Source organism: Tachypleus tridentatus, chromosome 9 (assembly GCF_004210375.1).
Source record: "Tachypleus tridentatus isolate NWPU-2018 chromosome 9, ASM421037v1, whole genome shotgun sequence".
NCBI lineage: Eukaryota > Metazoa > Arthropoda > Merostomata > Xiphosura > Limulidae > Tachypleus > Tachypleus tridentatus.
Genome location: NC_134833.1, coordinates 94,703,345 through 94,773,386, shown reverse-complemented (window position 1 = coordinate 94,773,386; position 70,042 = coordinate 94,703,345). Strand labels below are relative to the sequence as shown.

At 32.5% G+C, this 70,042-nt stretch overlaps 1 protein-coding gene across 1 annotated transcript; it reads left to right on the top strand.

Moving 5' to 3' along the window:
- The first annotated feature begins 12,601 nt into the window (after positions 1 to 12,601).
- Positions 12,602 to 52,322, top strand: LOC143225796 (uncharacterized). The gene is made up of 3 exons (XM_076455803.1): positions 12,602 to 12,768; positions 37,276 to 37,778; positions 51,967 to 52,322. The coding sequence occupies exons 2-3, from the start codon at positions 37,283 to 37,285 to the stop codon at positions 51,981 to 51,983; spliced, it is 513 nt and encodes a 170-aa protein (XP_076311918.1). The 5' UTR covers positions 12,602 to 12,768; positions 37,276 to 37,282; the 3' UTR covers positions 51,984 to 52,322.
- Positions 52,323 to 70,042: the final 17,720 nt, after the last annotated feature.

Genomic DNA, 70,042 nt, shown 5'->3' with positions numbered 1-70,042 from the left:
AGAGAAGTTGATGTTCTTACCCGAATGGCTTTATGAAGGAGTTTTAAAAGTGAGTAATTATCATTACGTTAGATAGGATCATGCTACAAGTCTCAGGGGTGTTGCCATAAAACAACATCACTTTAACCTCGTACAAACTAGACGTGTTTTACAAGGAGTTGTGTCATAATAAGACAGTTTTATTGCCCGTAATAAAGAAATGCACTTAGAAATGTCGCTACATTGATTCTTTATATTAGGGTCGAATTAACCATTAAATTGCAGTGCATGGATTATTTCTTTACGCTTCCTCTACAAACATTAGTTATACACGAAAATAAATTGTTCTATGTGTAAATAAATTAAAATATTGTGTTATGTATGCTTAATTTAAAATAAAATGTGTGTTGCGTATTTTTGAATAAATAACGCAATTATTTCAATTTAAGTGTATTCACGTTTGTTAAAAAGACTTCGAGGTTTTGTTGCTTGTTTGTGTAGAATCTCCTAACAAAGATGTAAAAGGACTATTTGTTCATAGCTGTCGCTATATTTAAACTGGTAGGTTATAGAGAAGATAGCTTGTCAACAGCACTCTCCGCCAACTCTTAAACTACCCTCATATGATAGAATAGTGGGAAATGAACGTCGTTCGTATAGCACACACCCTAATACCTCAAAGAGCGGATTACGTTTCAAAGGATTTGGTATGATTCCAAATCCCTATAAATTATGAACCGGAGTTTCCAGCACTAGGCTACTAGAAGGAGGTGTAATTGATCTCTTTCAATGGCCTAAGTCGGCGCCGTTTGACATCCGTTATGATGCTGCTTACAGGCATTGCAGTCATAAAAGAAAATATTCTTAGAAAATTCGCGCAAAGCTAAACAAGATGTATCTGTGCATAGTTATCCATAATTTTGATCTGATAGAATAGCATAAAGGTTGTTTGTCAACAGTATCCTCCGCAAACTCTTGTCGGACCGTATATTGGACTTTTACTGTCACTGTTTTAGTGTAATCACGGCCCCTAAGTACAAAGTTTGTATTTTCGGAAACGGAAACCGAACCACGAACCCTTGGATCTATAGTTTCAGCTAACCATTACATCACATCCGGCCCAATACAACATAATTAAACTTTTAATTTTCCAGTCTACTAATTAGCCTTTTATAAAGTTGATTGAACTTTGTAATGGCTTTGTATGAAAACAAAAGTAACATACCGGCTGAACTTGAGATAGTTGCACAGTTACGTATTTAGATATTGTCTTGGTAACAGTAACACACAAGTTCAATTTGACAATTTTTTGGCAGAAACAATATACTGACTTAATTTCACGTTTGCTTAGCAATTGTAGCATATTGACATTGGTTCGTTAATAGTAGCATAATTGTTTAACTTAACGTGGTTTCGTTAGTAGAAGTTCTAAGGGATTTTCTATTATATATTCATTTTAATTTTGATGTTTATTTTAATTAAATATATTTATTTAGAAATACGTGTAACTACTAATGTTACATGTGTATCGTGAAATTCTAGCTTATTTACTAAATTTATAGGAGGTTTTCGAGCGTAAGAATCAAAAATGTATTATTTGTGTATGCAAAATACTAGTGATTACCAATATTATTGGCAACTGAATTTCCGAGAATCTCGCCTTAAAGTTTATAAATCGACGTGTGAAGAGACAATGTTATATTGTTGGTTTGCTGGAAACTACAGTTATTTGAACAGAAACATTTGTAGATTTCGAATACTATAAATCGTTCAACTTCAAATAATTAACTTCGGACGTTAGTATTTCTACGAGAACATTAGATATCTTCTTCAGTGAAAAGTCAATTTGTAAAGGGCGTAAGGCCAGCCAGAAATAGAGCTAGCTAGCTTCTCATTAAGTAAACTATACTGATCTAGAAACTAATTTACGCATCGTGAACCGTCGATAAAATACTCAGTTCCAGACCAGATTGGAGACGCAATATTATTTGTAATTTGTAAAACTTTTTTTATATAAATCATTGTTTGTAATAACTGATGTTATAAACTGTATTATTGTTTGTATCTCAAATATATTTTGTTAAGTAAGAAAACTGTGTGTATCAATCTTGTTGGCAAATATCACAAATTTGATACATATTGACATTCAGTTAACTTCTAAATTAAAATAAAAATTTATGCCTCTTTGAAATCGTAATACATAACATAATAAATTGGCTCGCTCGAGATAAATTATAATATGTAATAAAGCCTATTGCCTTGGCATATTACCTTTAATTATCGTTGGTGCGGCAACTGTAACGTATTAGCTTTAGTTGACGTTGGGTTGGCAATACTAATATGTTGACCTTTAACTGACCTTGACTTGGAAACAGTAATATATTGGTTTAACTCAACGTTGGCTCGGTAATAGTATCATGCTTCCTGAATCCAATGTGCATGAGGTCGATCCATTGTACCGAGCCCCCAGTGATACATCAGTATGTCTGCGGACGTACAATATTGGTAACCGGTTTCGATACCCATGATGGGCAGAGTACAGATAGCCCCCGGTGTTTAATTACAAACAGCCAGGCATTGGACCGAGTTCGTATTAGAAAAGAAATATTGAAAATAATTCCGAAATTCCTGAGTGTATCTTTACGAAATTGGCAAGCTTTTAATAAAAAAGTACAAGTCTGACGTACACAAAAATTAAGTCTTGTTAAAAAACAGTGTTTGTTCTTAAGAGATATCTGTGAATTGATGACATCAGTATAAATCAGATCATAACAAGTCGAAGCGCAGGGTGATGTTTTTATGACTATTAAATACCCTTGTCTAACATACAGTTTGCACATTGCATAATTTCTAGAATTTCCAAAATGTACATCTACAGTTTTTTTTCAGTATTTTTGTATATTGTGTCTGGTATTTCTATTACTTAACTACAAAATATCGCTAAATCAGCAATTTAGAGCAAAATCAATAACTGAAAACTCAGACCCACACTCGTGCAGGTAGGGTTAACTTAACGTTGGCTGTTGGTTAGGTCGCAGTGGGCTGTTGTTTTAACCTGTTGACTGTCAAGTATTTCAACTGCTACGGCAACTCCTATGCCGGTTTTTTTTTTCCAGCAAAATTGAATAATTTTTAAAACAAAGGAAATAAGCAACAAATACTATTTTTTCTTTAAGCCAAACTTATAGTAGTACACAAAATGAAGAAATATGTACAAAACATGAAACAATAATGCACAAAATGTCATTTTTGGGTATTAAAATACATGACACATTTAATAATTCACTTTTGTATGAAATGTTTTGAAGCAGAGGTCAACACAAAGAGCCGCTTTGCAATCAGTACATTCATATCTGCTTTCCCTCCTCGTGGATTTGTCAGAGCACAACTTCTAGTGGGGTAATTTTTCTTATCTGTTTGGGGAATAAATGTTGAGAAGTGACGTTCTGTTTGGCGAAGGGGGGTTTTCCAAGGAAGATCGGCCTTCGGTGAATTTTGGGAGCTGGGTGTGGTAATCTTCAATCAGGGTACAGATGACACCGAGTCTAAACTCCAGGAGAGACAGGTTGTTTCCCAGTGATTTGTAAACTACCAAAGCATTGTACACTGCTATATCCATCATGTGAAAAAAATACTTTTTTGTACCACTTGACAGCCTTGCGTATACTCGGATAAGCATGTAACACACATGTGACATAAGTCAACCCCTCCCACATAACGATTGTAATCAATGACACATTTTGGTTTACAATAGCTGTACCAGTAGCACGGTTGATCTTTCCAGTGTTTTGCATGGTATTGTCATGTATTGTACTCAACATGAAAATGTCCCTCTTATCCTTCCAGTGTAAAACACCAATGGTGTCTTTTTGTGCCATTTCCATTTCTCCCCTTTGGATATTTGTGAAACATTTCGGCATCCCAGTTCGATTTTTCATTACTCTCTCGCACAAATAAGTGTCACCATCAAGCAATGACTTCGCTAAAGTGGGACTTGTAAAAAAACGATCCAAATAGAGCTTATAATTTTGTCCAAACAATGGTTCCATCAATGTGCGTACAACACGTTTGCCCTGTCCGCCCTCTTTAGTGCTGTACTGTGTAATAGCACCAGTGTAGATGAAAAAGTCCCATACAAAGCCTGTTACACTTTCACATAGCTCATAACATTTGACTAAAACCTAGCCCTTTTAGATGGAATGTACTGTCGAAATTCCAGTCGACTCTTCCATAGTATCAAAGATTTGTCAATACAAACATGTTCGTTTGGTACATATGAGGTTCTAATTTTTTCCGTAAATGGACAATAATGGGCTATATCTTGTGCTGTTGTTGGTCAACAATATTTCAGCAAAGTGTAGCATCGGAGCAAAAGAAACTGGTTTTCTGGCATGCATTGACCAAAAATGGGTATGGCAAGCAAAGGATCAGTACTGAAGTATATGAAAATAGTTGGTTTTCTTTCTATGCCCATTAGCATTATCAGACCCATAATTTATAAATTTCCTTCTCATTAGTTGGCTTCCATGATTTTACTCTAGAATGTTCTTTCAAATCAGCGTAGGCCATCATAGTTTCTACATTGGTCTCTGTTACAATATGGTTAACAATTGTGGGAGAGAAGAACTTTTGGAAACAATGAAAGGGCTTTAAGTATTGGTTCAAATCGTCATACTAGACACCATGATTTCCTGAGAAAAGATTTATTACTGGAGCAGCAAAGGATTCAGCATTCCAATCACTGTCATTAGGACACTTTTTCTTGGAACTGTTCTTACCACGATTTGCAATTTTACGTTTACTTCCTGGTGTTATCGCCCGTTTACCAGTGCTGGTTGATGGCCAGTTATCATCATCTTCACTTACATCTGAGCCTTGTATTTCCGTATTTTTCAAAGAATCTTCAAAATCCGAATCTTCTGAATCGCCACTGTTATCTACAAACTCCGAACCAAGTTCAAAATACAACTGTAATGCTTCTTCATTTTGTAACTTTTTTCGTGACGCCATTTTGGATCGAAAGTGAAACAATTTATAAGTAGGTCAAATGCATGTATGATGCTAACATCTAGCGTTGAAGTTAGGTATTATTGAGAACGAATTAACTCGTCCGTGGCACTGTGTTACCGATCGGCTTAGACGAGTTATCTCGTCTACGGCACTGAACAGGTTAACTTGTCCTTCGTTTGGTGTTATTAGCATATTGGCTTAAGTTGAAGTTGATTCTGAAACAGTAGAATATTGTGGTAATTTGATCTTGTGTTGATAGCAATAACATATTAGTTTATCTTAATGCTGTCTCGATTATAATAACTTATTGGCTTAATTTTGGTTTGGTAGTAGTAGCTTATTAACTTTATGCTGGTTTGACAGCAGTTACCTGTTGATTTAACTTGATGGTGGGTTGGCAGTATATATCTATTAACTTAACTTTACATTAGTTTGGCAACAGTAGAGTATTTTCTTGACGTGATGTTGAATCTACAGTATATATCTACTGGCTTACTGCATGTAGGTTTGATAGAATAAATCTATTGGTTCAACGAAGATATAGAAATAGTAGAATATTGGTTTAACTTGACGTTGACCTGTTTTACAATAAACTATTGGTTTATCTTGACGTTGACCTGTTTTACAATAAACTATTGGTTTATCTTGACGTTGATTCGGCAACAACAGCATGTTGGTTTAACTTGATGTTGGCTAGACAACAATAGTTTATTGGCTTAACTTGATGTTGATTCGGCAGGAGACTTCTTTTGATTTATGTTGAGTTAACATCAGTAATCTGGTTTTTTATGTTGAGTTAACATTAGTAATCAGTTGACTCATTTTACGTTGGCTTGGCAGTATTATTGATTTAATTAATTTTAGTAACCGAGATTTAGATTAAGAGTTGAAATTAATATAAATGGAGAACATAGTGCGATATATAATGAAAATGAAAAGATAGAAAACTTAAAAAAATTAATGAATGATAAAAAATGTTATTAACATACTATATGACTGATTTTGGCATATACAACATGGTTAAGTAAGATATGGAAGTTTGACACATTATTTGTTTATTCTTTACACGATAAACTGGATTTCCTAGGGTGCTATCATTCTTAGAAGCTCTTTTGAGAATTCTTGATGTGGACCTAAACTACCAGTGTGGTAACCAAGAAATGTCAACATCATAAATCAATAAATTGAAACTAAGATCTGTTTATGAGAATGCACGTTGCAGATCGTTAATGCAATATTACAATTACCGAAGTGTTTAGAGACGAATGTATGAATCAATTAAATGTATAAACTATACAACCATCAATGCTATGAAAAGAAACAGAATGGAATGCAAAGCATATTAGTGTAACGTATAATTATATATGGGGTAGCTTTTATCATCACTATCCTCCCCTCTTTGATTTGAGCAGCTGGTGGTAGAGATGCTAAGAATTGATTTCCATTACAGAGATTCTGATACATAACTACAAAGGATGATGTGGTTACTTATTGAATCCTGGAATGTTGAAACTTCAATTATTTCTTGAGAAGAGAGCTATGTCCAATTTCACCAACTATGTTAAGTATTTATAGAAAGTAACAAATGAATACGGAAGTAGAATGAGGTTAGTGTTAACCAGATATTTTAGTCACTTGTTAAACAAGATTGAGTTTAATATAATGAGCGCATATGCTGTTGCTATAGCAGTTAAAAATTGATATATAACGAGTCCAGAAAACATATTAACTGAATTGATTTGTTATTTAGAGAATTATAAGCCATTTTGTTGCAATCATATCTATGAATTTCTTGCATTGTTGTAAATTCTGACCTTGTGGTAAAAGATCTAAAGGTATTCAGGTCTTTTGGACCTTCCTTCAACTACGCCACTTTTGGCAAGATTTTTTTTCTAGTCAACCTGTCATGAAGGTATGGCAGCAATTCAGCTCAAAATTGGTCAATTTTTTATCTTAATTACAAAAAGTAATATAATCATTATGAGCGTCAACTTCTCAGGATTCTTATCATACAACACTGAATTTCGTGGTGTTATTTTTTTCTTCTTAGTGTTACGAGTATAATGAAATTGATATTTTGGAAATATTTCAATTGCTAATGAATTAGTATTCAATTCTTGTTTCAGTTTCTTGATATATAAGAATTTGTTTTTGCTCGTTCTTGGAATTAAAACGTTCCAAATTTGTTTGTAATCAACAAACCATTTATGTTCTTGGTCTAGTCGTTTTTACATGTTTGAAGAATTACCAGCACTGGTGGGTAAGGCGTTTGATTCGTAATCCGAGGGTTACTGGTTCGCATCCTTTTCACTCCAAACATGCTCGCCCTTTCAGCCATGAGAGCATTACGAGGTCTGTTCAAAAAATACGCGGACTGACGTCATAAAACAAAATGTACTTTATTTAGAAGTTACAGGTCTGGGACCCCTTCAAAGTACTCTCCTCCCCAACGCACACACTTATCCCAACGGTGTTTCCACTTGTTGAAACAGTCCTGGTACGCTTCTTTTGTAATGTCCTCCAGCTTCTTCGTCGCATTTGCCTTAATCTCGGGAATCGTCTCAAATCTTCTTTCTTTCAAGGGTCTTTTGAGTTTGGGGAAAAAGAAAAAATCGCAAGGAGCAAGGTCAGGTGAGTAGGGGGTTGGGGAAGAACAGTGATCGAGTGTTTGGCCAAAAACTCACGAGTTCTGAGGGCTGAATTTCGCAGCAACGCGGTGCATCTTTAATTTTTTGGTCAAAATCTCGTAACAAGATCCAACTGATATCCCACACTTTTCAGTAAGCTCCCTGACAGTCAGATGTCGATTTGCCCGCACCAGGGTGTTGATTGTGTCGACCTGTGGGTCGTCAGTTGACGTGGAAGGACGTCCAAGACGCTCTTCATCTTTAATAGACTGTCGACCATCCTTGAAACGTTCATGCCACTTGAAACATGCCGTACGCTTCATAGCAACATCACCGTAAGCCGTGTTAAGCATAGCAAAAGTTTCAGTCGCAGATTTTCCAAGTTTAACACAAAATTTCACAGCAAGTCGTTGCTCCTTCAGGTCATTCATTCTGAAATCCGCCAAACGAAAAAATCGCACTTCACTTAAAACCGCGTAGCTAATACACAAATGAAGATATCTGCAATCGGGAAATGGCGTCGTAATCAGCTGATCTGTGCAAACCTAGCGACACCAAGCAGATTTCCCTGGAACCAACTGGAGCTGCGCAATTCAAACAGTCCGCGTATTTTTTGAACAGCCCTCGTATAATGTGACGGTCAATTCCACTATTTGTCGGTAAAAGAGTAGTCCAAGAGTTGGCGGTGCGTGGTGATGACTAGCTGCCTTCTCTCTAGTCTTACACTGCTAAATTAGGGACGGCTAGCGCAGATAGCCCTCGAGTAGCTTTGCGCGAAATTCAAAACAAACAAACAAATAAATTTACATGGTTCTTATCATATTAATACATAACCTAGAATTTTTTGTAGTTTTTTTACAAATGAGTTATGACTGAAAATAATCTTTGTTTTTTATGTCTTGATCATTGTGTAGAAATAGTAAATTTAGAGATATAACAATATCTTGCCCCTCAGTAGAGAAACGGAATTTCTGAAGGCTTATAATGCTAGAAACTGAGTATCGGTATACGTGGAAGGCACAACACAGTTATCTCGTTCTGTAGCTTTGCGCTTAAAAATAAACAAACAAAAATAGAACCTTTCGACAAAAAATGTATTCATCATCATTTTACACGGTTAGTAACTGTAATATCCATGGTAGACATGATTAAGGTTTATCAAAACCTTATTTCTGTTTTTATTTTGATAAAAACCTACATTGATTCTTTCGGTTAAAACGTATTGTGAAACAATTTTCTTTTCCTTCAAAATATATTTAGAGTTGTCTCCTGTCACTACAAACAAAAAATAATACCATCCGTGTTCGTCCAACTTATTTAAAAGCTAGTGTTTGTCATGTCACGTCACGCTCGTCTTCTCTTTATTTAACGAAGTAGGTGTCATCAAAGCAAAATTCTTTTATCCAGATGTCACAGTTCGATTACTGTATTATGCCCATTACGATTAAAGTGCGGTGGATACAAGAAAGCCGTAAGGGGATGGTGTGATGAAACCTTATAAGTATAATGAATGTTGGTATAATAATAAGTAGTGTGAGATTACCTGGAGCCAAGTGCATAAAATTGATCATGAAAGTAAAAATAATGATTCAGTTTTAAACTTAAATTGTTACTTAATTATATTTTATTCTGTTATATCACCAACGTTTCTAATAAACAAAAAATCCCTTTAATCAATGAAGACTCTAAATTAAGATATAAATACGGTATATTTTTCATTTTTGTAGTTTGTATATTTCTTTTTACGCTTTCAATACAGAGACTAACACAATGTTACTAGTTGGAGTACCCGTTCCCTGGTTGGGAGTTACGTAACTTCATGATTAATGAAACGTTTTCTTAGGACATGAAAAGTTGGCTCCACATATGTAATTGTTAAAACCGTCCAAAACCTGCAAAATAGAAAAAGAAAAATCGAAAATTTGCATGTATTTCCACATGGACCCAATAAACCTCCATACCGAATTTGGTGAAGATTCATTTACAGGAGGTGAGGTAATTCTAAAAATGCCCATTGTCAGAAATTAAGGGTTATGTTCGTCAACTGTAAATTAAAGTCATTTACTTGTAATTCTTAATGGTATAAATATATACTGTTTTGTCGTCGGGCTTATGATTTTTCTACGGTACGTGCCTGTGATTTGTTGGCGATAAATTAAATGATACATGAACAGCGTGAACTCCATTTGCTTTCAAAATAACACATACATTCCAAACTAGCTTAATATATGTACAACAAATTCTTTACGTTGTAATGATCATATGGATGTCATAAACACTGTATGGTACTTTTCTTGTTGTCAAAAGTACATTTTACGTACATAAGTCTATATCTAGCCAACTGAGGGACAACAGATAAAGTTACTGCCCCCTGTTGAACTGAATAATCAGTTATAGATGTTTTGTAAAGAAAATCATTACAATTATATTGATTCCCTTTGTTAAAGGTTTTAATGTTCAAATCTACGTTGGAAGTAAATGTCTAGAAATATATTCCATAGAAAAATTGGTTAAGAAACTGACGACCATTCATTTATGTAGGATTTTACTGGTGAAAACTCATAAAATAAACAATAATAATCCTTATTTTGGTCTAGTGGTGGAAAATGATGACCGAAAGGGAGTGCTACACGAGGTTCTTTTTATTACACCACAGTCAGTTTCACTAAAATCGAGCCATAATTTGGGCTTTGAGCAAATAAAAATATGTTTATTTTCCCACAATTTCTACCCACATCGCGCCAATCTCGAATCTCCTATTTGTTTTACTTCTTACAATGGGTTTTATACGAGTGCTATAATGTTTGAGTAGCGTGAAAGCCAACACCCATTCCATGTTTTTTTCATCTCAACAGATTTGTGTTATAACAACTCTTCAGTAGTGATTTCATAGCTGCGATGTTTGTTCAGTTTCTCAGGTAGAGAGACATCTCTTATTTGGAACGGTGTAGTAAAAGTTAAAGTAGAGCACGATAGAGATTTATATAAAATTAATCAATATGATCGTATTTCTTGGGTGAATTCATAACAGCCATTATGTTACTTACATTATATTATCAATAACATTTGACTGTAAGCAAGCTAAGTCTGAAGATCAGAACTAAAATGTAACTCATAAAGTAATGAAACCAATGCCATACTGACTAGAATTATTTAATATAATAAAGCAATGCACATAAAAAAACTAAAACCTATAATAACCGTAATGTATTCAATAATCGGTAAAAGGACTGTTCTATCAACGTTAGTTTTGGCTGTAAATCCAAAACTACAAAACAGCTGTTCTGTTGTACTGATAGTGCCCATTCCTACCGTAATACAAACGTAATGATGAACCTAAAGGGCAACTAAGTTATTTTTATTGTATTTCAATTGGAAAAGTTTAAAAGTTCGGAATTCTGGACCAATTGTAAATGATACTTTACAGAATTCTGGTTGTTCAAAGAGGAAGAAAATGAGGATATTAAAGTATTATAATACACACAATACGTACTTTTTAAAATAATCTTAAGGGTAGATTCCATATAAAGGGTATTTAGATAATGACTTTTCAAGAGGTGTCTTTTTATCAATAAAGAAAGTGACTGATAAGCAGTATTAAAACAGTATTCAACGACTAAGGTTATGTGTTTTAAAGTATAAATTAAGAAGTATTTAACGGATAACGTTTCTAATAAGGTGCTATGTTTCTACTTTTATCCAACCGTCTGGGATATTAAGATATTTCTTTATATACTAGTGGAGTTAGGTGTGGCTTAGTGGCCAGCTCCTGGACTACGTTCCGCAAAATTGCACTTCATATTTTGGGCTCTGTGGTGCGTTATAAGAGTTACAATCAAATTCCATTTTTCGATTATAGAAGCTTAAATGTTGGTGTTGTTGTTTATCAGCTGCCTTTCCATTATTTTGTTAGTTATAAACTATAGCCAATATAGCCTTCGTGGGAATATTCAAAACAAACAAGGAATCTGTGATCAGTGATTATATGATTATATATATTTTTCTAAACAAGGAATCTGCTGGTCGACAAATGGATGTAGTTATTCATTCAAGGAAGAATTTATACTCAGTAAAGACTAAATTCAGTCCAAATGAAAACTCACTCAATATCCTGAGCTTTTAGTGCATCCTATTAGTTTATTACAAAGCTTTGTGAAGGTCTATGAATAGTGATACCTAAACCAAGGTCATAATACCACCTACGATGTTTTTAAGAGTGGCTCGTAATGAAGCCATGAAATAAACTACTTATAAAAAAAAGCTATCACGATTTGAAAATATGAGTTAAAAAGTTTTGAAGCAAACATGATAAGACGAGAGCGAATTCTAAATATTTATATCCTTTATTTACATGTTTTGTTTCAAATACAATGCAATCTCTTAGCTAGAAGTTTCGTAATCAAATTTATGGGTGTTATAAAAAGAGCGTGCGTTTTCTTATAAAAAAGCCACATCAGGCTATTTGCTGAGTCCATTGAGTGAGATCGAACCCTTGACTTTAGGGTTGTAAGTCTATATACTTACTGCTGTACCAGCGGGGGACGTTATAAAAAGAAGTCATATAGTTTGTTTTGGTTGCACAGTTACACAAAGTACTGTCTGTGCTCTGCCTATCACAGTTATCGAAACCCGGTTTATAGCAGTGTATGTCCACAGACTTACCACTGTGGCACCTGGGGAAAGAAATCTACAAACAACGTGTTTAGTATTTTTTGCCACATACAGTTTTCTTTCTTGATTAGCATGACAAAGGGAACACTTTATCACGAGAGATAATCAGAAACCAACACGAAAATCAGTCCTGTTGCAACACAGAAAACCTTTTCTGAACAAATCGATATTTCATCTTTCGTTCTCTCCCTCGCATCTTTGTTGGTTCTAAACTATAGTATGCGCACTCTCACACGTAACGTTTCTACCTCCGCCTCCACGCTATGCTTCAAAACACAAACCAATCAGATAAGTGCACAAAGGCGAAGTCGACGTTTGACGTAAGGAAAGTTTCCTGACGGAGAAGGCCCACGAGTTATATAAATAGGGGAACAATGATTTTCTCCTCAATGACAGCGGACGACGTGTTTATTTGTAATAATTCATGTCTGTAAAAGCAGACAAGAGCCTAGCTACTTAAAGACACTGCACTGACTGAAGGGTAGGTGATTCAAGTATTACCAGCATATATTTATATTTTTGCAGTAAGAACATGTGCTATTTCATATTCCAACACCATAATTATGTTTAAATGCGGCCTGGCATGACTAGGTGGTAAAGACACTCGATTCGTAATCCGAGGGTCGCGGGTTCGAATTCCCGTCACACCAAACATGCTCGCCCTTTCAGCCGTGGGGGCGTTATAAAATAACGGTTAATCCCACTATTCGTTCGTACAAGAGTAGCTCAAGAGTTGGCGGTGGGTGGTGATGTCTAGCTATCTTTCTTCTAGTCTTACACTGATAAAATATGGTTGGCTAGCGCAGATAGCCTTCGTGTAGTTTTGCGCGAAATTCAAAACAACTCAAACCAAATGTTTAAATGCAACCGACATTACTGGCAACGCATAAGTACAAAAATGCAAGTAAGTTTATTTCTTTTACATATTTTCCGTAAGGAAAGATTTGTAGGATGTATATTCCTTTTTTACCAAAAGAACGTGCTGTTTATCCAACGTAGGAAGCGAAAAATAAAAGTATAAGGTCAGTAATCTGCTTAGACGGACGGACAGACAGAATTTCAATAATAATAGCATTGATAAATTTAAAATACATAAAAAGGAATTGACTTGTTATTAATTAACAAGAATTAATAAGATTAATTATTAGTGTCCTACTTTAATAAATTAAAAATGAAGAAAATACACTATTCATCAAATTTTATATTGTTTACTTTGTTTTTTTTTGCTGATAACTCCAACACAGCGCCAACCACAGGGATGAAAATCGAATTTTAAAGTTATAAGTCCACAAATGTACTGCGGAACCCTTGGATGGAGAAACAAAGACCTAAGTAATGAAACATTTTTGTCAGAATTTGAAAGTAGATTTTCTATTGAAAAACACGTTTAACTCAAAATTACTGTTTAAACAGTTAATTTCCTCATTGAGTCGATAACAGGTTTCCAGATTGTTAGGGATAAAATCCGTCGTTCAATTTCCTACGACGAACGAATCGGAAAATAGCCAGTGATGTAGCTTTGCGATTGAAAATCAACAACAGAAGTGTAAAAAATGCAATTACACTCGAAAATTTATAATGGTGTCCAGTTCTGATCTTTACTGAGACGAGGCTGGTAAGATCTGTTTATTTCCCACCAACCCCTCAAACATTTTTCTTTACCTGGAGGCTCCTAGTAGTCCAGCGATACGTTTATAGGGTTTTATCACACTAAGATTTTAGGTTGACTTCTCGTGGAGAGCAAAGCGCACATAGCCAAGTATGTTGATTTGAAACAAAATCCATAAATCTATGCTTAAGAACAGATAAATTTCTTCAAACTGTCATAAAAAATTATTCTTTAAAACATACAGTACTTAATTTTTTTCTGTACATCTAGCACTAACACACTCGTGTTAATGTGCTTGATTCATATTAATAAGAGTAGTTACTACAATTAAAGCCAAGTGATAACTTAACAGAGAGATTGAGTGCTTATAAGACTTAAATTCGGGCTTCGATTTTTATGGTGGTTAAAATACAGATATCCCAATGTGTGGATTTGTTCACAAAACAAATAAATTTATGGTTAAAATACTTGAAGCAGAGAAAATTTCTTGTATATCTCATATAGTTTTACGAAAACCATTGAAGTTGGTGAGCAATTGTACATTTGCTACATTTTTTCCTGATTAGAACAATTTATTTCTTAAAGTGGTAGAGAAATATAAGTAAAGACTTAAATATGCTTCGCTTTGTTTAAAATGGTATTGAATCAGATTATTCAACAGCTTCAAACATTGGTTTTACTAAGTGATGCTGAATAAGAACTAGTATAGCACTTTAAGTAATAGTATTACTTCGTTTCAAGTTAATGAGAAGTAGTGTTGAATCATACTGTTAGAGACCTTTAAGTAATAGTTTAACAACAGATCTTTCAGAAATGGTGCCAAGTGGAACTGGTAGAAAACTTAATGAAATGGTTTTATTACATTTCGTACTGATCAGAAAAGCCGCTAAATCCGGTTGAAAACACTAATTAGAACAGTAACCAGTAAGAATACTAATAGCTTAGAACGGGGTAATTATTGGAACTTTCTGATCAACTTAGTTTTTAAACCAAGACAGATAGATACTATTAATAAGTTGCTTTCTTTTTTGTCAGCAGTTCAAAATTTCAAAACAATAAAAACAGCCTTAGTAGATGTTGATAACAAAGACACGGCAAGCCACATTAGAGGCAATGGTTATCAAACCCCAAACCTCTGTTATCGAACTGTTCCTTCTCTTCTCCTGTCACCAGAGCCGAAGAGACTAAGCAGAAAAAATATTTTAAAGTTAAAATTAAAAAAGCGCACGTAGACGGTATGTTGTTTTGTGCTCAACAACAAATAGACATAAAAGTGTATTTCAATTACTTGGATTTTAGGTAGAACCAGAAACAGTCGTAACTGAAATCTCGATTAATTGATTTTTAGAATAATCGAAACAATGATATTCAGGAAGACTAATTTAGATTTATCAACTTAATTGTAATTTTGATTAATTTTTCCATTCATATGACATTAAATAATGTAATTGTTGCTCGGAGGTGATCAATGGTATTGTTTCAATTCCGTGTATTTGTTTGTTTCGCGCAAACTACAGGAAAGTTACCTGCGTTAGTCGTCCGTAACTTAGCAGTGATAGACTAGAGGTCATCACCACTCGAACTACTCTTTTACCAACGAAAATTAGGATTAACCATCTTATTATAACCCTCCCACGGCTGAAAAGGCGGGCATAGTTGGTGGGACGAGAATTCGAGCCCGCGACCGTCAAATTACTCTAGTCGAGTGTCTATGATTCAATTGCTCATCTCTATGTAAAACGTGAAAATTAACACAGGATACAAAAACATATATCTTTGGAAAAAGGTTATCCTTTTATACGAACATAATTACATGTAGGGAATAAATGGTGTGTTGATGAGTACTATACATACATATTAAGAAATACCACAATTCAACTTACCAGAATGAAACGAACTTCATTAAATTAACAATATAAAGACTGTAAAGAGTTCGTTATTCTATTTCAAAGTAATATACCGTTGAACTTCTAAGTTATTTAAGTTGTAGAGAAGTAACACTACTTTTTAAATTGGATAATTATATGTACAATTAAATGTCTTTAATACATGAATTTACGAGATGAAATGGGGTTCAATTTTTCCAAAACTTCTGCAAACATGTTGTTTATTTTGTTTTCATATAACACTCTCTACATCAGCTGCGTGTTGCTGTGTGCATAGTAAAAACAAAGTCACGTAAAACACTTTCACAGAGTAGCTGAATAATAATGTGCACTTGCAAATGAAGTGTTTCACTATTTGTCAAAATCCTGAAATGAACACGAGAAGATTCCATGGTCATAACATGTGAAAATATGAGTACCAGAGCTCTGTTAGACCTGCACATTAGGTAGTTACTGTGATAATTTGAATAAATTATTATATAGTAACTATCTTTCAGGTGTGGTTAACAACATATACACATTAGATTTTCATTTATGCCTCTCATTAGGTGTGGGCTGAACCACTTCTGTTAGCAGCTATTTTAAATCTTATTTCATTTTTATATGTTACTTTCATTACTTCAGTTCTAATTATAAATGAAATTTACACGCAGGTTCTGATAAGAAAGACTGCAGAAAAGCTTTGTATATATTGTAGATGTATTGGTAATATTTTTATACGTAATGATCAAGGTTCTTTTTCGACACAGCCGAACAAATTCATCTATCGGAACTCACCCTAAAAGGAAATATCTTTCGCTAAGCCCGCCATGGCCAAGCGTGTAAAGGCGTGCGACTCGTAATCTGAAGGTCGCGGGTTCGCATCCCCGTCGCGCCAAACATGCTCGCCCTGTCAGTCATGAGGACGTTATAATGCGACAGTCAATTCCACTATTTATTGGTAAAAAATAAAAGCCCTCGACTAGCTTTGTGCGAAATTCAAAAACAAACAAACAATCTTTCGCTAAAAATAAACCACAATAACTGGAACTAGATAGCAAGATAATTGATCAAAACCTCAAGTTCAAACTTTTCGATAAAACGGACGCTTTCAACTTTGATATTATAATCTATTCATATCTGGAAATGAATATTCTAAATAAGGTATATTACAATGCTTACTACTCTCAGGTATTTAGATTTAAAATCAAACAAACATTATTTCAACATCACAAGGCTTCATATATAGAGCCCGTAAACTCGCTCATGTTTTTCACAAACAAGGTTTCTCATGTTGCACTTTAAACACAAAATTCATTCAGTTCTCACTGCTGATTATGAGTTTAAAGTTTTACACAGTATCTCAAAAACATTCTCGTCTACACAAAAATTTATCTTGAAAGTTATTATAGGTAATAATGAACTGCTTTATTGTACGGTTTTGATCTCCCTTTAGTTTAAGTTATCTTTACGTATAGTTAATACTAGCTGTATAACAGTTCCGTATATAGTATGCCATTATTCATTATTTATGTTACATTAGTTTTTATGATTACTTTATTTGCCATATTTACGATTGTCGTAATTTTTCTTTTTTTATCTCGTTATCATTATTGAACTTTCTAGAGGCTTATCGCGTTTACATTGCGGCCTTTACAGAAAATTTAAATTTACTTATTACTTCCTGTTACCTCCTCTGTGTGTTTTATCATGTGACGGAAGTTAGTTAAATTGGATGTAGTTGTGTCGAACATACCTCGTAGTATACTAAACCTACTGCTTCCTTTGTATTACATTTAACATTGTTATATTTTCATTAAGGAACAAATATTCTATCCATTTATTGTACAGGCCACCCGCTAGTAAAGCGGTATGTCCACGAATTTACAACGCTAAAATCAGCGGTTCGAATCCCCTTGCTGGCTCAGCAGATAGCCTGATGTGGCTTTGCTATAAGAAAGCACATACAATTATTGTACAGTTTAGAATTTCGTTATATATATATTATTTTGTATCTTCACAAACATTTGATTTTGGACGTTTTGGTGATGTCCTACTTGTCTCCACACCTAAACAATAACACAAAGGTATAAATAATCATTATTGACTGGAGTATGTAATATACTTAGTTTTATTATTTCATTTTTATCACGGCCCGGCATGGCCAAGCGTGTTAAGGCGCGCGATTCGTAATCTGAGGGTCGCGAGTTCGCATCCCCGTCGCACCAAACATGCTCACTCTTTCAGCCGTGGGGGCGTTATAATGTGACGGTCAATCCCACTATTCGTTGGTAAAAAAGTAGCTCAAGAGTTGGCGGTGGTGGTGATGACTAGCTGCCTTCCCTCTAGTCTTACACTGCTAAATTAGGGACGGCTAGCACAGATAGCCCTCGAGTAGCTTTGTGCGAAATTCAAAAAACAAACATTTTTATTACACATTTCTAAGATAAGTTTTTAGATTGTTAGCTTAATACCTGTATTTAGGACTAACCAATATTTCCTAAGCTGCCCGAATCCAAAGACATATTAGTAGAGATTACGGCCGAAAGTATCGTTCAGTAAAAATATCCAACTGATGAAACACAGCATTCTAATTATTATAAGTAAGAATGTTAGAAAATAATAGTTAACAAGCGCAATAAGACAGGTTTAATACCATCATCCCACTTCTCCTTTTAAAGACCTGCGGACTTACAGTGGTAGAAAGCGGATTTCGATACCTGTGGTGGGCAGGGCAGAGATGTCCTATTGTATAGCTTTGTGCTTAACTATAAACAAACAAAACCTTTTAAAGATTGAATGAGTTTGCATTCGGTAACGTCAAACTTCACCTTCGAAAGCTCAGAAAATTCTTCGGAGATCCAGAATTATCAATGTCTCAACCTTAATGTGACCGTGAAATTTGGTACAAATCCGATCATACTTTAGAGAGTCACTTATCCAAAACCACGAAAATGCACTATCTCCCAATTATAAAAGAAAATGCTTCAAAGTGATTTATACCAAATTTTGGATTGGCTGTCCCATACTGACTTCCCATCTTGTGTAAAAAAAATAATGTATGTCAGTCTATCAGTTTTATAAATATGCGCTTGAAACACAGACAGAAAGACACATGGACCCGACTACAACACTCTCGCTCCCACGAGGGGAGGATAATTAACTATACTCGTTACCAGGATGATTTGTTTTTAGTTTCCTCTTAGTAGATAGCTTGTTGTGATCGGAAGTTAAAATTAATAGCTTATTAATGCCATAGCTAAATTAATTTATCAGTGAGTTTAACAACATGGAAACAAATAACAAAAAATACACTTTTAATAATTGTTGTATTGATTCAAAATAATATTCAAAAGTATATGTATACATTTAAGTTTATGTTTTAAGCATTATAATCATTATCACTTGCGAAACTAAATTTTAAAACAGTATCAAGAAAAAGTATAGTGACTTTAGCCAAATTATAACATATCGTAGTGCAGCAATGACTCTATCTAAATAACCGACCAAATCTTGGGTTTTACCCAGATGTTGCAAACGTGGAATGCATCTCAAAGCACATTTAAAAACAACAGCTTCAGAAGTCGTGTGGTTGCTCCTTTTCTTCTTCTCCTTGAAGAAGAAACAGAGGAAATATGTTTCCACAAATAAATATTAATCTGGTCTAGGAGTAGACAAGTATACCGCACATATATCAATACATTTTTATAAATATTTTTGATAGGATTGTTAAGTTATTAATCTTTACAGCAACTGGTTAAAATTGACGACTTAAGGCTTAGAGACAAGTGGAGGTGTGAAATTAGAGAATGGTTAGTTGCCTAATTGTACTGTTGCTTATTCTGACAGCTGAAATTCGAATCTTACTTCCATGGAACCTTATCTTTAGTTAGTCTGAAAATAAAATCATACTAAGCTGTACTATTATATCTGTCATGGAATAAGTAAAATAAGTATTCAAAGAGTGATAAAATATTTTGTTTTTATCGTTTGCCTATTTTTTTATACTTTCAAAGCAGAATGCTGGATTGTATAATGCAATGCTTTTAGTTGTTAATCTATATAAAAAATAAAGCTAATTTATTTTAGAAAATATTTGTACTTAATACTAACTTGCAAAATAAAAAAGAAGACGATTTGGGGTGAAAGTATTAAACATTTTTTTAAACAAGGAAGAAATTGATTGTAATGTGCCTAATTGGAATCATAAATAGACAAAAATACAGGAGATAGCCCGATGTGGCTATGCTATAAGAAATCACACGCAACTGAGTCAAAGTGCTTGTAAAAACAAAAGGTTACGACACGTGATTAGCACATCTCACGTGTTCATAAACAGCTAAGCAGGACTAAAGATGCGATGTAAAAAACAAAGTTGTATGAAAGGAACAACCTGTGTAAAGATGTAATGTTAAAGTAGGTAAGCTAAACACGAATACATTGGGAAAAAAGTGTATTAATTTTTTATTACACCTAGAAAACCAGAAACAATAACATAACAGTGAGGCTAAGTAATATCAAACGTTTTCAGCTTACCTTTTTAAATTCTATCCACTTTTACACAACGTCTTTACAGATTTTACCCTTTTACATAATTTTATATCAGTTTTATATGGCCGATTTCTTTATTGTAATTTAACTGCTTGTTTTGTTTTTGTTTTTACTTGTAAAGCGGTGTGATTAGATCAAATAAAACTTTACTTAAAGGGAAGAATAGTAAAACATTTAACTTGTATCTTACATTTACTAAATTTTATAACCTAATGAAAAGGAGTAATAGTGGTTGGTATATTTGGCACTCCTTTGTAAAACATTTCTTTTATATATCGAGAGTTAACACGTTAATATCCACAGTCATACAATAAGTTTGGTCTCTCACATACAATAGCTTACAAATATTTAAATGAAAATATTGTAACACATACAAGACCTCATCATTAAATTTGATATCAGGTTAACAATTTCCCTCTTCTTTTACGTCTCATTCAGGTACGAGAAAGTGGAGGTAGTAAGAGTTAATGATATCAAACTGCCAAATATACTAACAACTTATTCATCGCTCTAGAACTAGAACATATTCAAATAATATAAGAATTTGCCTTTATATCTTCTATTTCTGGGGAAAAAGCAGTTTATTTTCTTTATTATAGATCTAAATTTGAATCTCGCTTACAGATACATCACAGAGAGGTTGTTTGTGTGTATGTGTGGTATGAGAGAGAGGTTGGTTTTTGACCTAAAACCCAATTTCTTGAACAGGAGCGAGGAAAAAGAAAATATTGGTGCTTTTTTCAAAGTGCAATTTACTGTGCAATTTTCTGTAGTTTTGAACACCCGTATTAGCATTTTGTATTCCTCACATTAGTTACAACAAAGATATTTTATACTCCATAATTAGTAATTTATCTTGAATACTGGTAGTAATTCGAGGAACATGAGGCAGAAATGCATTATAATTATCATTATACACACATATATATTACACCCACACACATATATATATATATATTATACACACTTATATATACATATTATATACACAAATATATATATTACCCACACACACACATATAACTATTATATACAAACAAATATATATTATACACACACACACATAAAATCAATTATTGAGAATAAACTGAAAACAATTATGATGAGGCTGAGCGTGGCCTAGTTGGTAGCGTGCCGAACTACTAATTGATGGGTTCAGAATCAGCATCCTATTGCTGATTAAAAAAAAAACAACTGTAATTTGCACTTTTAAATGTGGATGCGTTATAAGAGAAGAGTAAAATCCCAAATATGGAATAGAGCAGCTCAAAAGTTGATGGTAGATGAAACTTGCCAGCTATCTTCTGTCTGGAGTTATTAAATCGTACACTCTGTAATATGTATGCAATACTTTCTACAGAAGAAACTAAAACATAGCACTAACACCACAATATGCAAGTTAAAGACCGATTAGTAATTCGATTAGTGTAACTACTACGATCTCATAATTTCGAAATTAAAAAGAAAAAACTAACAGAAGCAGACACACAAATATTTGGCTAATTCTTAAAACGTTTGGAATAAGATTTTATTTTTGTTTAGCAAGTTTTATCTCGACTTTTTCTTGTGAAACTTTTTTAGGGGGACCTATTCAGGTGTTCATGATATTTTTTTCGTAGTTTCTATTTTTCAATTGACCGGACTTGTGCTGTAATGTTTAATGTAATCGAACCATGATTCTGGTGCTCGCTACCTGCTGACAACACAAAAGGTTCTGTATTTTATGGCCTTAAGTTCGCGGAAAGAATGGCTGCTAAAATGATACATAAAAGTAGCGTTTCAAAAGACAAGAATGAAATATTCAGAATAACATCTTTCATTTATGTGAAGGATGTATTATCTCGGAATAACATCTTTTATTTATGTAAAGGATGTATTATCTCGGAATAACATCTTTTATTTATGTGAAGGATGTATTATCTCGGAATAACATCTTTTATTTATGTGAAGGATGTATTATCTCGGAATGGAATAACATCTTTTTTATTTATGTGAAGGATGTATTATCTCGGAATAACATATTTTATTTATGTGAAGGATGTATTATCTCGAAATAACATCAAGGCAGTAGGTTTGATAGAATTACTGACAAGTCTAGTATTAATTTGTGTCATGGTTCCTACAGTAACTAAAATAATAGTAATAACAACAACACCTAGAATTAATATATTCCAGTCAATTCGCAATCATTGTTCTTCAATAAAAATGTAGTAGTTTTTACTAATATTATATGATTGTACGAATGGTTTCTTAAAGGCGTTTATTCAATTGGAAAAAAATACAATAATTGTGATTATAGTTGTCAGTTTTCAAAATTAGGAATAATTTACATTAACAATTATTTAAAATAATTGTTATTATCTATTATTAATTTACAGTAAACATTTTCATAACCACAACAAGTGTTGTTGCAGCATTTTAAGTCTTCTCATTGATATTAGCTTGTTAGACAACTAGCAGTAGAGTAAACAACTGTATACCACAAAGTACAATAAAATAACCTCAAAAACGTTATATAAAAAAAAGTTCTTAAAGAAAGGTTAACTAGACAACAGAAGATTCTTAATTTGAAACAATATTTTGGGAAAGGCATTCTTTATCAAACAGCCGAGTTAAGACACTCCACTCGTAATCTGAAAGTCGCGGGTTCGAATAACTGTCACACCAAATATGCTTGCCCTTTCAGTCATGGGGCGTTATAATGTGATGGTCAATTCCACTGTTTATTGGTAAAAAATAACCTAAGAGTTGGCGGTGGGTGGTGATGACCAGCTACCTTCTTTCTGGTCTGACACTGCTAAATTAGTGACGGCTAGCTCAGATATCCCTTGTGTATCTTTACCCGAAATTCAAAATATTTCAAACCAATCAGACAGTCGCCAGAGATTCTACCGCCTAGTATTTTTATTTCAGGACTAATGTCCCTGGTTAGTATCCCCTGCTATATGTGGCAGGGTTCAAGAATCAAAACGTGACTTGCTATCAACACTTTCAGCTGTGGACGCATTGTAGAAGTAACAGTGATTCCAGTTATTCGGCTCAAAGAGTCGAACAGTCTTTGTGGAAGCTGTTGCTGTTGCCTGGCTGCTCTATTCTAGAATCTTTAGTTTCAAAATGCTAGCAGTTACACTTCAATACTACAAGTGTCCGGCCTACCAATTTAAACCAAGTGCATAAAAGCTGCTAAATGCATTGAAAACGTTAAATTATAATTCGATGTTACAAAATATACTGGACATAGAAATGAAAACAGCACCAAAAACGGGTAAAAATTATTATAAATAAACAATTATTGTTTATATTTAGGTGAGTGACGCACTTTATGAAGTAAACGAATCATAAATATGCGGGAGTATAGCTTTATCAAAGAGAAAAGTCGTAAATATTTAAAAGTGTAATATTTTACCAATAAGAGAATTGCAAATATTTAGAAGCGTAACAAAATGAAATAGAAGAAACGTAAACATTCCACCAACTAACACTTTTTCACATAGACGAATCACGATTTATACAGAATCTTAACGCTATCAAATAGAGAATCGCAAGTAGTCAGAATTGTAATATCTTAGACCCGTTATGGTCAGGTTGCTAAGACCCTTGACTCGTAATCTGAGGGCCGCGAGTTCGAATCCCCGTTCCATCAAACATTCTCGCCCTTTCAGCTGTAGGGGCGTTATTATATACGGTGAATCCCACTATTCATTGGTAAAAGAGTAGCCCAAGAATTGGCGGTGGGTGGTGATGACTATTTGTCTTCCCTCTAATCTTACCTTGCAAAATTAGGGACGACTAGCACAGATAGTGTAGCTTAGCGCAAAATTCAAAAAAAACCGAACCAAACGTAATATCTTACCAAAGAAAATAATCGCAAATATTGGGAAGCGTAACACTATTAATTAGAATAATCACAGATATTTAGAAACTTAATACTTTATTAAATAGTAGAACTGCGAATATTTAGACGCCTAACAGTTTATCAAGTAGACGAATCGGAAATATTTAGAAGGGTTACAAATCATAAAAGAGAATAACCGAAAATATTCAAAACCATAACCTCATCAGCTGTCAAATTTTGCACATATTAAGAAGTGAAACACCAACAAGTAGAAGACTTCAAATATATGGAAATCTAACGTACAGTAACAGTTAGAATAACAGCAAATTGTCAGAAGCACAACACTTTATTAAATAGAAGAATCGCATATATTCAGGAGCGTAACACGAGCAAGCAGAAAAGTAATAAATATTTAGAAGCGTAAAAGTTTGTCAAGTAGAATAATCACGTATATTTGAAGGCGTAAGTAACATTATTAACTAGAAGAGTGGCACATATTTAGAAGTGCAGTTCTTTATTAAATAGAATTTTCGCAAATATTCAAAAGTGTAGCACCATCAATTATCAAATTTTGCAAATAGTTAGAAGCGTTACACTATCAAGTAGAAGATCTAAAATATACAAAGTGTAGCATTCTAAAATAAAATAATTTTAAATATTCAATAACATAATATTTTATGAAACAGTGGAATCACAAATATTCATAAGCATAACATTTTATCACACAGAAGAATTGCAAATATGCAGGAACATATCATTTTATCTATTAGAAGAATCAAGAATAGTTAGAAGCATAACAGATTATCAAATAAAAGCCCCACCGCTAGTACAGCGGTATGTCTACGGATTTACAACGCTCAAATCAGCGGTTCGATTTTATAAACTAGAGAATGGCAAATATTCAGGTGCGGTAACATTTTATTAAATAGAATAAACGCAAATACTCAGGAGCATAACACTTAATCAACTAGAGAATTAAAAATATTTAAAAGAGTAACATTATCAAGCAGAAGAATCGCAAATATCGATATTTAGAAGGGTAACATTTTATCAGAAAACAAGAAAAGCAAAGTGTAACACTTTCAAAGTAGAAAAATTGCGAACATTTAGAAGCATAAACGTTGTCAAATAGAGAATTGAAAATATTCAGAAGCCTAACATCATAAAATAGAAGACTCGCAAATATTATGGAGCTTAACACCTTTCAAAATAAAAAATCGCAAATATTTAGAAGCGTAATACTATCAAATATGATAATTACAAATATTTAGAAATAGTAGGATCGCAATTATTTAGAAGCGTAACCGTTTATCAAGTGCAAAAATTGCAAATACACTGAATGTTAGCATTAGAATAGTATAACCACAGATATTCAAAAGCGTAACACTATCAACTGTAAAATTTTATAAAAATTCGGAAGCGTAATAACATCAAGTAGAAAACTTCAAATATTCGGAAGTGTAACGCTATCAAATTGAAGTATTGAAAATATTCGGTAGTCTAACATATAGTAACAGCTAATTTTCAGGAGCGCCACACTTTATTGAACAAAAGATTCGCACATATTTAGAAGGATAACACTTCATCAGATAAACGAAGTGCAAATATTTAGGAGCGTAACTCTTTACAAAATAGAGAAAAACGTAAGTATTTAGAAACGTAATACTATTAAATAGAAGAATAACAAATATTTATAAATGAAATGTTTTATTAGATAAAGTTTTCTCAAATATTAACGTGTAACACCATCAATTATCAAATTTTCAAAACATTCAGAAGTGTAATAATATCAAATAAATATCACAAATATTCGGAAGCGTAACATTACCAAATAGAATAATCGTAAATATTCAATTACGTAACAATTCATCAAACAGAAGAAACCTAAATACTCAGGTCGGAACATTTTATAAAATATAGAATCGCAAATATTCAGGAGCGTAACATTTTACCAAATAGAAGAATTGCAAATATTTAGAAGTGTGATACTTTATTAAATATAATAATTGCAAATATTCGGAAACGTAAAACTTTATAAATTAGAGAACTGAAGTTATTTAGAAAAATAATATACTTAAATAGAAGAATAACAAATATTTAGAATGGTAAAGCTTCATCAAATAAAACAAAAGCAAATATTCTGGAGCGTAATAATTTATCAGGTAGAGGATTGAAACTTTTCAGAAGCGTAACACCATCAAATAGAAGAATCGCAAATATTAAGAATCGTCACACTTTACAAAATAGAAAAAAATGCTAATAGTAAGAAGCGTAAAACTATCAAGTCGGAGAATTACAAAGGGGTAGAACTACATACTTTATCAACTAGTAGGGATCCCAAATATTTAGAAGCATAAGAGTTTATCAAGTAAAGAATTGCACATAATTAGAAGGGTAACACTTTGTCAAATAAAAGAAGAGCAACTATTAAGGAGCATAATACTTTATAAAGTAGAAGAATCGCATGTACTGAGAAGTGTAACCCTATCAAATGAAAGAACAGCAAAAATGTTGAGGAGCGTAACACTTTGCAAAATAGAAGAATCGCAAATATTTAGAAGCGTAACATTATCAAGTATGAGAATTACACATATTTAGAAACTTAATACTTTATCAAATAGAAGTATTGCAAATATTTAGAAGCATAACACTTTATCAAGTAGAAGGATCGCAAATATTCAGATTTGTAGCATCTTATGAAATAGAGTAACCGCAAATATTCAAAAGCTTAATACCATCAACTGTGAAATTTTGCAAATATTCAAGAACGTAACACCATGAAATAAAAGATTCCATATATTCGGAAGCGAAACATTGTTAGAAGAAGTATCGCAATTATTTGGAAGTCTAACATATAGTAATGTCTAAAGAAGCCATAAATTTTCAGGAGCACAACATATTATTAAATATAAGAATAGCAAAAATTCAGGAGCGTTATACTATCAAGTAGAAGAATCGCACTTATTTAAAAGTGTAATAATTTAACAAATAGAATTTCTGAAAATATTAAAAAATGTAACATCATCATTTATCAAATTTTCCAAATATCCAGAAGAGTGAGATTATCAAATAGAAGAATCTCAAATATTCAGCAACATAACATTTATCAAGCAGAAGAATTGCAAATATTTATAAGCATAACATTTATCAAATAGAAAAACCGCAAATACTCAGGAGCGTAACACTTAATCAAATAGAGAATCGCAAATTTTGTAGAGCGTAACATAATTAAATATAAGAAACGTAAATATTCAAGAAAATAACACATCATCAAGTAGAAGAATCACAAATATTCAGAAATGTAACATTTTACCAAAAAAAAAAAAAAAGAATCGTAAATATCTAGAAGTGTAACGCTTTACCAAACATACTAATCATAGATATTCGTAAGCATAAAACTTTATCAGTTAGAGAACTGAAGACATTCGGAAGAATAACTCCATCAAATAGAAGAATCGTAAATATTCGGAAGTGTAACACTATCAAGTGTGAGAATCACAAATATTTAAAAATTTAATACTTTACCAAATAATGTAATTGCAAATATTTAAAAATGTAACCCTATCAAGTAGAAGAATCGCAAACATTAAGGTGAGTAGTATTTTACAAAAAAAGAAAATATGATAAGTAGCTTTAAAAAATACCTTTTGTCTGATACTACAGCATTTAATAAATATTTGAAACATTAAAGACGTAACAAATGAAAAAAACAAGCTTTCTTCCTTTTCATTTTCGTCTTGCCTACCCTCGCTAAAAGTGCTGTTTCACCAACACACTCTAGCATATCTGCCGTGAAACAGATATTGGAGTTTCTGCTTCGAGAGCCACAATCCCTTTTAACTGCCATAGACCACTTCGTATCAGTTCTAAACACTATTCTATATTCAGTTCTGTTTACGCCTAGAAAGTATGGAATTTAAACTAGCGGTTATTGGAGTGTTATCTTTTTCATTGGATAAGTTTTTTTTTCCTAATAAATTTAAATTAGATAATGAATTAAAAAGAAATAATTTGTACATTCATCAACTCAGACAAGTGGAAAATGTGCAGTTATTTAATATCTATGCTTTGTTATGGACATCATTTATGGTTTCTACCCTTGAAAGTAATAAAAATAATATGTCATTCAAACTTCAGCGGGTAGCGCTGAATCGCGCAGCAAAAGAAAGGTTATTCAATATTCAAGCTTAGTAAAAAAAGTGAAAAGAAAAGGGGATTTCTGATGTTGTTCACGAGCTTACCCATATCAAGCCACACATAGTTATATTCAGTTGTTAGCTATCTAGGTACAGTACTTTATTTCATTCACGATTTTGCAACAAGCTGAACGAAATATACGACCTCACTAACTAATGAATAAATATTTTACGTGACATTCTTATCAACGCTATAAGTACAACCACCAGTTTGGCTTCCAGTTTTCATTTCGTTCCTTTAAGTTACATGCTAAATCATTTTTTGACCGCAGTTGTTTTCACACCTAAGGTGTTTTTGATCAGATGTATATTATTGGAACAATGTAAAATTTATATAGGTAGTTGAAGTTTCGTTTTTTCTGTTTTCATTCTATTGTGCCTAATCTCGTACTAAAAACAAATGTTAGACTTCTAAGAAAAGCATTGTATTTCCTTTAAATTCACGCTGTCACAGAATGTGATCTACAAAATCATAGTTAACTGATACAGTAAGATACCTTTCTTCTGATTATATAATATTTTACTTTCTCGTTTAAGGTTCACAGTTGATAAGAAACTATTAACCCTAAAATACTGAGCCTACCGAAAAGAAATTGACAGGTTTTGATGGCAACTTTAAGCGTGGGTGTGTGTTTTTATTTAGCAAAGCCTACACTGGCTATCTGCTGAGGCCACCGAGTGGAATCGAACCCTTGATTTTAGCGTTGTAAAACCGGAGACTTACCGCTGTACTAGCGGGTGACCACAACTTTAAACAGAGAAAATTCGCTGGATAGGTATTTCACATAAACTTTTATATGATTTTGCTGTTCGGTTTTTGCTTCGAAATATTCAGGTGAAACTTTTAACGTAGAGCTTTTTTTAGGTCCATTCGATTTTGATCTTGATTTGCACTGTAGAGATGGATTTTAAAATGTTTAAGATATTTAAGACAATCTGTGCACTTTTAGATACAACAAAAAATCTATATAAACATCTATTTTTATGACTTTTTGTAGCTGAGGTCTGATCACTCATATATAAACGTGTCAATCACTGAAAATTTTCGGACAATGAAAATAATTACTTTCTCTTTATTTGTTGTTAAGTACATAGCTACACAATGGGCTACCTGTGCTATGCCCACTACGGGTATCGTAACCTGATTTTAGTGTTATAAATTTAGTGACTTACCGCTGATCCGTTTGAGGGGCGACAAAACTAGTTAAAATGAAAACTTACTGTTGCTGTTTGTTTTAGAGCTGTGTCTATCACGGGGATTCTAATCCCAGATACTAGCGTTGTAAGTTCATAAACCTATTGCTGTTCCACTGGCAACCTAATTACCTCATTCTCTTTGTCCCTTATAATTCGCGTTCTCTTTTGATTGGTTCTGACATTTATGAATAACCTTTGATCCTGGCTATTGACTTCAACAGGAATTCCATCATGACTGCATCCATAAAGCTTGCTTTACTTGACGTCACATCTCCCAACGTTGCGTTTGTAACAGAGTTTAGAATAAACAATACTTTTAGACATTTTCTCGTGTATATCGTTTAGCTTAGCACTGAAAACAGGTCTTCTGTTAGGCAGAGTACTTTGCAGAAAGTAATGAGGTTTCACCTAAATCTTGACACAGCTCATAGAAATATCTAATTCTTAAGTGTTGATTTCTGTCTTGAACCAATACATTATAAATAAAAGTGGTATCATTCGAAGGCTGTAATAATAAGTTATCGTTAAAAGTCAATATTTATCGCTTGCCGGATATTGCTGTGATCAATACACCCAATTGCCAGTTTTATGCTAAATAAACAGTTTTAATAAAATCTAAAAAAGTTACCAGTGTTTTATTTCAGTTTATAGTTTTTGCAAGCCTAATGACATATAACGGAAGTGGAACATTTCAATCTGAAATCACGCCCTTAATCTTAATCAACAGATCAGCGATTTCTAGGACTCAAATACACTCGTCGCTAATTCACAAATAATGACCAGGAGAAGGAAATAAGCTCGAGCTACCAGTTGTAACAATGGGTTTGACCAGTTCTTTAATTTGATTGACGGGAATGTCTCTTTATAACACCATCACAACTGAAAGTTTAGAGGACGTTCAGAGATATCATATTTCAAAGCCCCAACCATTCCTATTCGCAGACATGATAACCACTAGAACACGCCAGGCATGTAATGTATAATGTTTATTTTTATGCACAAAGCTACACAATGGGCTATCTGTACTCTGCCCACCATGGCTGTAGATATAAAACTCCATTTCTAGCGTAGTAAGTCCGCAGACATACTACTGTGCCACTGGGGGGCAATATATAATGAATAAATTCTTTAATACTGTATAATATATTTTCCATAAAAAGATGAAAATTTTCACTCCAACATATTTGGGAGATTTTTGACTTACTGCACGACATAGAAACGTATAACTATCATGTTTAAGTTAATCCATATTATTACTTTCCCAGTTATAGCGTTTAGAAGTATAATTATGTCCTATTCAAAGCTCGAAATACAATAACTATAAAAGACAGTTCAGACTGTTGCAAATTAAACTTGTTGTTATTAGCCCTAATCAGCTTCTGAGAGAAGAATTATTTTAACTATTTTCTAATGGGTAGAACTGATAACTTAATGAATTACGTAAATCTCTGTCAGTAAGAAAACATTTTTCCTTATGATGAAATGTTTGATTTAACTATATAAGGAGAATTAATTATTAAAGCTTAATCTGTTTCTGGATACATATATAGATATATATACACATATAATGTTTAAATGAGTTAACCGTTAATCGTGTCTCTGTTTTATCATTTAAGAGGTAAAGTTGTAGAACTTCGCAGTTATCCATCATAAAACTTAACTGGTATGTAAAACTACTGAATATCATCGTACTCGTATGGCAACACTACAGTATAGAACTCTCTAGTGACACTATAGTATAGAACGCTTTAGTGACACTATAGTATAGAACTCTTTAGTGACACTATAGTATAGAACTCTTTAGTGACACTATAGTATAGAACGCTTTAGTGACACTATAGTATAGAACTCTTTAGTGACACTATAGTATAGAACTCTTTAGTGACACTATAGTATAGAACTTTCGTTGTAACACTATAGTGTAGAATTCTCATAGTAAATCTATATCATAAAACTCTCATAGTGTCACTATAGTATAAAACTCTTTAATGACACTGTTGTATAGCGTGTTGAGGCGTGCGACTCGTAATCTGAGGGTCGCGGGTTCGCATCCCCGTCGCGCCAAACATCCTTGCCCTCCCAGCTGTGAGGGCGTTATAATGTGACGGTCAATCCCGCTATTCGTTGGTAAAAGAGTAGCCCAATAGTTGGCGGTGGGTGGTGATGACTAGCTGCCTTCCCTCTAGTCTTGCACTGCTAAATTAGGGACGGCTAGCACAGATAGACCTCGAGTAGCTTTGTGCGTAATTCCAAAAACAAACAAGTAAACTGTAGTATAGGACTCTCATAGTAACCTTGTAATTTAGTACTTTCATAGTGACACTTGAGTTTAATACTTTCATTATGACGCTAAAGAATACAATTCTCATACTAACACTAGAGTTTAATACTTTCACGTTACCATTAGAGTTTCGTATTTTCATAGTAAGGCTAGAGTTTTGTAATCTCAAGGCGACAACAGAGTGTAAGAATTTAGTTTAAATTAGGTTTTCATATTCATATACAAGTGTGTATGTGTTTAGAAAATAAGTTGATATTTTGTATGAATGAAATTAAATTATCAGATATTAGTTGATCACAATCATACCAATTAAGTAGATGTACAATTGACTACTTTTCTAAACGGCAGTTATTCTGTCCAGCTCTTTCCTCGGTGAAAGCCCAATAGATCCAATGAAAGTCTATATGTAAAAGTGAGCCCTCGGTCTCTAATAAACCTTCTTTTTTAATCTCTTGTAAAGTGTCTTAAGAAAACTACATTTCTTTGTCTTTTTTCTCTTGAAAACGTCAAAAACATGCAAAAAAATTACTAAATATGAGAAAAATCTCTGCGAGGAATTTTAGTAGTGTTCGTTCTTTAAGAAGATTATTGTGAGACAGAGTAAAGTGGCTCTAAAGTGAGGAACTGTAGCAGTTGAAACATGACACTGGGCTGAAATGGCAAAGCAATTGTGTCTTTATCTTATTCAGTGTACTTTACAGTAGGAATGTGTTCAAGATTTTTACTACCTGACTTTGGTATATTTAACACACGAAAGTGAGCAATGATCTCGAATTTTGCTTCTATGGAAAATTATATTCTACATCAAATAGTAAAAAAAGTATCCTAACAGATATTTTAATTATGAAACGCTTCTCTCATTCAGGCTTAAGTTCTTACTCTAACTCTAGTATAAATCGGGAGTTAAATAATGTGAATCAGAAAAGAACGAAAAACTGAAAAAAAAAGCTGTAATATCTTTGTTTTCCGCATTGTAGTTAGATATTTTATTTATGTATATTTTGGGGAACAACACAAAATACTTTATTGAAACTCATCTCTTCAGAATAGCTATTGCTGTAACGATACACGAAGTATTCTATAAAATATTTGTATATTTCAGTAACTGGGAAAGTTTGACAAGAATTTGGTTTGATTTTGGACTACTAAGTTAGTATGCCAAATTTGGTGTGAAACAGTCATCTCGTCTAGAAGGAGATGCGCTTACAGGCCGTATCGGTATAGCTTAATGTTTAGAACGTATGTGAAGAACACCTGTGCCCTAATGTTTATACTCAACTCTGACTAGCTACGATTAGCAGATCTGGATAAGAGTCATTCTTTATGCCTTCATTCTTTGTATACTAATTAATGAGGTCGATAAAAATTGTGCTTTACTGACTCCGTGTTTTATATACTTACTAATTATATAAATAAAACTACATTTATTGACAATTTTGTTTGCATATATACATTAATTAACGGTGAAATTTTTTAAACGTAAAGTTTAAAACAGCAATGTTGTGTTGTTGGATATCAGATACGTGTATAGAAGTTAAATGGAAGGTTTTTAATTCTTAAGTCCTTCTTGCCTTGATAACTACTGTATCTATTTCGAGTAGATGTGTGGCTTCGCGTAATTGTGAAGTACGTTGGCGGTGACATAAATACCACCATAAGACGGTGAGGTAGGTACGTTACACCATTTAACATTGAAATAGATGCATAATACAAAAATATAATGCAATAGGCACGTAACACCATGCAACGATAACGTAGCTACGTAACACTAGAAGATGATGAGGTAAATACGTAGCACCAGTCAACAATGGGATAGATATTAAAACGTTTATTAAAATAAAGTAGAGAGCAACATTTTGACCTTTTTATGTGATATTCAGGTTAACAAAGAAAGTTTGCAAATGTCTCAAATGGAATTCTCGAAAGTTCAGTAGCAACAATGTAAAACATATATTGTTGATTCTTACACTTGAGAATATTCTACAAAGTTAGAAAACAGGCGGGACACGAGTAATATACATTTAACACTATAAGTTACATACAATTCTAAATATACATTTAATTAAAATAAACATCAGTATTAAAATAAATATACGTTAGTAAATCCATTACAAGAAATATTTCATAATTAAAATATTTTCTAGGATATTTTTACTTCTCAATGCAATATACAATTTCCTGTAGAAACAGAATAAAGACTAATATTCAGTTCCATATTTAGACAGTAAACATCCTGACCCTATCTACTGTATTTAGACAGTAAACATCATGACCTTATCTACTGTATTTGGACAGTAAACATCATGACCTTATCTACTGTATTTAGACAGCAAACATCTTGACCCTATCTACTGTATTTAGAAAGTAAACATTTTGACCCTATCTACTGTATTTAGACAGTAAACATCCTGACCCTATTTATTGTGAAATGAGTTGCTTTGAACAAAAATTGACGTAAGCATTTAGCCATTTCCACTGAGTTTTCGACTCGATTGCTACATCTCCACACTTCGAATCTACTTGCCTTGTCTTACAACAGTTGTATGGGACAGTAAGGCTATTGAAACTCCTCACAGATATTTTCTCATTTTTAGCAAAGTGTTGCGTGTTTCCTATGTTTTTAAGTGGAAAAGACGAAGGAATGCAGTATTCTTAAATAACTTACAAAACGTTCAAGGTAAGACATCTAAAGTACAAAAGCTTCAAACATAAAGCACTTATTAAGGACTGAGAGTTCACTTTTTACTAATTGACTTTCAGCTAATCTGTTGGGCTTTCACTAAGAAAAGAGATGTGCGTGTGTGTTTTCTTATAGCAAAGCCACATCGGGCTATCTGCCGAGCCCACGAGGGGAATCGAACCCCTGATTCTAGCGTTGTAAATCCGGAGACATGCCGCTGTATTAGCGGGGGGGGCGAGAAAAGAGATGTGAAGTTAGTTGCTGCTAAAATATTAATGACATTGGACATCTACTTAAATTAATTTAAACATAAATATTTAGCCACTGAAATGAATTATAAATGGAATTAGTTAAAAATTATCATTCAACGATGATAATAAATAAGACCCTTTTCTATGTGACCACACAAACCCATATATGCATTAACAATGTCAAAGGCTTTCAACATTTATCGTTCTAATGTTATTTTTTAAATAATGCATCTCGTTATATAGAAAAAGATTATGACGTACTTTCACGCAATGTATAGAAAACTAGCATAATGTAATGAACTTTGATCAATGTACCTACGAACTAACGGCACGTGCTTAGCTATTTTACATGAGGTATAATCTGTGTAAGTAAAAAAGAGAATATAGACGTACGTATAAGAAGCTTGACCTCTGATATTTTAATATTATAATATCGAAATACCTTTTCCATCTTTTATTATTAGTATTTAAAACTTTACTTAATATTTTTCTGTTTTTATACGAAAGCCGCCAGGAGCTATTAGCAACGATGTTGAAATTAATGTATACTTAGAAAATTAAAATGATAAATATCACTCGCAATGGAATGATAGGTAAACAGTTTCATAGCGTCGTTTCCATTAGCCAAACACTGGAAACACGATAACAAAGAAATAACATAGTATAGTTACTGTTAATGAAACACCGAAAACACTTTAATAAACATTAACGTTATTTCCTTTGTAAGGATTAAATAGGTAAGTAATGTTTTAAGTACGTACTTTATCCAGTCTAATTTTTTTGAAGAAAGTTATAAATGACTGTTAGTTCCACGAAACTTAAAAGATGTTTTATCTTTTTTATCAAACGTACATCGCCTCTGAGATTACAAACATGAAGTTTTTTTTTTAGTAAGAAGAGCATGTGATGTCACAAGACGGAACAGTTCACATAGAATCTCCCGAGAACTGATTTAAGCGGCCAAATTTACATTCGACATGGGTGTTAAGTGAATAATATCGTAAGATCTTGAAATTACATTTCAACGTTGAGTTACGCAAGTTGGGATTTCCAACTTTAAATGCTTTCAAAGTATAAAACAACAATTTTCATATATATTAAAGATACTGAAAGATACATTTAGTAGTTTTCATCCTCTTGGTAGTCTCTCAAAATTCCATATTCTGTATTCTAAAAAGAAAACAAATCTTTATTTCTTTAATGTTTTACCTGAAATATTCAATTACTGTCCAACACAGAAGAACTTTTTTCTTTGTTCTCATATACGACTCACATCGTAACACAAATGGCATCCATTTGACGTGGAAGACCCTGCCACAATTAGATTTGGGTCTAAAAGCTACTGTGTTCTAATGGATACGAAGACTGTTCATTCGAGTTGGTAATACCTTTTCAAGATTTAGAAACAAAGTTAACATCTTTGTGTTGATGTGACATCACTTTTATGAACAACTAAGTTTAAAAGGACAACCTGATTAAATCATAATATTTTGTTTCTTTTTCACAAAGGAAATGCATAAAGGTTTCACCGAAAACATGTCACGTAGGTAGCAGTATACATATATCTTTAACAAAGAAGCAATCACGTATTTTTGTTTTGGGACTGAACACTTTGATTTGTTTAATACTTTCATCGATATCATTACAATTAAAACCAACTATTCTATGCCGACCTTTAATCAGTATTTTCCAGAACAAGTTAGTTGAGCTACACAGTGGGCTATTTGTGTGAGTCCTGCAATTTAGTGTTATAAGTCCGTAAACTTAAGTTGACCAATCAGGAAGCAAACATGAGAAGAAGTGGATCATTTAGTACCATAGATGAATTAATGGTTCATACTTTGAGATGAAGAAGGTAATAGAAATATTACTGTTTAACACTCAAAACAAACATAAACATTAGTCTTTAGACGAGCAAATTTCTACCATATCTACTCTAACACATTATAATATTGTTTGAAAAATATTAAACATTTGAATTTGTAATTGCTATTGTCTGGGTATTAAGCTAAAACTCACAATACGTAAGTTATTGATAAAGTTAAAGTTACAGTAGATATTTTTTCTGATATTGTAACTTCAAGAAAACACACTTACATAATATTTTTGTACGAATTTTGTGCTACGATATATATTTGAACTTCAACTGACGTTTCTATTTACAAGGTAGATAAAATATAAACATTCCTCATGACGAATGTGTAATGACGTACTCGGACGCACACACACAAGTGTACTTGTTATGTTTATTCTACAGTTAACATTAACTTACAAAATCCAATTTTTTTTATTCCACTTTGGTAATTTACTTTCTATCAACCAATTTATGGTTTAAGAGAATATTGTTGTTATAAATAATCAGTAACGAATTTTATCACTAAAATATTTTTTTCTTTTTAAAAGGAAAGTTCTATTAACAAAAGTTCTAATAAGTCATATATATTTGCAAAATATGGAATTATATTTGGTATCAAATCAACTCAGAGACTTGAAATTGTGTAATTATTTTATTTTCTACTTTAGAATCAGAATGAGGTTTCCTACGTATGGATTCTATATTTTACTTATATTTCACGTCGTTATACAAATTCATTCCAAGCCGTCAGACACAGACATGACATTAGACGATGTATTAGCAAATTTGGAAAACGAAGTTGGTGATAAAAGAGGCTGGGATAACCTTTCGGGAATGTGGGGCAAACGAGGCTGGAACAACTTATCAGGAATGTGGGGCAAACGAGGTTCTAGCTGGAACAAATTGTCTGGAATGTGGGGCAAGCGAGGGTGGAACAGTCTATCAGGAATACTGGAAAAACGAAGCTCTGGATGGAACAACTTGTCCGGAATGTGGGGTAAGCGAGGATGGAACAACTTGTCCGGAATGTGGGGTAAGCGAGGATGGAATAACCTGTCAGGAATGTGGGGAAAAAGAACCAGTAACTGGAACAACCTGAAAGGTCTCTGGGGTAAAAGAGCCACATCTCCGCTTGACGAAGAAAGAACAATCTGGGATATTGTAGAATCTGGTATTTATATTTTATATGTAAAAATTATTATGCTTAGCCATTATATAAATATCCTGTTGGTAAAACAGAATTAATGAGTAATATGAAATTAACATACGTGTATTACAAAATTAGTTTGTGAATTATCATGCATGCACTACAGATTAGTGAATGATTTTAATACTCATTAATGTGCTACAAATTTAGTGAATGATTTTAATACTCATTAATGTGCTACAAATTTAGTGAATGATACTAATGTTCATTCACGTATTATAAAATTAGTAAACGCTACTGAATTATGCATGTAACGAATAATGCTGGATGGTCATGAACGTATTAGAAAATTAGTGAACATTACTGAATTATGCATGTAACGAATAATGCTGGATGGTCATGAACGTATTACAAAATTAGTGAACGTTACTGAATTATGCATGTAACGAATAATGCTGGATGGTCATGAACGTATTACGACTTTCGTAAATAATATTTCTGACTTCATGTAGAAAAATAAAACTAGCTTCTTACGCCTTGAGTCATTACGAGTTCATATTTCAGCACAGATTTTTATCTATTACTGTAACAACCCTGCACGATATTGTTGTTATGTTGGTTGTAATGAAGTAAAAAAAATCAGTTCAATTGAAAGTTCTTTAAAGACGGTTTCTTTATTTCTTAGTAAAACGTTGGCTGTGACGTGATAAACGTTGTCAGCCTAAAGAATAAATATGTGCCTGGACCTAACAAAGGAACTTGGAAGGAAACGTAATATCAGTTATCACGTACATAGCGCCATCTGCTATGCATCGATCTATTTCTTTGGAGAAACACATTTTCTTTTAATTTTGCTATATGTAAAAGCTAAGTTTTAACCTGATGAAAAGTTGGAATGAGACTAAGGAGATGGAATGTTTTGGAATTTTTCTTAAGAACTGATCTTAATTTTCAAGACAATTTGGGAATTTATGATGAGTTTTGTTTTTAAGGGCCTTGCACACCTCAAACATCATGGTATGAATATTCCATACGAAATTAGGGTGTGCTCATTCTTTATAAATATTATGAAAATGTGTTACAAAAGTTTCAACAACATGTTAGTTTGTACTTAATTGCAGAATATCTAATAATTGAAAGAAAACGCAATAGATTTTTCGACGGTTAAAAGGATACGTAAAAGGTGCAAAAACTGTGCCACATTGATGTGAACTTTCTCTTTTTAGCAAGTTATTGTAAAGCACAAGAAAATGTTTGTTTAAAGACAATAAGCCCTAGACAGAAACAATGTTATCTATGTTTAAAAATAATTATTTTTAGTCTGAACAAACATCGTAACAACCTAAATATTAATATATAGTTTATAAGCCCACGAAGAAAATGCTTTATACACTGTTCTCTCTAATTAGGTATCTTAGTTAAGTTTTAACTGATACTATAGGATTGTTGTTGAATCCATAGTTTGTAATGCCTTTATAACAACAAATATATATATATATATATATATATATTTATGTAGCAAGAAAAACAGTTTTCGTTTAAGTCATGTCAGCAGAAACTTGTTAATACAAAGAAATGTTGTCAGTTGAAGTATATACAAGTTCAGACAAGTCAATATTGAATAAAACAATATATTATAAACAGGTTTAATGATCGACAAATGTGAAGAGCTACTGAATACATAAGATGTGAGAAAAATAAAAGCTATAATAACATAAGTAATTTGTTTTGGAATTTACTTTAAAATATACTTCCTAATTTAGATTTATATCCGGCATGGCTAGGTGATTAGGGGCGCTCGATTCGTAATTTGAGGGTCGTGGGTTCGAATCCCTATCACACCAAACATGCTTGCCATTTCAGCCGTGGGGGCATTATAGTGTGACGGTCAATCCCATTATTTGTTGGTAAAAGAGTAGTCCAAGAGTTGGCGATGGGCGGTGATGACTAGCTGCTTTCCCTCATGTTTTACACTGCTAAATTAGGGATGGCTAGTACAGATACCTCTCGTTCATCTTTGTGCGAAATTCAAAAAACAAACAAACTTTATTATTTTTAACAGTAAACACTAACAAATATTATGCATCTCGGAAATGTAAATTTTAGAAAAATGTATATTGTTTTTAATTGTAGAGATCAATAACATTTTATATTCTGTACTTTTATTTCTTTCAAATTAAACTGTAAATTGGTTTAATCAAGAGATTTATTTTAAGACTAAATGTATGTGATTAGTTATTGATTTATTACTCTGCCTGATATAGAAATTTTTGTGATTAAGTTATGCGAAGAATTTTCTGCATAATAAAGAAAATCTTTAATAACGTCGTACATTATGAGTCTGTGTAATAAGGGAAACACCTGTTTAATATGGATAATCTGTAACTAGGAAGTAGAGATATCGGTCTGTGTGGTGTGGTAATTTGTGACTCGGATATATAATTATTAGCCTGCGATTTGGTAAAGCAGTTGACAGTCTGCAAAATATTGAAAATATCAGATAATACAATTATCAGTTTCTGTAAAAAGTAGAAACCAATGATTAATTAGGTCATGCACATATAAGTCTGCGTCATGTGGATCATCGATTAGACGGTCGTAGAACTTCAATGTGGTAAGTCTTCGGACTCACAACGCTAAAGTCAGGGGTTTGATTCCCTTTGGTGGACGCAGCAGACAACCCAATGTGTTTTGCTATAAGAAAACCCACACATACATCCATACATATTTTTCCATATTAAACGGGTATTTTCTTATTACCCAGACTCATAATGCACGATCTTATTACGATTTTTTTATTATGCATGATGCTATTCGCATAAAAAAAATCATAGATTCTCCATATTAAGCAGTCTGTGTAATATGATTTGATTACGTATAGAATTCCCAGTTCTGGTAATATGAAAAAAAAACGTTACTATGTCATACAATTATCAATTTGTCATGTACAAAATTTGTTATTAAATTATACAATTATCGCCCTGAATGATATGAAAGATCTGTGAATAAGGCTTAAAATTATCAATCTGTACAATATTGATAATGAACAGTGTACGTGATTTCGAAATATTTCTTAATAAGTCACACGATTATTAATCTGTAATGACATGGAAGAATTTATGATTAGCTCATTCATCTATCAGTATGGTGATATATAAAACTGTAATTAGGTCATAGAAGTAATAAGTTTGTCTAATCTCGAATATATTTGATTGGGAAAAAAATTATTGGTCTGTGAATATCGAAATCGTGTGAATAGTTCACACAATTATGAGTGTTGCGACACGAAATATAAAATGAGGTTATTTAGTTATCGATTTATGTAACATAAACTTCATTTACTGTTAAAGTAGCAGTCTGTGTAAATCTGTATGTTAATTTTCTTTAATGCATGATTTCTTAAGCCCATACATGTGATTATATAATGCATTGTAAAAACATGTTTTAAGTCTCAGAGTCATATGATACTGAACCATTTGTTATTTCTATGAAAAGCATACATATTGTTACAATGATTGACAAAATACAACAATATAAAGAATCTATCTATGTATGTAAACGTTTACTGTAAGAATTGTTTTGATACAGAGTTTTATTCAAATAAACTAATTTCTTTATCCTGGACCTGATACTGACGCTTTTACCGCAACTGTGCCTGAATTTAGAACTGTATTATCCTTCCAGCTTTATTAACTTAAACTGTAGGCAGATTAAAAAGTGGAGGGCAGTGTTTGAAAGATCAAAACACATTTAAAGAAACGATCTATGCCTGTTGTAAGTACTTTCTATTTATATGTAGATATTTCTTCCAGGTTTGCTTCAAGTGGACTAAACATTTTTCTTCTAGAATCCGGTTTTATTAACGTTTTATCAAATGAAAGAATGATGTCTTGCACAGATGTCCTCGTGTGTTTACAAGACAACTTGTCATAACGATTTGGAAATTTGAATATTATGTTTATCATTTCGAACTTCTTCTTCATTTGAGAAGATGAAAAATATCCTTTTGGTACAGCCAAAATAACTATAAATTATGGCACATAAAATTACCTTACTATTTGGAAAATTTTCACCAAGCTTAAAAACGAATAGACCTTATGAAATAAAGGAAAATTATACTTACAAATAGAAAGATAGCAGCATATATATACATTTTGTCTTCAGAGTATTTTATCATTATAATTCAATACCTTCTTTGTAAAGCAGTACAAACAAATTTATAGCTGAAATGTTAAAAAACATTTATTCATATGTAAACACATAAATAGCTGTCTGGATAGGGAAAATAATCTTGACATCATCTTCTTGGTAAACAATTAAAACTGAGATTTCACATGTACGGAATATATATCACAAAATAAAAAAGTGATTGATTAGACAATATAGTTTATTAACAGATAGTTTCCATCATTTTACCACTGACAGAGAAATGTCAGTATTATTTACTCTATTAACATACATTTCAGCCTTTTTCTTTTTATTAACAGAAACTTCATGAATCTCTTCTCAACTGAAAGAATTCTTTTCTTTGCTGAAAGAGGTTTCATCGTTTTTTCTTTACTAACAGATGGCTTTCACAGTTATTTTCTTTATTAAGAGAGCTATTTTATCGTACTTTTCTTTACCAATAGAGCTTCCACCATAATTGTCTTTACTTTCAGAAATATTTCACCGTTTTTTTTCTAGTGAAAGATTTCATCTCTTTTTTTTTATGCTGAGAAAAACAAAAACATCAGAGAAAATTGTGGATGAAGAAATTAAGGATATTATATTTCTAGGCATGTAGAAAGGATAGACTACAGGATAAATAGGGAGAAAATAATTAGATTATGCTACTTAGGGGCACAGATGAAGAATATAACTGACAGAGCAAAAGATATAATAAAGGGAGCTAGCAATTATGCAATTTTTGTTGAGCGTGTAGGGTTAATTATGCAGGAAGAATAAGTCAAATGAGCTAATTAATAAATACAAGGAATTGATAAAGGTATTTTAAAAAATATCATAACTTTTTTGTGTCAGAGATATTGCCGATAATTAATTGTGAGGATGAAATTATGAGAAGGTTACTATAGTTAAATTCTAGTCTTATGTTCATGCGTAAAGATGAATTGATGGTTTATATTTAAATACTGTAGAGTCTGGCTTGTTTGCAGGGGTAACAAACTCAATTGTGAGGGAAAATTTCAACCAGGAGCAGAAAGTGGTTAAGGCTAGGATAAACTAAATAAAAAAAGTTTTTTTTGAGAAAACATTAGCATAGAAAATGAGTGTAGAAATAGTATAGAAAGAGTGTATCTAAGGATAGGCTTACTAGTTACTATCGTAATTAAGAAGTATAAGAAATAAAATAGGTGACTTTAGGGCACTGATTTAAATGGATAATTTTGATATAATGGGAATAACTGAAATATCGTTAAACGTAGATGGTTTTGATGATAGAAATTTATTTGAAGTATATGATTACAATTTAATTTAATAAAGACAGAATACTAAATAGAGAGAGAAGAGTGACTTTATGTGTATATCTTGTTTAATTTGAGAACTTCAAAGATAATAACAAGGAGGCTGAGACTGAATCAATCCATTTGAGATTCTATCAGTGGATATAAAAGGGAAAAACTTTTAGTGAAAATTTGTCATAATCACCAGATTGTACAGACGAAATTAGTTAGTAATTTTACAGTGATGTTAATATTTCAGTTATAATGGGTTTGTTTGTTTGTTTTTTGAATTTCGCACAAAGCTACTAGAAGGCTATCTGTGCTAGCCGTCCCTAATTTTTCAGTGTAAGGCTAGAGGGAAGGCAGTTAGTCATCATCACCCACCGCCAACTCTTGGGCTACTCTTTTACCAACGAATAGTGGGATTGACCGTCACATTATAACGCCCCCCCGGCTGAAAGGGCGAGCATGTTTGGCGCGACGGAGATGCGAATCCGTAACCCTCAGATTACGAGTCGCACGCCTTAACACGCTTGGCCATGCCGGGCCTCAGTTATAATGGGATCATAATTATGAGTGCTTTTAACTTCAGGCATAAAGATTGGGAAATGCTAGAGTCAAACTATCAGGGAGAACTATCATTTTGAAAACTGTTCAAGAGAAGATGGAAAATGGGGAACACCTAAGTACAAGCGATCAATGCTGTATGAGGTTTGATATTTTGGAGCATGTGGAAATTAGGAATAATTATGTTTCGATTTCAAATTTAAAAAAAAAAAAGAAAATTTTGAAAGGAGGCACCAACAATCATTTGTTGTGAATTGAGCAGCTGAGGTATTTGAAAATACTAATCAAATGTGGAAAAGTTTTAAGGATAATATTTTAAATATTCAGGATACACACGTTCCTTATAGAAAGAAAAGATCGGTTGTAAATACAAAAGCAACACGTGTCACAAAGGGTGTAAGAAATAAAATTAAAGAAAAGCCTAACAAGTTTAAGAAATTTCAATTGACTGGTATGACAGATGTAGAAGATTATAGGAAATCAATAAAGATTATCAAATAGAAAATTTGGATATCAAAAAGAATGTAGAAAAAGTTGGTTTAATTAACATTAAGAATTTCTTTACATACATTAAAGGTAAACAAAATGTTATAATAAGGTAGAACTCTTGATGGATGATAAAGAAAGGTTTGTATCTGATCTTTGTGAAATGGCTGAATTACTAAATTTTCTTTTTATTTGGTATCTAACAGCAACAATTTAGGCAGTGTTCTTCATCTTGAACGATTGGTTGATAGAGGTATGGTCGAACAAAATTATTGCATTGATTCTCAAGTTTTTATAAAAAGACAAATTAGAAGGTTGAAAAATAGTAAAGCTTCGGGGCCAGATAATATTTTCCCAGGGATTTTGAAGGAGATTAATGATTGAATTTTTGAGCCACTTGCTACTATTTTTGTAAATCGTTGAATAGTGGGCAGGTGCTAAAGGATTTGAAATTAGCTAATGTTACTCCTCTTTGCAAGGGAAGTAGAAAAACGTTTTGCAAGTAATTTTGGGCCAATTAATCTTACATCGATTGTGGGAAATATTTTGGAAACTTGATAAAAGATTTTTTGCAAAATCGTTTAACAAAGTTTAGAATTGTATTAATAACTTAAAATGGTTTCACTAAGGAAAAATCTTGCCCCATAAATCCTTTGAGATTCTTTGAAAACGTTACTGCTTACGTAGATGAAAGTAAAGATGTAGATTTGGTGAGCTAAAGTTTCAGAAAGCTTTTGACAAGGTGCCATATTAAATGCTCATTAAAATGATCTTTATAGGAGTGGGGGGATAAGTTGGTTAATTGGAATAATATAACAAGTGGAGTATCTCAGGGCTCAGTCTTAGGACCTTTGCTATTTTTGATCTACATCGGTGGCATAGATGAAGGAATAGTCAGTATATTACTTAAATTTTATGATGTTATTAAGGTCTTGGGTGTTGTTATCTGTAAAGATACTATTGCTTTACAAAACGAGTTAGATCATTTAGTGAGATGGACAAATAAATGGCAGAAGGGTTTCACTTTTAATATATTGAAGATAATCCATGTATGCTATAATAATTTTAATTATAGGTTCAACTTGGATGGAAAACAACCTTAAAAGTATCATGAAAGAAAGAGATCTTGGTGTAATTGGTTGATCAGGCTCTTAAGCCATCCAAGCAATGCGCTATTGCTAGTAATAGGACAAATATGATTTTAGGTTGTATTTACAGAAACACTGAACAAAAGACTAAAGAGTTTATAACTGCATTGTACATATCATTGGTTAGTACGCGTTTGGAGAATTGTGTTCAGTGTTGAGCTCTTACCTTAGAAGAACATTGAATTATTGGAAAGGGTTTAGAGGATGGTTACCAGAATTTTGCCTGAGATGGAGGGTTTGTCATGTGAGGGTGATTAAGATCATTGAATTACTTATATTTTGAAAAAAAAGAAGATTTAGAGTGGACTTCACTGAGGTGTTTAAGGTTGTAAATAGAATTGATAGTGCTGGTGCATAATGTTTTTTCATATTTAACAGCAAGAATACAAGTAGCAGGGACACAAATATACATATTCAAGATAGGGGTCATCTTTACCTAAGACAGTTATATTTTTATAAGAGGGGGATTAGCTTTTGGAATGGGTTGCCTTCAGATGTTCTGGAGGTAGTAAAAATGAAACGAGTTTAATAGAAACTTGATTATTAAATGAATGATAAAGGTTTGCTTTAGTGGTTTTAATTTAGAGGATGAGACAGCCAAGATGGATCAATAAGTCCTTAGTTGTCACTAAACATTATGCTAATGTATACACTATTTTAAAACAAGATCGTAATCATTCATTTGCAAAGTCTGAATTTTGAGCCTCAGGAGCTATCTTACAAAAATATTAAAACAATGTTTCAGATGAAAATAAGAAATATAACTTTTTGGGTTGCATAATCAAAGCTTCCAATATTGAAGTAAAGACTTTTGAACTGGAGAGGGGTTTGTTTGTTTGTTTCTTTTGGAATTTCGCACAAAGCTACTCGAGGGCTATCTGTGCTAGCCGTCCCTAATTTAGCAGTGTAAGACTAGAGGGAAGGCAGCTAGTCATCACCACCCACCGCCAACTTTTGGGCTACTCTTTTACCAACGAAAAGTGGGATTGACCGCACATTATAACACCCTCACGGCTGGGAGGGCGAGCATGTTTGGCGCGACTCGGGCGCGAACCCGCGACCCCCAGATTACGAAGCGCACGCCTTAACGCGCTAGGCCATGCCAGGCCCTGGAGAGGAGAGGATGTTTAACTAAAGATTGTTTATTTTTGAATTTGCGCGCAAAGATACACAAGACTATATACGCTAGTTGTCCCTAATTTAGCGGTCTAAGGCTAGAGGGAAGGCAGCTAGTCATCACCACCCAAAGTCAAATTTTGGGCTATGCTATTACCACCGAATAATGGGATTGACCGTAACATTATAACGCCCTCACGACTTAAAGGGCGATCATGTTTGGTGTAAAGCGGATTAGAACCCGTAATCCTCGGATTAGGAGTTGAGCGCCCTAACCACCTGGCCATGTCGTGCCGTTGAAAGACCAAGCATGCTAGCTATTAGACTACGTCCAGCTCAATGTGAATTGAAGCAAACTAATGTCGCGTGCAAATTTATTGAAATAATGTGAACTATAGAGATAACTGTTAGGTCCTGTGATCAGGTGCTGGCTTAACAAATGTGCGAACTAGAGAAAAGTAGAATCGTGTGCGGGTTGACTAATGAGTAAATCGGAAAGGCTAATGTTGAATGTTGTTTGATAAATGCACTAATGTAGAAAAATCTGATGTTATGTGCGGGTAAATAAATGTGTAAATAGAATGTGTGTTTTCTTATACCAGGCTAACTAGTTTGTCCATCGAAGGGAATCGAACCTCTGATTTTAGCTTAGGAAATCCCGAGAATTACTGCTGTCCCAGCAGGGGATGTGTAAATAAAAAAAAGGTGTTGTGTGCGGTTCGGTTAATGTGCAAGTAGGGAAACTAATGTTGAGTTTGGTTGATTAATGTGTAAAGAAGCAAAATTAGTGTTGTGTGTGGATTGTTTAATGCATATATGCAGAAGGAAACTAATGTTGTTTGTGGGTTGGTTGATGTGTAAAAGAGAAACATAGTGAAAGGTGATTTGGTGGGCAGGTTGGCTAAAATAGTAAGTGAATTAAAAGTTTTATTCTAAGATAAATAGTTATTTGAGTTGAGGATTAATAAAACAAAACAGAACTGTTGCGGTTTGCTGCCTACTTAGATCAAATAAAAATCGTCAGTTTGCTGTCATCTAATTTTAAAAATCTCTTTAGCAAAGGTACATATTTTCTATTTTCACTTCCCATCAACCTATTAGAGCAAGTGATTCAGTTGTTTATGATTCGGTATGACAAAGTAAAACCAGCTTGTCTAGTTTAAATTACTCTTTGAATCCTGAAACAGCCGATTAAGCTACATGTACATCAATAAATCTGTGAGTAATAAAAGCATAATATTAGTGTCAACTTACACCATCTCTTAGCTCGTAAAGCTCAGCTACTTTCAGACTTTGCCAGAGCTCCACATGTGTTTATACACTATCCAGTTTATATAGGTAATTAAGGAAATCAATTTTGTTAATGGCTTAGAACCGATGCATGCGTGTATGGAGACACATAAACACCTGTAGAAAAGTAATAACTTAAACAAAATTATATACACATCTGTGTATATTTATACTTGTATTTTATATAAATATTCACAAAACCTGTTATAAACAAATTTTACTTAGAAATTTATATAGACGCACAAACGTAAATTATGTGTACTGTGCACTGCACATTATTGTTTTGACATGCACACAATATCTATACATACATAAAATTAAGTGTACCTTAAACATAATAATTAAACATATATCTATACTATACTACATTAAAATTCAACATAGGAGTCGCTTCTGAAATTAGGTTATAAAAATGCACATATCGTGTTAATAGCAGCACACATTATGTATTAACAAAATATACTTCTGGTCGACAAAAACAAATTGAAGTTCGGGAAGAGTTCAGAAGTGTGTTTGTTTGAATTGAGCAGAAAGATACATCATGGGTATCGAAACCCGATTTCTAGCATGTGAATCCGCCGACATCCCGCTGTGCCACTGGGGAGCAATGTGATATGGATGATGTTGGTTATCATCATTTACATATAGAAGAGAGAAACAAGAATATGAAACTTAAGTGAACATGAAATAAAGTGTTTTGTTTTGAATTCCGCGCAAAGCTACACCAGGGCTATCTGTGCTAGCTGTCCCTAATTTAGTAGTGTAAAACTAGAGGGAAGACAGTTAGTCATAACCACCCACCGCTAACTCTTGGTCTACTCTTTTATCAACGAAAAGTGGAATTGACCGTCACATTATAACGCCCCTACGGCTGAAAGGTGGATCATGTTTGGTGTGACAGGAGTAATAAAGTGACAACAACATGAATGAACTCAGCTATTTCGTTTAATTTCTCTGTTCAGCCACCAGGAAAGCCGTCGGGACTAAATTTTAGGTTTATTCTGAGATATTTAATTGGCCAGGCGATTCATAGTTGCTAATCATCTCGGACTATGATCGTATTTCACGACCCGTTGCCACAAAAACGTGCTCCGCACTTTGGGGTTGTGGGTGCGCAATAAGATTGACGATCAAATCTAAGTATTCGGATCAGAGAAGAGTAACCAAGAACTGATGATGGATACTGTCGACTCGTTGCCTTCTATTCTAGTCCTTTAGTTCAAACTTGTGGACGGCTATGGGATTACTCTAGCTTTTCGTGAAGTTCTGATATAAACAAGAAGTATTTAATTGTCTCTTTCAATACACAAATTTGTTGAGACAATAGGAAACTTGATTTACCTTTCAGAAAGATAAATTTTATACAGACGTTAAAGTGTGAACATTTGATTGGTCTTGTTAAAAATTCGTTGAGAACAATCTGGAAGATCACCCTTCTTTTAATGTCCGTCCGTTTCAATTAAAAGAGTGTCCAATTCTGAAGACATTCCAGTGGTAGATTAATGAGCATGTGACATTGTCATAACGTCTGTTACCTTCCAATGACTAGAACCACTGGCGATGGAGAGTTTGTTTGTTATTCGTTACACAGCTGTGCATTAGGCTATTTGTAACTTGCATATTGCAGTGATTGAGCCCCGACAATTATCGTTATAAAGCCTCAAGCGTTTTTTCTTTGAGCCATAGTGTGACTGGAGAAGTGAAAAATTCTTTGAACTGATTAAGATATTTTATCTTTTCACAGCTGTTTATACGTATAAACATTCAGACTAAAAAATAAGAGTTAGGGTACATCATTAACAATTTAATCACAAAAATGATGAGCTTATTTATAATAAAAAAAATGTTGTGGGTCCTTGAAAAGCTGATGATAAAAACATACTCAGTGACACAGTGGTGATTTTGAAGGTTTTTAACTCTGAAATCTGGCTTTTGATACCCTCGGAGGACACAAAACAGATAACCCATTGTGTAGTTTTGTGCTTAACTATATACAAAAAAATACAAAATTGATGATATAAATAACAATTAATTATGAACAGTGAAGATAAGATATTAGAAACCTGATGATATAAAGAAGAAAATAATAAGTGGTTAAACATCTAATGATAAAGACAAGATTATTTATGAATAATTAGGGTGAGCCGTTAAGATTCTGAACATAAGAACGATAGAATTACATATGAAAATTTAACATAAGTCTTGAAAACTTTGAAGATAGAGACATTAAGATTATTTTTAAGTTGTTAAGGAAGGTTTATTACCTTAACCGTTAGAAAGAAAATTATTTACCCTTTCAAGTTGAGGAAGCTGTTGTGGAAACTGTCTTTGTGATCGCTAAGTAACGAATACTTCTTTTCTCCACTGACAACACCGTGTCGCTGATTTATTAAATATTCGCTTGGTGTGATCACTGTTTAGATTAAGGACGAAAGCTTATCAAGAATTATTAATTTTAATTATTAATTGTTTTTTAGTTTAGCGCAAAGCTACAAAAGAGCAAGCTGCGCTATCCGTCTCTAATTTGGCAGTGTAAGACTAGAGGAAAGGCAGTTAGTGATCACCACCTACTGCCAACTCTTGGGCTACTCTTTTACTGACGAATAGTAGGATTAATCGTCATATTATAAAAACCCACGGCTGAAAGGGTGAGCATGTTTGGTGTGACGAGGATTCGAACCCCCCACCCTCAGATTACGAGTTCGAGTACCTTAACCAGCTAGCCTTGCCGGGCTAGAGTTGTTAAATAAGATTGTTCGTACGGCTTTGATTTTTACTGCAACAGAACTTTACTTTGAGATCATTTTTAGTTTATAAAGTTCTCTTTTAGTAGAGCATTAATAAAGTTTGTTTTGTTTCAGAAGAATTGTTAATAAAGTTTGTTTTGTTTAAGTGTGATTGTTAATAAAGTTTTATTTTAGTGATTGTTAATAAAGTTTTTATATTAGTGCGATTGTTAATAAAATTTTTGTTTAAGTGGGATTGTTAATAAAGTTTTTGTTTAAGTGGGATTGTTAATAAAGTTTTTGTTTAAGTGGGATTGTTAATAAAATTTTTGTTTAAGTGGGATTGTTAATAAAGTTTTTGTTTAAGTGGGATTGTTAATAAAGTTTTTGTTTAAGTGGGATTGTTACTAATGTTTTTGTTCAAGTATATTTGTTAATAAAGGTGCAGCTCTGTTTCAGAAGGATTGTTAATAGAGGTACAGTTTCGTTTCAGTGGCATTGTTAATAAAAGTTTTCTTTTATTTCAGTAGAATTGTAATAAAGGATTTGTTTTAGTAAGACTGTTAACAACATTATTTTGTTTTAGTAATATTGTTAATAAAAAAACAGTTAACAGTTTTTTTTTTTTCCAGCAGAATTATTAATTAATGTGCAATTGTGTTTAGGTGGGATTGTTAATAAATCTTAATTATATGCAGTGTATCGGATCATTAAAAATTGTCATAATTAGAATCGTTACCAGTTCAGTATGTGTTAAGATATATAATATCCTAGGTTTCACAGTTATGTTTTGTAGGTATTGCAGTTGTATCACCTCTTGGTAACGTAGTTATTTTAATACAAATCAGGCTCAAAATATAATATTACATTGTCAAATAACTATGTATGTATATCGTATAAGTACAGAACTAGGCATTTTATCGTTATATAAATCATTTAATGCTCAACATATGGGTTGATAAAAGATATTATATCGTTCAGTACAGCATTTAAAATACATAATTTGGATAATAATAAAAATCATGATTTCTTATATGTTTTTTTTATGATAAACGAATGACAGGAAGTTTGGGATATTTTTTTCCTTAGTAATTTTTTATGATTCATTTATTTTTTTCGTACTTCGTTTGTTTTGCGTAAAATAGTGCGAGGACGTTTGTTTGTAGCATTCTTTAATTTTGATCTAATCAACAACACCTGCCGTCAACTCTTGTCAGTTTGACAATTAGACATCTATTGGGCATCTTCGTATCTGTGGTGTGGAGTTGGTTTTTGCATCATCGGGTTTCGAGCCATCAATCCTCGTATTCGTAATTTGAATATGCTAAGCATAAGCCACACAAAGCAAAAACCTTTATTTTGTGGTTCTGATTTGTAACAAATTAAAATAATATACTTCTGAGTCTAAATAAGGATCATATTTTTATTTTTGTAGATAATTTTCACCTGTGAATCATCAGTTATTGGCGAACATTCTCTCCAAGGACTGAATTGGTGTCTTCGGCGTTTAGTCTCCAAATCCAGAACAAGCAAGCTTACATAGGTCTTTGTAAATCCATAACTACAGATATAAATTCGATTAATCACATAATTTTAGTTTTTCTAACCTCTAGATGATGAAATTAGTTGTTGTGTTGCTGTTCAACTTATGCTGTTATTCTGTATAAATCCCACTTTTTTCCAAACAGAAATGTGAAGTGAATATTTTTTAGTGATAACAAAAAACGATTATGTGGTGTGAATGAGCTTCTGATGTAACATAATTGAACATTAAAAAATCTTGAAAGATTCGATGTTCGTTTTATTTTTTATCTTAGATTATTAAAGGTGTTAATGACATAAAAAATACAATTCAGCGAATTACATTTCATAATTCTCGACTAACGGATTTTAAATGTATCAGCACAGAATCTTTCTGAATTCTTACATCGTTTTGTGTCCCCCTAAACTACATATTTACGGCTACTGTTTTGTTAACATATTTTTAAGTGTTACTGTATGAGGCAAAAATCTTTATTTTTAACAGTTTCTAGGGCCAAACCAACAATAGTTTCTGTGAGTAGATATTAAGGGTAAAAAATTAGTAGGAATTGGTTACAGACCACCAGATGAAACCGATGAAATTAGTGAGAAACTTTACAACGAGATTTCAGCTGTTGGTGAAATCATAATTATGAGTGATTTTTAGTTCGTACGTACTGAGAAATAATAAAGTCAAACCATGAGGAAGATAGGTTTCTGGAAACTGTTCAAGATGGATTTCTTCACCAATTGGTCAAGGAACCTACAAGAAATAATTCTATTTTAGATTTATTGTTAACTTCTAGTCTAGAAATGACCCAGAGAGTAGAAATTGTGGAACACCTAGATACAAGTGATCAATGCTGTAGTAGATTTGATGTTTTACTGCATATTAAAATAAGGAATAATGATATTTTCATTCCAAATTTTAGGAAAGCAAATTTTGAAGGAATGCAACAAGAATTATCTGTTTATAATTAGATCACACATATAGTTCTGAGGAACAATACATTACTAACAAGGTTCCAGAAAAACACAAAAAATATTGCTCATGATTTCAGTGAATGACCTATCCTCCACGTGTTTACAGCAATCAATAAATTTTGTACTTTGTCTCACATTTGATTCCCACAATACAACATTAAACGATATATCAATTTATTATTTCTGTTTAGATGATAATTTTTATGATTATTTATCATAAGAAATTTGCTACAAACAAGTTAAATGTAGTTCATGTGATATAAAGTACATACAAATATTATTACATCAAAAATTGTAAATAATATCTATATTATTTTATAAACCATTGTATTAAATGTTTGTCACTAGCAGTACTTAAATAGTGCACTACTGAATTCAGTATGACGTGGTAAAAATTAATATAGAAATATAAGTTTATCACTATGTGCAGTCAGAATTTCTAAATACTAAGCACTCTTTGTAACGATAAGTCATACACAAATAATGAAAAGCTAACGGTATGAATAATCCTTCCTTTGCTAAAATGCGGTTGGTGTTAATTATTTATTTAATCAATCTAAACCTCTACATCCTTTTTAAAGTTCAAGAAATATAGCTCTGGTAATCTAGTCTAATAAGTCCCAATTACAAGATCCCTTTCTCCTTGGAAGAAGTATTTCAAATGAAAATAACTTACGTGCTTCCAAAACGAGCTTTCTGGTTGATCCTAACTGGTAAGTATGTTCAAAGTTTTGATTATCTAATACTGCTGCCCAAAAACCCAATGTCAAAGTTTTTTTGTTATGTCACCGTTTGCCGCGGCCAACTTAAACCTTTTTTTAACAGTCAATACAAAGTAATTTTAACGTGCGATGTTTTGAATCAAAACAGTGTTTTGCTCTCTAGTAAGACTCCGGCTCGAGTACAATAGTTTTATTAACACATTAACACCCTGCAGGGTGGGACACCGTTCCCATATGTGGTAGGACAGTTCTGCTGACACAATTCCGCCCTGTAAGATAGAACACTCTCTCGAGTACAAGAGTTTTACTAACATATTTCTGCCATGTAGGGCAGGCACAATGTCAAGTGAAATTAACTATTAAGTTAAATATATTAAGTATAAATTACTATTAACACAATTTCATCATTTAGTGTAGAATGTCAAATTCGACATTTCTTTTACTAGTAATGTAAAATACTACGTCGAATATCTGAGTTATGTTAAATAAATGTCAAACAGTAAACTAGGGTCGCGAAATCTTGCAACAAAAATAACGTCATAAAAAGATTGTTACTAGTTAAGATGTTGCGTAGTATAATTTATCCTGGATGATCATTTAACTTATTATGTTACGTATTACAATTTCAAATAGCTTGAAACTAAGTTAGATTATAATTTGAAGTTAGAAGTTAATTAAATGTGGAGATGTATCAAATTTATTATATTTGCCAACAGCATTGATACACACAGTTTCTTACCTAATATAAATATACAAATAATAATACAATTTATAATAACAGTCATTACAAATAGTTAATATAAATAATAATTTCTACACAAAATATTTACAAACTTAAAAACAATATTGTGGCTTCTATCTAGTCTGAAACTGAATATTTTACCAACGGTTCACGATGAGCGAATTAATTTCTAGTTGATATCGGTACACCATACTACGGGTATCTAGCTAACTTTTCACTGATTACACATGAGACATAAGTTGTTTGTTATTTTTTTATTAGCTGAAGTCATCTAATGATTTTGTAGAAATACTAACGTCGGACGGTAATCTACTGAAGTTAAATGGTTTGTAATGTTCGAAATCTATAATTGTTTTTGGTCAAATATTTGTAGTTTCCCAATTAATTAGCGTTTATTACAGTTATAGTTTCCAAGGTTTTAAGTACACCAACTGTAACAAACCAACAATATAAACTGCCTCTCCGCGTGTTGCGATGGCTAACTTTTATAATCGCTAGGAAAGATTTCCGAAATTTTAGTTAGAAACAATACTGATCCTTCGATACATATAAACATTGTTTATTCTAACGCTTGAGAATCTTTTACAAATTTAGGAAATAGGCGGGAATTTTACAATACATATTTAACAATATAAGTTACATGCATTTCGGAATATATATATTTAACTAAAACAAATATCGATATTAAAATAAATATATAATAGCAAATCCGTTACAAAGGTCTGCACCTATTAAATGATAAATATAATAATATATGTGCTTTGAATCATACCATGTCTCTCCTGCTATAAACAATTTGTTATATGTATGCATGTGTATGGTTTGGGTCATTGAAGGTCGTGTAACACTTCAGGCGTACTTCTCAGAGTTGAAACGTGATGTTCAATGGAACGTATGGTATCTATCAGACTGATTACCAGTAACAAACCTATTAGCACTATCTCATGCCATTACAAATTATCATTTGTACAAAATTAGTCATGCAAGACTTTTGTGCTTTTCATGTAGCCCGTCAAAGCAGGTTTTCATGTAAGAATATACATACAAACATACCCTTAAATATGTAATTAATTTCAATACATAATATAAAATCAGTGTATTGTCTGATGCAATAAAGATATCCCTTGCACATGTTGGTCTAGAAACTGACATTTAATTTATTTACATGTGTTTAGATGACTGGAAAGAATTATATGCAGTATCTTATTTAACGAAATCGCTAACTTAGAAGAGTGTTAACTTCTGGATGACGAGAAACCCACTTGAAATAATAATGTATCTCAGAATGGTTGGTATGGGTATTAACGTTGTTCACTGCTTATCAATAAAAGTGTTAATACCCATACCAGCCATTCTGAGATACAGTGTTAACATATTCCCATGTGAGTATATTAACAACTTTTTTCTGAGGTCTTAGTAAACTCAAAAGTTCAACATAGCATGCAGACAAAAGTGAAAAACATCACCTGGGTGGGAGAGATGAATCACAAAAATAATATATTTAAGATTAACATTACAGCACAGTACACATCAAGATATGAAATTAGAAACGGTCCTTTATGGAGTTCATTTCTTTTGAGGACAAGGTCGTTTGAAACATTTCGGAGTTAAAACGTTATGTAGATAGGAGATTTTGTGTTGTAATAAAAATAACATTAAATATTTTTGATTTACAAGTGATAGTAACTGTGGCAACCATAATCTATGTAAAATCTGCGAGATTATAAAGTTTGATGATTATATTTTATAGGTCACGAAAAACCAAGTTACTCTTTGCGCTAGCTAAAATAAACAATAATTTCACATATGTCAAGCGAAGTCGACCTCTATTCATATTCATAAAGAGCTCTCGTTTACTTAGCTGTTTAACTAGAATAGCTGCACGAACATTTCGTGTGCATTTCCTTTAAAATGGACGTTAGTACATACGTATGAAAAAAACTTCTTTCACACTCTACTTCTTAGTTCAGGTACAGAGCTTTTAATACAACAAACAAGCTATTTTCGTCGTTGAATCGAAGTACATTAATAGCTAAAAGCCAGATGGTTTATAAAAGTGAATTCGTGACGAAAACATAATAACCGTCAGGCAAGCTGAGTTCTGCAGCTAGATGATGTGTAAAGCTCAAACTTTTTGTGTTATGCTACCAGAGCTCGAATGCCCTAAAAGATTTACCTGGTAAAACTTGGTATATATAAATATATATATACATGATCTAAACGTCTGAGTTTCTCAAGTTGTACTTATTAAGGTTAATTTTTTTATGTTTTTGTTTATGTCACTGTTATTCTTTTTACAGTTGATAATTTATATTTTCACACATTCTCAGACCAATACGTAAATGTTTATACTTATGGTGTACCCAAAGCGGCAATTTAAAAAAAAAAAAATTGCATGATTTTTTAAAATTGTTTCAAGTTATTTAAACAATAATGTAAACAAAAGCTGAAAATTAACACTTATACTAGTCTTCAAACGCAGCAACTTCAAAAGTTTGTAATAAAAACTAAAATCACGACCGAGTTTTCTGTCTCTTTCAAGTTTTTTTTCCAATAAAGTTAAGAGCTGGTACTTTCTTCAGTTTACATGTTTTTGCCGAACAACTTATCACACCAAACTGCATGGTGGAGCCAGAAAACTCTTCATCATTTAATACTGGTTAGGCATATCTATGAATCTCTTACATAATTCTCGTTTAATACCATAGAGGCATAATTATGAAACTTTAATACAATCCTTATTTAATACTGATGAGGTGTAACTATAAATGTATTACATATTTTTTATAACACTAGGAGCACGTATTTATGAATATATTACATAATATTTACTTAATGCTAGTGAGAAATATTCATGAAACTGTTACACACTTCTTATTCAATACTGGTGAGACATAACTATCCAACTATTATATGATCTTTAATAACCACTGATGATGCATAACTGCATAATTCTTACTTAATACTGCAAGGCAAAACTATTTTGAAAATGTTACATAATACACACTTAATACTAATATGATATAAGTATGAAATTCTTACATAATTCTTACTTAATAGTGAAAGACATAACTGTGAAACTATTGCATAATCCACTCTTAAAACTGGTAAAAACATAACTTCAAAAATGTTGCGTAGTGCTTATCTAATACTACAAAGCGTACCTGTGAAACTCTAATACGTAATTCTCTTTTAATAATTATATATCGATATGATGTTTATAGCATACTATAACAATAACATATTTTAACAAGGTAAAAAGCAAACATATTGTTATATCTAATCATTAGTCAAACTAAGTTACTCTGAGAACTTAGGCGGCTCAATAATGTTCACCAACCACTAGACCAACGTCAAATCAAAAATATCTGAGGACTAAAAACTGAATAGTATTTTTATGAGATTTGTTGTAACTGAATATAATAAAGAGACTGCAACAGATATATTCGTTTTGAAAGAAGCTTGGAATGGAAATTGAACAACTGTATTTAGTTTATAATATCAAACTCGTAATTTACATTGTAAACTATGTAGTTTCTAATATGAAATTAATAAGATTAATATTCAATTAAAACATAATGGTAAAAACAAAGAACTGCCCTTTTAAACTTTCAATTGTAGATTTTATTCAATACTATTTATTCAAGAAATTATGTTTTTAGGTAAAAAGCGACACTAAGTGTTGTTGTTGTGGGGAACAGGATTTAAAACAGAAAAGAAACTTTAAAAACAGTGGCAAGTTAACCAATGTATATGGAGTACAAATTCACTACCAAAACCCTAGCTATAACAGTAAAAATTGGCAAAACGCAAAACATGAAAATAAATTAATCTGAAGAGATTTGATCGTTTAAGTGAATAATAATCCATTTTCAATGTACGTAACTTAATGATAATGATAATAAAACAGAAACTTAGAATATGCTTCTCGTGTTGATCATGTATTTTATGAGAAATAAGTAGATGAAAGTTTGGCGTAAGCTGTACTATAAAAGACCTCAGTGACTGCAGCAGGATTTCTGTTGAAAACCAAGTAATATAGGCCTGGCATGGCCAAGCGCGTAAGACGTGCGACTCGTAATCCGAAGGTCGCGGGTTCGCGCCCGCGTCGCGCTAAACATGCTCGCCCTCCCAGCCGTGGGGGTGTATAATGTGACGGTCAATCCCACTATTCGTTGGTAAAAGAGTAGCCCAAGAGTTGGCGGTGGGTGGTGATGACTAGCTGCCTTCCCTCTAGTCTTACACTGCTAAATTAGGGACGGCTATCACAGATAGCCCTCGAGTAGCTTTGTGCGAAATTCCAAAAACAAACAAACAAACAAACAAACCAAGTAATAACAGCGTACAACGAGAAAAAGAAAAGACCTTGAAGTTTGAAATGTGTCTAATAACTCCATCACCTGATGGAATGCAGAGAAATTGTACTGTAGGTTTATCAAACACACACATTCTTCAGACACAGCAGGACAGATCTGTATGCTCAACATTGTTCTAACCTGTTAATTTTTCACTTTACTGAAGTGTGGGTGTGAACTGTTTTAAAGTATTAACATCTCCTTTCACGGAAAGTAATTTGACAGATGTGTGGGGATTCGAAGTGTTCTAGCATGTTAGTCTCTCCCTTCATCGAAGATAGTTATATAGATCTGTAGGGGCATGAGATTTTCCAGCGCGTTTATCTCTTGCCTACCAAACTGGAAAATGCTGTTCTCTGTTTTTAATTTGAAGCACCTAATGAGATAAACAGAGTAACTTTTAAATGAATATTACCACAGGAAAAAATGTGGGAAGGCTAACATCTCAAACGCATTAACTATAACCTTTGCATGTTTATGAGATGAAGAAAATAATCTGACAGGAAAGACTTGTAACACTCTGGAAATGTGGTTTGTTTTTAATTTCGCGCAAAGCTACACGAGGGCTATTTGCGCTAGCCGTCCCTAATTTAGCAGTGTAAGACTAGAGGGAAGGCAGCTAGTTATCACCACCCACCGCCAACTCTTAGACTACTCTTTTACCAACGAATATTGAAATTCACAGTTACATTATAACGCCCCACGGCTGAAAAGGCGAGCACGTTTTGTACGACGAGGATTCGAACCCACGATCATCAGATTACGAGTCGAACGCGCTGATCCACCTGGCTGAATATGAAAGATGAATAAGACCAGTATAAATGCTACCTATAACATAAAAAACTATCTTACCTTCTACATAAAATACTAATCTTTTGACGTCACTCACTCACTATTAGTAAAATCTGAATTTTTGTTCAGTGTTCTGGATAGATACGACAATTCTTTAGACTCCAACTTGTTATTTTATATATCTTATTTTAAACTTCAGACAGATCTGTCCTATACTTATTGATTATGATACTGAGCTTAAAAGGTAAAAATTTCCAATGTACTTGAAAGAAAACGCAAGGAATAATATTTGTTTATCACGTAAATCCAGTTTTCAGTATAGCTTCGTTGTTTCAGTATGATCCACGAATATTAGTTCGCTTTCGTTTCAACAGTGCTGAACAAAGGACGAAAAGGTTAATTAAATAACATTGACTACAAAAGTACATTAATATTAAAATAGCAAGACGCCAAGATTAAATAATAACTTTTATTAATAAGAAATTTACCTTTTTCAAGTATCTGGTTTTATAAATGAATTACTTTTTACTTTATTTTTAACTTTATAATCTTAAAATGAAAGTTTTCTTCCCAATAGATGGCGTTAACGAATATTCACTATACGTTTCCATTAACTATTAAGAACCTTTGATCGAAAGTAAGTCAAGTATGTAAATCTGAACAAAAAATAACTTATATTATTGTATATTCCAAAAACTCAAATTCGGAAAGTAGAATTGATTATAAAGTTAAAAGAAATGCAAAATGTATATTTCGAAATCGAATCGTTCGAAAAGGTAACGGACTTTGATGATTTTGCAATTAAAACTGACAAGATTAATACGTTTTGTTTATTATTATTAATAGATCAAATATTTAAGTCCGTCACAAGTTGTCATGGATATTGATAGAAAATAACTGATTTATTATAGGAGAGTTAAAAAAAATATTTTAATTGTTCAGTGTTAAAAGTCTGCGCAAGTATTTTAAAAAGTCTGTAACTAAACTAATCTAAGCTGAAACTTATTAAGAAAGTAAGTTTAAGGAAAATTTCGTAATTAGAATATAATTAAATTTAAACACCTCCTATGAAGGACCAATTTTACGTATTGGAACATCTCTTTAAATGTATATTTTCTCTAACATGACTGATAAATGTAACGTTTGTTATTCTACAAGTTAAATAGAAATTCTGAATGTTAAAAATTCTACAATAAAAACTTTAAGAAACTTGTTGATTTCTTTGGTTGCGCATTTAAAAGAGAAATTAGTCTCCTAGTGGTGAAGCATATAGCGCCATCTGCTGAGATCTACAATAATAATATATGTAATAATATGTATTTTGTACGACAAAGGTAGTTTCTTTCAAAACTTTCACTGGGAGCTATAAAATGGGACCTCTTCACATAGTTTTCTTAATTTCGAACTGATAAACTAGAAGAAAAGCAGTTAACCAACAGTATTCATTAGAGTGGTTTGACCCCTAAACGTATTGAAAGGACAGCGAACCACAAATCTTTGGATGTGTAATGGTAGTTCTCTAATCACTAGGCATCAAATTTGTTACAACTTTAAAATTTTATTCATCTGTCAAAGTTTCGGGCTTTCATTAAGATAAAATAAAACATACTTTTCAGACAAGGCAGTTTATCATACTTTTCAGACAAAGCAAGAAAAGCACATGTCGTGGCCCAGCATTTTCAGGTGAGTTAAGGCGTTCGACTCGTAATCTGAGTGTCGCTGGTTCGAATCCCCGTCGCACCAAACATGCTCACACTTTCAGCCGTGGGGACTTTATAATGTGACAGTCAATCCCACTATTTGTTGGTAAAAGAGTAGCTCAAGAGTTGGCGGTTTGTGGTGATGACTAGCTGCCTTCTCTCTATTTTACACTGTTAAATTAAGAACGGCTAGCGCAGATAGCCTTCATGTGGCTTTGTGCGAAATTCAAAAACAAACAAGCAAGCACATGTTGTCTGTGACGGCCTTGCATTCCAATGAGGTTTCATTTACTTCATACAACATCACTATTAATTCAGAATGAATGCTTATGTTAGTATTGAAGTTGCTTACAAAATAACTGTTCAGAAACATAAAAGAAGTCAGATATTTTCAATAAAGGTTTTACTTGGAACGCCCACTAAAAGTGAGAACATTTCTCCCAGTAGTTTAGCGGTAATTAAAATGAAAACACATTTGCCTGATAACTGTATACTTGTATATTTATTAGATTTCGCATCAACTTGTTAAAGCAGTAAATACAAGGCCTATATGGCCTGGCGGTTAGGGTTTCTGATTTACGGGTTTGAATTCCATTATCGAACATATCCGTCCACTCAGTTATGGCGGTATTACAATATGATGATCAATCCCACAATTCTTTTAGATAGCCCAAATACCGACAATGAGTGATGTTGACTTGATGCCTTCCCTATAGTCTGTTACTTATAAATAAGGGACGACTATTATAGATCGCTCTATATCAACTATTCGCAAACAAACAGTAATGATCCCCCTGAAGTTGTTTGTACGAAGTGAAGTAACGTTTAAGTACTGTAGGCGTGGATCGTCGGAACTTACAACTTTATGATATTTTTAACTAATATTCTGGGATTCATTTCAATTCACGACAAATAAGTTTTGCAACTTTTCTGTTTCTGTATAGATTATTGAAACAAATCACACGCTAAACTATTTTAGGGCATACAAAGCTGCAAGTTACGTGACTGCATATTCGTTTTTCTATTGTTGTTAATATTGCATTTTATTTTAGAGAGATAGGAGTGAGGGCGAAGGAGGTACATGAATGATAATTTTACTGTCCATGGCACCAAATTTTAATTACTGTTTCTCATATACCTTAAGTCATTTCTAAATGCAAGAATTATATAATTCAAGCATTTTACTAGATTATGTAATACAATTTAAAAGTATTAAATTAATATCATGTTTAAGATAATTTCCCTCTAAAAAATGTGCAATGTAGGATGTTTATATTTTCCACAGCTCAATGCTATCAGTAAAACATAAGTAAAATACTATTTCTAGGATTGTGAAAGGCATAGGACTTATCTCTTTGTTAAGTCGTAAGATATCTACCGTTCGCCGAGCCAACCATGTTTCACAAGTTCCTCTTTTCTTTCAACAGATAATTGTAACCTATTAACGTTGTAACATCAACTATGCCATTTATTCCTAGAGTTGCACTGAAACAACGACCTGCAACACAAGTTGCAAGCGGATGTCTTCCCTATAGTAAACAAAAAGTCCTCATCCTCTACCCAAGATAAGGAATTGCATTGCTTCCCCTTCATTGTTAGAAAAGGAAATACAACAACAAACTACTGTCAGATATTAATTATTTACACTGTTACTGATTGCCTTCTAACAAATCGTATAGTACTACACTTGTACAATTCCTATAAAAGTAGAGAAAGTCATACCATTCCCAGCAGTAGCTTGGCGAATTCATTCAGGCTATCAAGACAAAAATATGTTGTATGAGAAACGTGTACAAATCAATTTTTGTTGTATTTTGTAGTTTATGGTATCACTTAAATTTAAATAGTAATTATTAACGTTTAAAGAACTAGACAGTAATTACTAATTATCTTTTCATTTACATTTGAAGCTAATATTCAATCGTTTTCATTCAAGAAAGTTTTGGGGATTCTTTCTGTATTGGTAGAGCCCAGAATTCGATTCTGTTTCTTTTGGTACCAATTTAAGTACATTATCCAATCGATATAAATTTATTACTTTTGTGTCTATTCTGCTCCAGATACTAAAATAATAGCGTATAGACAACACATGAGAAATGAAAAATAAGAAAAACGTTCCATCTACCTAAGTGAATGTTTAAGAAGTTTATAGAATGAATTTAGATTCAAATCAAGCCTATCTGATCTTTAAGGAAATTAATTCTAAAACATGTAGACGAGTTATATGATGATATAAATTATGAAGTTCCTTCCAAACTAAAGAGGGTGTGTGAATTTTAAACTTTACTGATGAGTTATGTTAAAAAAATTGAATCATATCATGAATTAAAAACTGAATTTGTTTGCCTTATAAAATACTCCTCCATTGGCAAAAGTCCTAATTGTTACTAATGCCGACTTCTAACACATTTTTTGAAATATTTTGCTTAAAATTGTTTTATCAAAGACTTTATAAAACCAGTTACACACAAAAAAACGTTTTGCTTGCTCTTTTCATCATTACACACCATTATATGGTATAAAACGCGCACTTGCCAGAGTATTTATACAAAGAAAGTAAACAGAGGAGTCTGTAACACAAATTTACCAGTACGTATCAGATGCACGTAAGTTTGCAGGAATTATGCAACACAAAATAATTTGCATTCGTGAGTTTCTAGTTATTTGCTCGCATTTTGATAAGAGCAGATCTTCTGTTAGTTCTGTTGAAACTAACAAAAATAAAGTTTACGTTGAAGATATTGTAAATAAAATGCCATTAGTCATAGAAATTCATGCTAATGAGGATTATGTTTTGCTTTAAAAATCTAGGACGTTTTCCTCTTCTCTTGAAAGTTGTAGTACAAAGGAGGTAATATAACATAAAGAAATTGTACCTACTTCTTTACCTAATTAAAGATCTGATTACATATGTATAGAGAATGAGATGAAACAAACCACCAGTAAATGAAATAACTCTATACGCCATAGAAAAACACCTTTATTTGTGATTAAAACTGTGACAGCTTTACTGTTATATATTTATTTTTATATCGTTGCTTGGTTCAGTTAAATATATATTTAGAAATGCGTGTAAGTTATACTGTTAGTTTATATTGTAAAATCTCTGCCTATTCACTAAAGTTGTAGAAGATTCTGGAATGTAAGAATCAACGATGTATATGGGTGTGCAAGTGTCTGTATTGTTGTTTTAGCTGAAATTTCTAGAATCTCGCCCAAAATTTATAAAACGTAACCAACGCAACGCGTTAAGAGACAATATATATTCTTGGTTTGCTAGAGCTGGTATACTATAAACTTCAAAAGCTTTAGTTGTAATTAACGCTTAATAATCAGAAACTTCAGATATTTGGCCGGTAAAGTTTATAGATTCCAACTATTACAAACGATTTAGTTTTAGCGGACTAACCTCGGTTGTCAGTATGTTTTACGAAGACATAATGCAAATTCAGTTGTGAAAAACTCACATGTGATCAGCGAAGAGCTAGATATCAACTGGAAATTAGTTCACTCACTTGAACCCTTTATTGGATATCAAGGAAGTTCCTGATTAAGTAGAAGACTGAATATTATTTGCAAGTTTGTAAAACGTTTGTGTATAAATCCTTATTTGTAATAACGTCATTGTAAATTGAATTATTGTTTGTATATTAAAATATATTTGTGTTAAGAAAAAATTGTGTGTATTGAAAAATACCTTATTGAAAAATATAAATTTAATACATATCGACATTTATTTAACTTCTAAATTTAAGTTACCATTTAACTCAGATACAGGCAATTTGAAATCGTAATGCGTAACAAGCCATATATGCATAATCATTGAGTCAATCTAACATTACAGATTTCGAAAGAGAACTCCATTGTTGAAAGTCTTTATGTGACAATTAATGTGCACAATTTCTTTGCACAGATCTGTAGTTAAGAGTCTGAAGTGAATGATATCTTTTGAAGAATGATATCCAGATTGGGTGAGTTCGTTTTGTACACTTGATTACGTAAATATCACTATATAGAATACAGGATAATTGGCATTTGTATTATTTTCATGACCTTCCTTGAATAAGTAATTATCTTGTAAATTATCCTTGATTTTTGCAGGAGCAGTAAGGTTAAAATGAAAAAGTTTTATTTTCCATGATCTTTTTTTTAGTCGTAGAAGTGAACCAAAGTTTAAAACTCATTGGCAAAAATGATTAATTAAGGCATATCTTCTCAAAGTATTATGTAACAGGAGTTCCAAATTGAAGTCCCAGAACATTGAAAGAGGTTAGAATGGTTTTGAGATCAGGATGTTCTACACCAGGATTTCCAAACACGTGTTCCATAACGTTTGAAGAGTTTGGTGTTTTTTTATAGAGGATATATTATGACTTAACATTTACAAAATTATTCTTTTTTGAAATAACCGTGTCATCTGAAATGTGACCTTGCTAACAGTGTGTATCAACATGACGTTAAAAAGTTTCTCTATTTTTATAGAATCATTACATGAGAGTCCTGGTGTCATGGAAAAATCAGTTCAAGAGAGGTTAGAATTTATATTTTAAACTAAAACTTATGAAATTATATAATTTTGAACATTTATGATTAAGTTTTTATTATATTGATTTTCCTTATTTAGCCAATATAAATGTTTTGTCTTCAATCTACCAATTTCAATACAACAATATATATATGTATATATTATATATGCTGAAATTATTAGACTGTTGAATAATGTTCAAACATATCTAATACTCTTGCTTGTTATCATTAATCTATATCTTAAAAGTTTGTAAAGAGAGTTGAACGTTAAAAACAACAACAGTGATACATGTAAGCCGTAATGAAACACAGTTTATGGTGTATCGAATGGTTCTCTGTAAATGAAGTAAAAATAGTAAATATCATCACGGAAAAACAATCATTTGTGGATAAATTAGCAAAGCGGTCAAGTTTATTCTAGCGATGGTAACAACAAATCCACTACCGTTAGGAACAGGAAGTGACGAAGTTCCTAGTCGTTAGATGTCTCTAAAAACATGAAGTGACCAAACTCTCGGTTTTTGAACCAGTATAGCAGTTAATCTTTACTGTAACCACCATAACCATGAGCCAAACGTCTCCAGAAACTATAAGTGATCAAACTCTTGGTTGTTGAATTAGTATTGTAACCACTAGTCGTGTGTCTTCAGAGGCATGAAGTGGTGAAATTAGTGACTTCTGATCACATAAATTCGGCTTCTTGAAGATACTGTTACTAAAGTGAAGTTTTCAGATAAAATGAAATTTTGAAGTAAATGTAATAGCATTGTCTTACGATCGGTCCGTTTAGAGAAAAACACACACATTCAGTTTTTATTAAAATATTTTGTATTTTATTATGAAACAGCTGTTTTGTTTCCTTGGTGTTCAGTTCCGTTGTAGACGACATGTGAGTAGGAAACATTATTTGATACAAAAAATAAACTTAACTTTCAGAGAGTTTTTTTCAAATTTGGTACATAGATATATCTTTAAAACTTACAACTAGATGTCAAATTTGGTCCAACTATAAACCACATGTGCAAAGTTGCTCAATAAAAATTGAAGTGTGTAACGTTAATGAGTGTGCAGGTGTCACTCTCAAACAAAATGTCTCTTTGGTTGCTTGAAGGTAGCTTTGCTTATGTATTTCTGACTAGAAATTATCGCTATTCAGAGGTAAATTTTAACCTATACAAAAGTAAATATTTTTTTTATGAAATAGGCATTTTCAGCGTGTCACTTCTTCACCAATACGTTCCTACTTCTATAAAATAAATGGAAGTGGCATCTCTTCCATTTGAGTTATAGAAATAATGCTTACTGGTTAAATAAGATATAGTAAGACTTAAGTTTGAACTTTTGTGTATAATTTAATTATAATACTTTGAATAACACTGTACAGTAAAGTTTGAATAAAACTGTACAGTTAAGTTTGAATAAAACTGTACAGTTAAGTTTGAATAACACTGTACAGTTAAGTTTGAATAACACTGTACAATTAAGTTATGGTATTTTAATTCAAAAGTAAAAAAGTGAAGAATGTTAGTGTATGTGTGTGAAATCACTTTATTAAGAAGTAAATTTAGCACAACAAACAATGTTCCCTCCCACCAGCACACAAACACTAACTTTTTATTTCTTTAACCTATGATTTAAATGATATACAAATAGAAGTTTAAAACAAATTTTGAGGCGAGAGTTCAAATATTTATAAATGTATACCTTAGTTCATTTAATATAAGCTCTACAAAGTCTGACGCTCGTTTTGTTTTAACTATTGGAATGCCACGTGGCAATTAGCTCATTCAAGAACTAAAATATCACAATAATTTATAGCCAGAGTATTATAGTGTAAAAGTGATAATCTGGGTTTTAAACTTTGCTCATCACCATTTGCAGAAAAGACTTGACTTTAAGGTAAGTTGGTAACACATACTACAATGTCATTCTTTTTTTGTGAGCCTTTCAACCATATATCTCTAAATATCTGTAAAAAACCACTCCAGATGTTACGCAAAATTAGCTTTAATTAGTAATATCCATTAGGAAGCTGTTTAACATACTATTCAGCAGGAACATCCATTCGGAAGCTTTGTAACTTGACATTCTCTCTTCTGGCACAAAAATATCCACAAATGTTTGAAATTTCATAAACTTTATTGAGCCTTATAAGTGGTTAAACATATGCACATAAACCTTTATTACAAAAAGCAGACTAGCAAATAAAAACACCAAACATCTAACAAGCTTTATGTAAAGAGAAGCAAAATCTTGCTGCTTGGAAATGCTATTAATTTTATATACATTCTGCCATAACGTGTTACTTTAGTTCAGTGCGAATTGTTTAGCATAGGTAGTGGCGTTACTGTTAACTTTAATAAAGAGTGAGAACGCACTCATTCACTACGTACACTGACTATGTATATATATATAAGCCTGATGTAACTGACCTATACGTAAAGTACATGTCTTTTTCTTCCGGATTTAAAGATTGTATCTGATTTTCTTAACAACCATGTGCTACTTGTAAATTCTGCTGCTCAAGATGTGGAAGCACTTACGAAGGATTGATTGTTAGAAGGCTTAAAGGAACCCTCTAATTCTAGGTTCCAGGACGCTTCAAGCATTGTTCGGCACGTATTAAGTGAATGTGATGCGACTCCTCCCAATACTATGTTAAAAATAATCGGTAGAACCGAAAACAGGAATATGCTAAGGGTGAAGGACACGTTTCTGTTTCTTCAAATGAAACCTAAATTAAAAAGTCAGCAAACATTCACTGAACCTAAATTTAGGTAATTTAACTTTATTTGAACTTTTACGCTCATTTGTGTAATTTCGATTTGTACATCACAATTAAATTCAAGTGAAACGCAATATTGATAATGTATATGCGTCTCAGCCATGTTCATGGACCCATTAGTTCCAAAGTGATCAATAAGACAGTTAATAACATTGATGAAATTATAGTGTTACATTATGCCTCTATTCTGAAACTAATGTCAGCATTTAGCTGGAGCACATAATTAATTAATGACATATCTAGTGTCACAACTCTAAAACTACTTTCTTCACAATCAACTGGTTCTATGTTAGGCAGTAAATTATTTAATATGGTGTTTAATTTATTGATAATCCAAACTCTAAGACTTGCCTTGTGATTAAAGTAGACAGTGTGTCAGGAAGAGAGCGGTTAACATATGCATCAGGTTATTTTACTTGAAAATATGAATTGTTACATTTCACGTTTATCATTTACCGTTGTATGCATCTCAAGCTCAACATTTATTTATGTAGAGTTTCAAATTCAATATTTATTGCCTGGTACTTCACTTGCAGAAAAACTACTGACGAAATGGAGCTACAGTAAGAAATAATAATAATAGCCTTAAAAATAGTGTTTGTTCTCATACATGTTAAGTAGTTGGGAAATTTAGAGGAAAATAATTACAAATTAGTCATAGAAATTTGTTTTTGTTGTTTTATTGCTAACTACTATTTTAAAATCAATAGACTATAAATCACAATCATTTCGTTGAACACATAATATATATTTTTGATGAAGTTTAAGTGTTGACTAGAAACTAGAAGTATCTTTTGTTTCACATATAATTTACACATTATTTACGGTTCCGTTATTCTAATTTGCAGTATCATAACAACCAGGTACATACATTACTCACTTTGATCCTTTTTGTTTGTTGCTTATATTTTTTTTACAGTGACTAAGAAATTTCGAAGACGGTTAATCTTCATTGGTAGTTGTACCTATTTTATGAGCGTTCTGTTCTGCATGAAGCTTGGCCATATATTTACTTCATTTGCTATCTTGCTATGGTTAACACACACATTTCAAATAGTACATTTTGGGAATAGTTTTCTCTTCTCTATAAAGTAAATAAAGTTTGTCTGTATGTTGCCGGGTTTGTCCCTTTACGTTTTCTGTTCTCCGACTTCCTGGATAGATTATTCACTTCTGGAACATAAACTAACATGGCGATATATATTCTTTTTTTCTTTTCTTAAAATAATATAATATTTATGCATTTTATTACATGCAGCTGTACGTATGTTTCACTGCTAATATTTTCTTATTACGTGAATAAACGTTGTCAGCAGAAATGTTGCAAAATGTTTTCATGGCTGGTTCTAGACCTCAAAACAATACATCTTCATATTGACATTT

Coding starts and splice junctions, on each gene's coding strand:
- LOC143225796 (XM_076455803.1), top strand. CDS start 37,283: ATGAGGTTTCCTACGTATGGATTCTATATTTTACTTATATTTCACGTC.